Source organism: Vanellus vanellus, assembly GCF_965231255.1.
Source record: "Vanellus vanellus genome assembly, contig: HAP1_SCAFFOLD_33, whole genome shotgun sequence".
Lineage (NCBI taxonomy): Eukaryota > Metazoa > Chordata > Aves > Charadriiformes > Charadriidae > Vanellus > Vanellus vanellus.
The window spans coordinates 2,148,266-2,218,852 of record NW_028128339.1 but is presented as its reverse complement, the minus strand read 5'-3'; the positions used below and the strand labels follow the sequence as shown (position 1 = coordinate 2,218,852).

At 52.3% G+C, this 70,587-nt stretch overlaps 1 protein-coding gene across 1 annotated transcript; it reads right to left on the bottom strand.

The window, feature by feature from the left end:
• Nucleotides 1-10,808: 10,808 nt before the first annotated feature.
• LOC309684586 (acrosin-like) lies at nucleotides 10,809-45,208 on the bottom strand (the record flags this gene model as incomplete). The annotated part of the gene is made up of 5 exons (XM_082500473.1): nucleotides 10,809-10,852; nucleotides 43,381-43,558; nucleotides 44,032-44,177; nucleotides 44,444-44,709; nucleotides 45,048-45,208. The coding sequence occupies 5 exons, from the start codon at nucleotides 45,206-45,208 to the stop codon at nucleotides 10,809-10,811; spliced, it is 795 nt and encodes a 264-aa protein (XP_082356599.1).
• Between the last annotated feature and the right edge of the window lie 25,379 nt (nucleotides 45,209-70,587).

Below are 70,587 nucleotides of genomic sequence, written 5' to 3'. Positions count from 1 at the left end.
AGCTCGCTTCTCTCTCTCCCTCTCCTGGCAGGTACTGCACACCGGAAGAAAACTCTGCGGAAGAGGAAGGAGCAGTGAAAGAAACCATCGCAGGGGTAAGCTTGTGTTGTTCCCAAGGAAAATAGAGCTCTTTGTGATGAGAAACTTCAGCACTCTTCACATGACTTCCTCAACAATATCTGTATTTGCCCAGGTTGTTTTTCCCCGGGAAAGCGGGAGCGTTATTTGATGAGTAGCGCTATCGCCAAGTGTTTTCCGCTGCCGTTAATTTTGTTTCTGGACTATTAGGAGCACACTACACTATACGGTTTTGATTCTTCCCCTTTCACGTGTTGGGTATAGCCTCAAAATCTTTAGCGCACAGACTTGGTTGACCTGCAAAGCTGGACTGGGGTGTCTTTAGTCTTATCTTGTTTGCTGGGATAGGAAGTACGTCTCTTTGACTTTCACCTCTGGTCAGGGTTGAGGTCAAAAATAAAATTTTAGTCATGGTAATCAGAAATAGTAGTCTCAATCTCAACTTGATACCTACACGTGGAGGCTTTGCTGGGGTTCTTAACGCTAGCCCAAGGCAAAGGAGCTTTCTGCCTCTCTTGCCTCCGAGTGCAGCACTCCATGGGTGCACAGTTGGAATGCAGTCGTCAAGAAGAAGTAACTTTGGAGTTTGCTGGTTGCATGGGTGTACAAAAACCCTTCCAGTTTTCTATATAAGCAAGATTTTCTGTCCTGTCCCCAAGGAAACAAATCTGTGCTTGATTGCTAGCTTAACGTCCGTTTGTCTAACAGAGGCAGCGTGGCACAGAAATCTTAGAAGATGCCTTATTCCGAGGACACCCTACACCTGTTCCGTCCAAAAAGTCAGCCAGCCTCGATGTGGAGGAAAAGAAAGTGCCAAGATTGGGAAAAACAGCGGAACGCTTTCCTCCGCTCACAGAGGTACCGTAGGCGACAGTCTGTGAGACAAAAGAGAAGGTTGTGGCAGAGCTGCAAGGAAGTCCTCTTCTTCTCGGTGGTTCTTAAGGCGCTTTGAAATCTGAAGAACTTGCATTGAACCTGTTAGCGAGTGGCTGTGGTTGTGGCTTCACAGTGCGAGGGTCAGCACTAAAGCTGCTTTGAAGGATTTTGTGTGCTCCCCGCGCTCCTTCAGTTGTGCTGCCCTAAGGGTTTGTGGGCCTTCTGTTAGCGGGACGGCTGCCTCAGTTTCCCCCTTTGCCGTTCCCTTTGAAGTCCCCCACCTTCACGTTCTTTCAGGCTCCTGACTTAGCTGCCTCGGTACGGAGGATGCCCGCTGGGGTTGGCTTAAACCTGGGTATTGCGAGGGCCGCAGCAGCACCTGGGAAAGGGGGTTGCCAGAGTTGTGTTCCATTTTCAGCTGCTTGAGCGTGTTTGCTAAGTTGACGGGTTTTATCCCCACGTCCTTGGTGAAAAGAAACGGCAGCAAGCCTGGGCTGTGAAGTTCAAAGTTAGGATGCTGAAACCAACCAAGCAAGGCAAAAGCGCTATCGCTCACTGAGGCAGGAAACCGTCGAAGGCAGTTGCTCTGTCACCTGAGCTGAATTTACAGGCCGTGTTTCAGTGGAAAGCTGCCCCCAGGTCAGCGTGCTCCATGCTCTGTTTCACAAGTCCTTCCCCATTGAATTGTTCCTTTCAGGCCATGGAGAGAGAGGTCAGTGCCGCATTTGGCAGAGGTGAGCCAGATGAGATCATGAGCAGTGCCTTCAAACTAAAGGTCACTCGCGAAGACATCCGCACGCTCAGGAACCTTTGCTGGCTAAACGATGAGGTAAAACCAGCTGCAGCACAGGGCTAGTCTCACTCAGCCTTTATTGAAAAATACCCCTCCGCCCTGTACAGAAGTCGCGTCAACGTTCTTTGACGACCTCCGCTGCAGAGCCTAGAAATCTCTGTACACTTCTTATTTGAGGTGTTGAAGGGTCGAGCGTTTCGGGAAGTTCCGTTACTTCTTGTATGACGCAGCTTCCAGGAGTTCGTCCGGGTTATTGGCGTGGGTGGCAGGTGTTTTGATCAAACTGCCGATGTAGCCCCGTGTGAAATCCTGGGAACAAAAGCTGACAGCTGAGGCTGGAGTTCTCTGCGCTGCGTGCTTAAGGGTGGCCAGAACAGAGGTGGTGCTGTATTTTTCGTTGGGGAAGGCAGCGTCTTATTTTGACACCTCACGTTTCCTCTTTATGGTGCAGGTCGTTAATTTCTACATGAGTCTGGTGATGGAAAGAGGGAAGAAGGAAGGCTATCCAGCAGTCCACGCGTTTAGTACTTTCTTTTATCCAAAACTAACATCTGGGGGCTACGAGTCGGTCAGAAGGTGGACCAAGAGTGTCGATGTCTTTAAGCAGGACATCCTCTTCGTGCCTGTGAACTCGCGAGCACACTGGACACTAGCCGTGAGTCCCACGGGCTTTTCCTTTAGAATTGGACGGGGAGCAAAAACTGGCAAGAGAAGTCATGTAGGTGTTGGGGGGTGTGCGGCACAAGGTTGTGCTTTGCCTAACGGTCACCTTTTAATAACAGGTCATAGATCTGAGGAAGAACACCATCACGTACTTGGACTCGCTTGGGCAGAAAGGGGACAAGATTTGTCAGACTTTGCTGTAAGTAACCGCTCCGTCACTGCTTTTCTGGTGTGAATGAGGAGAGGGGTTTTAGATTTAGTCCCTGTAAGGCGACTGCCAGTTTTCACGTGGCTTGTAGATAACCAAGCAGGAATCTTGGAGTTGCTTGCTGCGACTTGTCTGGCATCGACTGCTTATCTGCTGTCACAGCGTCCCCTGCACCCAGGGTCTGGGGTGCCTGGATTCTGCCACCTTCCCGTGAGAGGCACAGCCAAATACGCCATAGCCCCGTGGCACACGTGTGCCGACTTTGTTAGTTCTTGACCATTAGCTCACAGCCTCTCCCCGTGTTTGTAAGTTTCAGATTGGGATTTTTCCTCAAAATCAGCCTTAAATCAGCTGCAGTGAGGATCCTCTGACATTTTACCGTCCTGCCGTCCGTCTTCCTGTGATCCTTCAGCTGCTTTATTTTGTTGTTGGCCTAAATTACAGAGATGAAAAGGGATTTTTTTTTTTCCTTTTGTTTTAACCAGCCAATACCTGCAAAAAGAAAGCTGGGAAAAAAGACAGCTGGAGCTGGATGTTTCAGAGTGGACTCTTCACAGCATGGAGCCACGTGTACGTGAGCACCCCTTGGGTTTGAAATGGGAACTGTAAGTGCTTCTTTGGGGCCCAGATCCTGGCACGTGACAAAGAAAGGGTTGAGCTGATGTTCCTCGAGGAGTTGATAGTAAAAAGCAGTCCCTAAAGACCGGATTTAAGAAAGGTCACTTAAGAAAGAGGCGGTGCGAACCTTGAGACACCTCGCAGGGGGGAGGGCTGCTGCGCCTTCTGGGCCTGCCAAAAATTTGGATCGTAGTGTCCGAGTCCAGGAGGCAGAGGGGAGGGATGGTGAGCAGTGAACTGGGTCTGTTCCTCGTGGGCGGGAGTGGGTATCGGGGATTAGGCAAGTAGGGTCAGGAGTGTGCGGTGAGCGCAGTGTCGGTGTGGGTAATGTGCGCTGCTTCCAAGTTGCTTTTCTTTTGAGACAGAGGGAAATCCTCCATCTTCTTTGCATTCCTTAGGAGATCCCTCAGCAGCTGAATGGAAGCGACTGCGGCGTCTTTATGTGTAAATACGCAGATTACATCGCCAGAGAGAAACCGTTCAACTTTAGCCAGGTGAGTGAAGGTCATAAACCCCTCCAAGCCCCTCTCGCCCAGGGACAGGAGCCAGGGAGGTTAGGCAGCAGCTCTTCATTGTGTCCGGGGCAGGGGCTGAGGTTTCGTACCCCGTTTCGGTGCGTAGTTGCTGGGATCAGAACTTCCAAGTGGCCTGGGCAGGGCAGAGCTGTGGTTCTCCATCCCCGCCTTTGGGAGCTGCTGCCGGTGAGATTCCTCTTGGGCAAGATACTGCCGCCAGCGGGTTTGGCATATCTGGGCTCGTATCTTTTGGAGAAATGGCTTCTACCCTTTGACCAGTCAAGACACCGCTTCTTTTTCTTGATTTCGTTTTAGACGGGTCTTTTATTAGCGTGCTTGTAAGCTGTCGCGCGGTCAAGTCAATCTGGTTTTGTCGGGTTGTCGTGTCACCCTCTTAGGAACCGCGTGGGGTGTTGTACCCAAACGGTTGACAGTTCCTAAAGGGAACTTCCTATTAAGGACTCCGCTGGGCGTTTATGCGTGTTTGCCACCTCTTTCTACCGTGACGTCATTATTTAATTTCTCTTTTCTTTCTCTTCTCTTTTCAGACTCACATGCCATACTTCCGGAAGAAGATGGTGTGGGAGATAATCCACCAACAGCTGCTGTGACACGTGGACTCTTAGAGCTCTTCTTTTGATTACGTTTCTTCGACCTTAGTTACTTTTCTTAGGCCTTTAGTTAGTTTTCTTAGACCTTTAGTTACATTTCTTAGACGAATTTTCCTCTTTAGGTTATGAAGTAGAAGTTAAGATGGTTTATTCCCCCCACCTCCCTTATTTTGGAGACAGTAACTCTGGGGTTTTGGTACACAAGTTTTCCTCTTCAAGTTATGAAGTAGTGGTTAAGACAGTTTATTTCCCCACCTCCACCACCACCACCACCCCCCCCTTATTTTGGAGACAGTAACTCTCTTTGAAATTAGCTAACGCACCTTAAGCAAGAGCCAGAAAGGTGGGTGTGACCTCGTTAAGGGCAGAGTGAAGAAGGAACATCGTCAACTTCCATGGCTGAGCCGCACGCTCGCGCCTCACAGCGCACGCGACCACGTTACAGACAAATGGGAAACATCCGTGGTGGTGGTTACAGTCGTGTTTGCCCAACTTACCTTCCCAAGGACAACGTGCTGAACTACCGTCTCCTCAAAGAGAGTTTTCCTCTGTTTCTGGAATATCTACCGTCTACTTGATTCCTAAAACTGGATTTGTCACGACCACAGAAAGAAAGCGTTTACCATCTCTTGATTTCTCACCAAAGCCCCTGTCCTTTGGGCTGGTTTGGGGTTGGCTTGTTTTGCTGCCTCCAGGGAGTTATCTAATGTGAAAAGAGAAGTATTTATTTCTTTATATAATATAAATATTTATTTTAATAAAAAGAGCCTTAATGGAAGGAAACTCTCCCTGTGTCCTGGTTTGAGGTAAAAGAGAACCAATTTTGTTCAGTAACTTGGCTTCTTAGCTGGGCCTCTTCTACCAACTGAAATTAACTGCATATTGTGCCGTCAGCGTTCACTCTCTCAGAGCGATAAGAGCAATGGTTACAGCTGATGCCCAGGCATGGGATGCAGAGAGGCTCTTGCTTATACTTATTGCTATAACCCCCACGGCCAACCAGCTTTGTTATTTGCCCCGTTGGAGGGTCGGAAGCGGAAAAGCATAGTGGGGTCCCACCTGCGGGGAGGAGCGACAGGACAGGTGACCCAAAACTGACCAACAGGGTATTCCATCCCATCTGCCTCATGCTCAGTAGAAAAGAGACCAAAGGGATCAAAGGGTTCTTCTACCTGGGGAATGTTTACTTCGCCCTTTGATAATTATGCTGATGTGACCCCATCAGAGCTGGGGCATGGCAACCTTCTGGGCTCTGAGGATAAGGACTGGTACCTTGTTAAGATCGTGGTTTTGTTGTTGATGCTCCTGAATGTGGTGCAGGGGTGGTTTCTTGTGAAACATCTGTGCAGGGGGAGCTGGAGGGTACCGTGCGCTGCCGCCACTCAGACCCGCGCAGCCGCTCGGCGATCTGCAGCGGCGCGAACCGCGGCCCCGCCCGGCCCGGCCGCAGCTGCCCCCCCCGGAGCAACGGCACCACCGGCAGCCGCCTCCCCCACGGCACCGGGGCCACCGGCAGCTGCCCCCCCCCGGAGCAACGGCACCACCGGCAGCCGCCTCCCCCACGGCACCGGCGCCACCGGCAGCCGCCCCCCCCACCGCCACGGCACAGGCGCCTCCGCCGCCGCCTGCACCGGCACCGGCACCCGCACCACCGGCAGCCGCCCCCCCCACCGCCACGGCACAGGCGCCTCCGCCGCCGCCTGCACCGGCACCGGCACCCGCACCACCGGCAGCCGCCCCCCCCACCGCAACAACACCGGCCCCTCCGCCGCCCGTCCCGGCACAAGCCGCGCCCCCCCCTGCAGCGGCACAAGCCACGCCGCCGCCTCTCCCGGCACAACCTACTGCAGCCACTACAACCAGTACCAAAACTACTCCAACTCCATCAAAATCGGTACAAGCCGCCCCGGGAACCAGGAGCAGGAAGAGGAGGTCAACTCCTTCCCCTGCCCCTTACCACAAAGACCGCCTCAAGTCACATAGCTTGGGGGAGAGTTCTGAACAAGATCCAGGGGAGGGTCCTTCAAGACCAGATAAGGGAAAGAGACCTTTGAAAACAGACAGAGGTGAGAGTCCTTCTAGAGCAGATGCTGGAGAGGCCCCTTCTGGGGCAGCCTCACCACAGGAGGACTCAGATGTAGAGGGAGTTGTTCAATCCTTCTCTATGAAAGATCTGAGAAATATCAGGAAGGACTTTAGTCGTCATGAAGGTGAAACACTTGTCTCCTGGTTGCTCCGATGCTGGGATAGTGGGGCAGATACCCTAGACTGAGATGGCAGAGAAGCTAGGCAATTGGGAAACCTGGCCAAGGATGGAGGGATTGATAAAGAAATTGGGAGAAAGACAAGCACTCTCAGTCTCTGGAGGCGACTGGTGTCAGCCATAAAGCGCAGGTATCCCTTCAAGGACGATATCGAATGCCGTCCAAGTAAATGGACCAACATGGAAAAAGGTATTAAGTACCTGAGAGAACTGCCTGTGCGAGAGGTGATTTATAGTGATGGGCAAGTGATTGTAGACCCTGAGGAAATGCCATGCAAACGGTCTGTGCTGAAAAAGTTTGTACAAAGTGCACCATCAATATATTCCCACCCATTGTCAACAATGGTCTGGGGAGGATCCGATACTGACACACCAACTGTAAATGAAGGGGTTAATAAGGTATGACAGTATGAAGACAGTCTCTCTCGTCCCTTCTCTGTGGCAGCCATAGAAAAGCTGACTGTGACCACCGAGAAAATGACTGAGAAACTGACTGAGAAAATAGAGCAAATGACCCAGAGATTAGTTGAGCAAACCGATAAACTGTTTGATAAACTAACCAAGGTGGAGGAAAAACTCCATGCTTTCCCTGTACAGACTCATGTTGCCGCTGCTAAGAGGAAACGCCCTCCTACTCAAGAGAAAAACCACCCTCCGACTCAAGACAAATCAAAGCTGATGCGAGATATCCTGTGGGTTTGCCTCTGTGAATATGCAGAAGACATGAAGAAGAGGGATGGAGAACCTACCTCAGCCCTACAGGCACAGGTGCTTGAGTTGCAAAATGAAGCCGATAGAAGAAAGGATTCTTACAGGAAGAAGGTTGCTCCAACCTACGGTAGGTGATCCTACGGACCAGGTAGGAACCAATCTGATAATCGTAGGTACTACGGTCAACAGTAGAGGTGCCCTGCCTCCAGCCAGGAGGAGGAGAGGGACAACCGACTTTATTGGACTGTGTGGATTCGATGGCCTGGCACATGAGAGCCACAAAAGTATAAAGCCCTGGTGGACACTGGTGCACAGTGGTGTTGGGTTGTTTTTTGCTGTCTCCAGGGAGTTATCTAATGTGAAAAGAGAAGTATTTATTTCTTTATATAATTTAAATATTTATTTTCATAAAAAGAGCCTTAAGGGAACAAAACTCTACCTGGTAATAAGAGAGGGTTATTTATTCTTTTTTTTATTTAACTGAAAAAAAGTTGGATGTAGCGATGTGGTTTTTTGCTCCCTCACAATCCCCCAGGAAGAGGATTGGAGCCAGGAGGAGCATCGGAGCACAAAAGCCACGAAGCGATGGTCACAATGTGCTGAAGGGGCAATCGGGGAGTTGTTCAGCGGTGAGATGAGCAAGCAGCATCCCGAAAATCCGCCCCTGGAGAGGGGTTAGTGGTGTACGGACACTCTCTGTGTTCTGTAAACCCCCTGTGGGGAGCCCCTGCTGCCCCCTTGGCAGTGCCCGGGTGGCTGTGACTGCTGAAAGCTGGTTTGGTGCGTTGAGGTGTTAGGTGGGGTGGCAGCAGCCCCTGCCCACCCCGGGAGGGGGGACACCACCTCTCCGGTGGCACTGGATGGGTGGGAGGGAGGGAGGGAGCAGAGCTCTGGGAGCCATGGAGAAAGGCGTGGGGGTGTCCCTCATCGTGGCAGCCCCCAGCAGCCCTACCCCGCCACACGGCCACCCCAAGGGACACCCAAGCCCCATCTTGGTCTTCTCCCCGTTGGGTGACGCCCTTCCACCCACCCCGGAGGTGCGCTCCTCTCCTGCGGGGGGGACGCCCAGCACTCGCCTGGCTAGAGAAGCACCCGGGGGGGGGGGATGGGGGTGGGTGACTGGGGGCATCTGAGCTTCCCAGTTACACGGGCGTAATTAGTGCACCATTAATAACCATTAGTAACCACTTTGGCTCTGCTAACCAACTGCGGCGAGGCCCCCAACCCGCTTTAGCACAGGCTTCCTGATGCCAACACCTCCCCGAGCCACTGGGTAAAGCTGCGCCTGGCAAAAAACCACCACCACCCCAAAAAAACCCCACAGCACAGCCCCCACTCCCCACCCACCCCTTCTCCCCCCATCACAGCCATGGGGCAAACTCCCACCACCACCACCCCCCAATCTCAGCTCGGCCATGACCCCCCCGAGACACTGGAAAGAGAGCAACGGAGAGCAAGCTCAGGCTCGTGTGAGCTGCAGAGATTTCTCTTTTTCTTGTGATGATGTTGTCGTTGGGTGGGGTTTGGTTGTTTTTTTTTCACGGAACACTTTGCAGTAGAGGACAAAAATATGGTGTCACAGCCCCTGGGGCCACACTGGCACCGCCACCTCACCCCCCCCCCCCCTTCGCTCCCGTCCCTCGTCCCTCCTCTTCCCAGCGGCTTTCACCACTTTCCTTGCTTGGTTTTGTTTTGTGTTTGGTTTTTTTTTTTTTTTTTTTCTTACAACCTTTTTTTATATTTGAGTTGGGGTTCTTTTTCCCTTTTTTTTCCGCCTTTCTTCCCCCCCTTTTTTCTCTTTCTCTTTTTTTTTTCTTTTCTCCTTTTTTCTTTTGCTTTTTTTTCTTTTCCCCCTTTTTCTTTCCACCACTTTTTTCCCCTTTTTTTTTCTCCTTTTTAACATTTCTCAAGCTTTCTCCAAAGGAACAGCCCCTGGCTCTCAGCTAGCCAAAGGAGACTACGGAAGAGCATTGGCACCCGTGGGAGTGGTTTCCTTCTCCTGCTTCACACTCGGTCGAGATCGTTTTTTCCAACTCGTCTTTTTTTTTTTAACAAATTAAACAAAAAAAAAAGCTCCAAGTATCAGTTTTACAAGGCACACAAAATCTCTAGAAGGGAAACACAAACGCAAGGTGCTGAGGTATGAAAACCTGAGGTGGTTTTTTCTGTGTGGATGTGTGTGTGTCATCTGGGGTTGGGGGTTGTGTGTGCTTTATTTTTGAAATTTAAAAAAAATAATAATTTTGCTAGGTTTTTTGTTGGTTTTTTTTTTTTTTTTTCCCCCAGCCCTGGGCTGACAACCTCTTGGAAATCCGGTGTTTCCCCCGTCGTGGTTTGGCCTCAGCCGGCAACAAAGAACCACGCGGCCGCTCGCTCCACTCCCGCAGCCGGGGGCAAAATCGGAAGAAAAAGGCAAAAAACTCGCGGGTTGAGATAAAGGCAGTTTAAGAGAAGAGCAACGGGAAGGGCAAACAATCCCAATAACAGCGGTAAAGGAATAGACGGACGCGATGACAGCGCCTCCGCGCACCGACCGGCCCCGCACCGCCGCAGCCCGCTCCCAGCCGCGACTTCCCGCCCCCTCCCCCGGCGAGCTCCCCCCAGCCCCGGGCATGGCTCACAGGGGATGGGATACCTGTGTCCCTGCCGGCTCCTCGGGGAAATTAACCCCATCCCTGCCGGAACCAGGACACCCCCCGCCCCTCTTTCCCCCCTTCTCTCCTGCAACCCGCATCTTTCAGCCGCGTCGGGGCGGTGATGGAGAGCGAAGGGACAGAGGGACAGCCGGGACAGGGGGACGCAGCAGATGCCAACCCCAGTTTGGGACTCAGGGAAGCAAAGAGGAAAGGGCGCGTGAAAGAGAAATGCCTCTTTGAGGAGACGGGATCCCTTCTCTTGGCTCATACAGGCACTGCTCTTCTCAAAGCCCTTAAGAAATCGCTTTTTAACGCTCCTTTAATTATTATGGGGGGTTTCACCCCCTGCTGGCAAACCTACATCCCTGCTCTACCGGGCATTAGAGAACCACTGGACTAGTTCCTGTCCTTTAACCTCGAGAAAAGCCGGCTTTGGCTAAAAACCAAACATCCTCCTCCCGCCCCCACCCCCTCTGAAAAAAAAAAAAAAAAAAAATTAAAATCCTTACCGCCTCCCCCACGGCACCGGCGCCACCGGCAGCCGCCCCCCCCACCGCCACGGCACAGGCGCCTCCGCCGCCGCCTGCACCGGCACCGGCACCCGCACCACCGGCAGCCGCCCCCCCCACCGCAACAACACCGGCCCCTCCGCCGCCCGTCCCGGCACAAGCCGCGCCCCCCCCTGCAGCGGCACAAGCCACGCCGCCGCCTCTCCCGGCACAACCTACTGCAGCCACTACAACCAGTACCAAAACTACTCCAACTCCATCAAAATCGGTACAAGCCGCCCCGGTAACCAGGAGCAAGAAGAGGAGGTCAACTCCTTCCCCTGCCCCTTACCACAAAGTCCGCCTCAAGTCACAGAGCTTGGGGGAGAGTTCTGAACAAGATCCAGGGGAGGGTCCTTCAAGACCAGATAAGGGAAAGAGACCTTTGAAAACAGACAAAGGCCAGAGTCCTTCTAGAGCAGATGCTGGAGAGGCCCCTTCTGGGGCAGCCTCCCCACAGGAGGACTCAGATGTAGAGGGAGTTGTTCAATCCTTCTCCGTGAAAGAGCTGAGAAGTATCAGGAAGGACTTTAGTCGTCATGAAGGCGAAACACTTGTCTCCTGGTTGCTCCGATGCTGGGATAGCGGGGCAGATACCCTAGACTGAGATGGCAGAGAAGCTAGGCGATTGGGAAACCTGTCCAAGGATGGAGGGATTGTACCTGAAAGAACTGCCTGTGCGAGAGGTGATTTATAGTGATGGGCAAGCGATAGTAGACCCTGATGAAATGCCATGCAAACGATCTCTGCTCAAAAAGTTTGTACAAAGTGCACCATCAACATATTCCCACCCATTGTCAACAATGGTCTGGGGAGGATCCGATACTGACACACCAACTGTAAATGAAGGGGTTAAGAAGGTACGACAGTATGAAGACAGTCTCTCTGGTCCCTTCTCTGTGGCAGCCATAGAAAAGCTGACTGTGACCACCGAGAAAATGACTGAGAAACTGACTGAGAAAATAGAGCAAATGACCCAGAGATTAGTTGAGCAAACCGATAAACTGTTTGATAAACTAACCAAGGTGGAGGAAAAACTCCATGCTTTCCCTGTACAGACTCATGTTGCAGCTGCTAAGAGGAAACGCCCTCCTACTCAAGAGAAAAACCACCCTCCGACTCAAGACAAATCAAAGCCGATGCGAGATATCCTGTGGGTTTGCCTCTGTGAATATGCAGAAGACATGAAGAAGAGGGATGGAGAACCTACCTCAGCCCTACAGGCACAGGTGCTTGAGTTGCAAAATGAAGCCGATAGAAGAAAGGATTCTTACAGGAGGAAGGCTGCTCCGACCTACGGTAGGCGATCCTACGGACCAGGTAGGAACCAATCTGATAATCGTAGGTACTACGGTCAACAGTAGAGGTGCCCTGCCTCCAGCCAGGAGGAGGAGAGGGACAACCGACTTTATTGGACTGTGTGGATTCGATGGCCTGGCACATGAGAGCCACAAAAGTATAAAGCCCTGGTGGACACTGGTGCACAGTGGTGTTGGGTTGTTTTTTGCTGTCTCCAGGGAGTTATCTAATGTGAAAAGAGAAGTATTTATTTCTTTATATAATTTAAATATTTATTTTCATAAAAAGAGCCTTAAGGGAACAAAACTCTACCTGGTAATAAGAGAGGGTTATTTATTCTTTTTTTTATTTAACTGAAAAAAAGTTGGATGTAGCGATGTGGTTTTTTGCTCCCTCACAATCCCCCAGGAAGAGGATTGGAGCCAGGAGGAGCATCGGAGCACAAAAGCCACGAAGCGATGGTCACAATGTGCTGAAGGGGCAATCGGGGAGTTGTTCAGCGGTGAGATGAGCAAGCAGCATCCCGAAAATCCGCCCCTGGAGAGGGGTTAGTGGTGTACGGACACTCTCTGTGTTCTGTAAACCCCCTGTGGGGAGCCCCTGCTGCCCCCTTGGCAGTGCCCGGGTGGCTGTGACTGCTGAAAGCTGGTTTGGTGCGTTGAGGTGTTAGGTGGGGTGGCAGCAGCCCCTGCCCACCCCGGGAGGGGGGACACCACCTCTCCGGTGGCACTGGATGGGTGGGAGGGAGGGAGGGAGCAGAGCTCTGGGAGCCATGGAGAAAGGCGTGGGGGTGTCCCTCATCGTGGCAGCCCCCAGCAGCCCTACCCCGCCACACGGCCACCCCAAGGGACACCCAAGCCCCATCTTGGTCTTCTCCCCGTTGGGTGACGCCCTTCCACCCACCCCGGAGGTGCGCTCCTCTCCTGCGGGGGGGACGCCCAGCACTCGCCTGGCTAGAGAAGCACCCGGGGGGGGGGGATGGGGGTGGGTGACTGGGGGCATCTGAGCTTCCCAGTTACACGGGCGTAATTAGTGCACCATTAATAACCATTAGTAACCACTTTGGCTCTGCTAACCAACTGCGGCGAGGCCCCCAACCCGCTTTAGCACAGGCTTCCTGATGCCAACACCTCCCCGAGCCACTGGGTAAAGCTGCGCCTGGCAAAAAACCACCACCACCCCAAAAAAACCCCACAGCACAGCCCCCACTCCCCACCCACCCCTTCTCCCCCCATCACAGCCATGGGGCAAACTCCCACCACCACCACCCCCCAATCTCAGCTCGGCCATGACCCCCCCGAGACACTGGAAAGAGAGCAACGGAGAGCGAGCTCAGGCTCCTGTGAGCTGCAGAGATTTCTCTTTTTCTTGTGATGATGTTGTCGTTGGGTGGGGTTTGGTTGTTTTTTTTTCACGGAACACTTTGCAGTAGAGGACAAAAATATGGTGTCACAGCCCCTGGGGCCACACTGGCACCGCCACCTCACCCCCCCCCCCCCTTCGCTCCCGTCCCTCGTCCCTCCTCTTCCCAGCGGCTTTCACCACTTTCCTTGCTTGGTTTTGTTTTGTGTTTGGTTTTTTTTTTTTTTTTTTTCTTACAACCTTTTTTTATATTTGAGTTGGGGTTCTTTTTCCCTTTTTTTTCCGCCTTTCTTCCCCCCCTTTTTTCTCTTTCTCTTTTTTTTTTCTTTTCTCCTTTTTTCTTTTGCTTTTTTTTCTTTTCCCCCTTTTTCTTTCCACCACTTTTTTCCCCTTTTTTTTTCTCCTTTTTAACATTTCTCAAGCTTTCTCCAAAGGAACAGCCCCTGGCTCTCAGCTAGCCAAAGGAGACTACGGAAGAGCATTGGCACCCGTGGGAGTGGTTTCCTTCTCCTGCTTCACACTCGGTCGAGATCGTTTTTTCCAACTCGTCTTTTTTTTTTTAACAAATTAAACAAAAAAAAAAGCTCCAAGTATCAGTTTTACAAGGCACACAAAATCTCTAGAAGGGAAACACAAACGCAAGGTGCTGAGGTATGAAAACCTGAGGTGGTTTTTTCTGTGTGGATGTGTGTGTGTCATCTGGGGTTGGGGGTTGTGTGTGCTTTATTTTTGAAATTTAAAAAAAATAATAATTTTGCTAGGTTTTTTGTTGGTTTTTTTTTTTTTTTTTTCCCCAGCCCTGGGCTGACAACCTCTTGGAAATCCGGTGTTTCCCCCGTCGTGGTTTGGCCTCAGCCGGCAACAAAGAACCACGCGGCCGCTCGCTCCACTCCCGCAGCCGGGGGCAAAATCGGAAGAAAAAGGCAAAAAACTCGCGGGTTGAGATAAAGGCAGTTTAAGAGAAGAGCAACGGGAAGGGCAAACAATCCCAATAACAGCGGTAAAGGAATAGACGGACGCGATGACAGCGCCTCCGCGCACCGACCGGCCCCGCACCGCCGCAGCCCGCTCCCAGCCGCGACTTCCCGCCCCCTCCCCCGGCGAGCTCCCCCCAGCCCCGGGCATGGCTCACAGGGGATGGGATACCTGTGTCCCTGCCGGCTCCTCGGGGAAATTAACCCCATCCCTGCCGGAACCAGGACACCCCCCGCCCCTCTTTCCCCCCTTCTCTCCTGCAACCCGCATCTTTCAGCCGCGTCGGGGCGGTGATGGAGAGCGAAGGGACAGAGGGACAGCCGGGACAGGGGGACGCAGCAGATGCCAACCCCAGTTTGGGACTCAGGGAAGCAAAGAGGAAAGGGCGCGTGAAAGAGAAATGCCTCTTTGAGGAGACGGGATCCCTTCTCTTGGCTCATACAGGCACTGCTCTTCTCAAAGCCCTTAAGAAATCGCTTTTTAACGCTCCTTTAATTATTATGGGGGGTTTCACCCCCTGCTGGCAATCCTACATCCCTGCTCTACCGGGCATTAGAGAACCACTGGACTAGTTCCTGTCCTTGAACCTCGAGAAAAGCCGGCTTTGGCTAAAAACCAAACATCCTCCTCCCGCCCCCACCCCCTCTGAAAAAAAAAAAAAAAAAAATTAAAATCCTTACCGCCTCCCCCACGGCACCGGCGCCACCGGCAGCCGCCCCCCCCACCGCCACGGCACAGGCGCCTCCGCCGCCGCCTGCACCGGCACCGGCACCCGCACCACCGGCAGCCGCCCCCCCCACCGCAACAACACCGGCCCCTCCGCCGCCCGTCCCGGCACAAGCCGCGCCCCCCCCGCAGCGGCACAAGCCACGCCGCCGCCTCTCCCGGCACAACCTACTGCAGCCACTACAACCAGTACCAAAACTACTCCAACTCCATCAAAATCGGTACAAGCCGCCCCGGGAACCAGGAGCAGGAAGAGGAGGTCAACTCCTTCCCCTGCCCCTTACCACAAAGACCACCTCAAGTCACATAGCTTGGGGGAGAGTTCTGAACAAGATCCAGGGGAGGGTCCTTCAAGACCAGATAAGGGAAAGAGACCTTTGAAAACAGACAAAGGCCAGAGTCCTTCTAGAGCAGATGCTGGAGAGGCCCCTTCTGGGGCAGCCTCCCCACAGGAGGACTCAGATGTAGAGGGAGTTGTTCAATCCTTCTCCGTGAAAGATCTGAGAAGTATCAGGAAGGACTTTAGTCGTCATGAAGGCGAAACACTTGTCTCCTGGTTGCTCCGATGCTGGGATAGCGGGGCAGATACCCTAGACTGAGATGGCAGAGAAGCTAGGCAATTGGGAAACCTGGCCAAGGATGGAGGGATTGTACCTGAAAGAACTGCCTGTGCGAGAGGTGATTTATAGTGATGGGCAAGCGATAGTAGACCCTGATGAAATGCCATGCAAACGATCTCTGCTCAAAAAGTTTGTACAAAGTGCACCATCAACATATTCCCACCCATTGTCAACAATGGTCTGGGAGGATCCGATACTGACACACCAACTGTAAATGAAGGGGTTAAGAAGGTACGACAGTATGAAGACAGTCTCTCTGGTCCCTTCTCTGTGGCAGCCATAGAAAAGCTGACTGTGACCACCGAGAAACTGACTGAGAAACTGACTGAGAAAATAGAGCAAATGACCCAGAGATTAGTTGAGCAAACCGATAAACTGTTTGATAAACTAACCAAGGTGGAGGAAAAACTCCATGCTTTCCCTGTACAGACTCATGTTGCAGCTGCTAAGAGGAAACGCCCTCCTACTCAAGAGAAAAACCACCCTCCGACTCAAGACAAATCAAAGCTGATGCGAGATATCCTGTGGGTTTGCCTCTGTGAATATGCAGAAGACATGAAGAAGAGGGATGGAGAACCTACCTCAGCCCTACAGGCACGGGTGCTTGAGTTGCAAAATGAAGCCGATAGAAGAAAGGATTCTTACAGGAAGAAGGTTGCTCCAACCTACGGTAGGCGATCCTACGGACCAGGTAGGAACCAATCTGATAATCGTAGGTACTACGGTCAACAGTAGAGGTGCCCTGCCTCCAGCCAGGAGGAGGAGAGGGACAACCGACTTTATTGGACTGTGTGGATTCGATGGCCTGGCACATGAGAGCCACAAAAGTATAAAGCCCTGGTGGACACTGGTGCACAGTGGTGGTGCTTTTTTTTTTGCTGTCTCCAGGGAGTTATCTAATGTGAAAAGAGAAGTATTTATTTCTTTATATAATTTAAATATTTATTTTCATAAAAAGAGCCTTAAGGGAACGAACCTCTACCTGGTAATGAGAGAGGGTGATTTATTCTTTTTTTTTTATTTAACTGAAAAAAAGTTGGATGTAGCGATGTGGATTTTCGCTCCCTCACAATCCCCCAGGAAGAGGATTGGAGCCAGGATGAGCATCGGAGCACAGAAGCGGCGAAGCGATGGTCACACAGTGCTGCAGAGGCAATCGGGGTGTCGTTCAGTGGTGAGATGAGCAAGCAGCATCCCGAAAATCCGCCCCTGGAGAGGGGTCAGCGGTGTACGGACGCTCTCTGTGTTCTGTAAGCCCCCTTTGGGGAGTCCCTGCTGCCCCCTTGGCAGTGCCCGGGTGGCTGTGACTGCTGAAAGCTGGTTTGGTGCGTTGAGGTGTTAGGTGGGGTGGCAGCAGCCCCTGCCCGCCCCGGGAGGGGGGACACCACCTCTCCGGTGGCACTGGATGGGTGGGAGGGAGGGAGGGAGCACAGCTCTGGAAGCCATGGAGAAAGGCGTGGGGGTGTCCCTCATCGTGGCAGCCCCCAGCAGCCCTACCCCGCCACACGGCCACCCCAAGGACACCCAAGCCCCATCTTGGTCCTCTCCCTCTTGGGTGATGCCCTTCCACCCGCCCTGGAGGTGCGCTCCTCTCCTGCAGGGGGGGACGCCCAGCGCTCGCCTGGCTAGAGAAGCACCGGGGGGGTGCTTAGGGGGCATCTGAGCTTCCCAGTTACACGGGCATAATTAGGGCGCCCTTAAGAACCATTAATAACCACTTTGGCTCTGCTAACCAACTGCGGCGAGGCCCCCACCCCACTTTAGCGCAGGCTTTGTGATGCCAACACCTCCCTGAGCCACTGGGTAAAGCGACGCCTGGCAAAAAAACACCATCACCCAAAGAAAACCCCACACCACATCCCCCACTCCCCGCCCACCCCTTCTCCCCCCATCACAGCCATGGGACAAACTCCCACCACCACCACACCCCAATCTCAGCTCGGCCGTGACACCCCCAAGACACTGGAAAGAAAGCAACCGAGAGCAAGCTCAGGCTCCTGTGAGCTGCAGAGATTTCTCTTTGGTTTTTGATGTTGTCGTTGGGTGGGTTTTGCTTGGTTGTTTTTCACACAACACTTTGCAGTAGAGGACAAAAACGTGGTGTCGCAGCCCCCGGGGTCGGCGCCGGCACTGCCACCTCCCCCCCCCCAGCTCCTGTCCCTCCTCTTGCCCCGCAGCTGTTCCCACTTTCCTTGCTTGGTTTGGTTGGTTTTTTTTCCTTTCTACCTTTCTTTTTTAATATGTTTTCGCTTCCCCCGTTTTTCTCTTTTACCCCTTTTTTCTTTTGACCTTTTTTGCTTTTTCCCCCTTTTTCCCCCCCTTTTTTTCTTTTTCTCTTTTTCATTTTCCCACTTTATTTTTCCTCCTTTCCCTTTTCTCTTTTTAAACATTTCTCAAGCTTTCTCCTGAAGGAACGGCCCCTGGCTCTCCGCTAGCAGAAGGAGCCTACGGAAGAGCTCTGGCACTGACATGGGCAGGAACACCCACAAGTGAGAACTGGATAGACAAAAGGCTCCTCAATGATGACACTGGGGCAGCCCGACCTTAGAAGCAGCAGAGGAGCAGAGCCACCCAGAGCCACCCAGAGAACAGGAAGGGCTATTCAGGGCCTTATTGTCTGCGCGAAGTAACCATCTGCTGAGAACCGGTCTGGCGGCTCAGAGCTCAGCCACAGCAGCACTCTTGAGCCAAAGGGGAAAAGTACACCGGCAGGAAGACTGGGAGCCTTCCTCCACAACAACCCACAGATCATGACCAGAGTGGTGCCTATTCCCAGCCTACACTAATGAATACGTACGCCTTTGCATCAGAAAGGAACGCTTGCTTTACCAGCCCCTGGGCGAGTTGGGAGCCATCCCCCTTGCACCCAGCGCTGCAATAAACATGCTGCTTTGTAACTCGCCCTGAGTTGGGGAGTTTCTTTCCGCACGTCAGCACCCCTGGGATTGCTTTCCTTCTCCCGCCTCGCACTCGCTCAACATGGTTTTTTCCAACTCAGTCTTTTTTATTAAAAAAATTAATAAAAAAATGCTCCAACTCTCAGTTTTACAAGGCACACAAAATCTCTAAAAGGGAAACACAAGCGTGAGGTGCTGAGGTACCAAAACCTGCCCCTGTTAGTCCAACTAAAGGGACAGCGTCGGGAGGCGACGGAGGAGGAAGGGGGAGGCTGTGGGATGGAGAGAGCCCTCCCCGTACCCCTCAGCTGCGCATCCTCGCAGCGCCGCGGGAATGGGGGGCTGTGTGTCTGGGCGGGTCTTTGGTTTGCTCCCCTGACCTGCTGGGGGTGGTGGAGGAGGTTGGAGGGGGTTGTCCGGCAGTGGGGTTACATTCATCAGGCGGTGCTGGGCGGCACAACAGGAGCATCACTTGCTGTGCTGCGAGGCCGGGGCTCCCGGAGCGTGTTTCTGCTCCTGCTGCTTCACCTGCTGGACCATTTCCCTCATCTTGCACTGTGCAATCTTGGGGAGGAGAAGGGAAAAGCAAGAGTTGGGGGTCAGGGCACTGTTTCTCCCACCACCACCCACCCCTGAGCCCCCACCGAGCATCTCGCCGCTCCCAACTTTTCACCCCGGACAAGCCCTAATTAATTTCAGGTTTCTGGGTTTTTTTAACTTGTGCTTCCTCCATCGCTCCTTGAGAGAGGCTCAATTTTTTGGGGGGGGGGGCCGCCATCCCGCTCGAGTGGACAGGAGACAAGGTTATGGAAGATGAACCCAGGTGGGATGCGGGTGGCTTTGCCCGCACCGAGGAGTCCATTCACAATGTCCTCACGTCCAGCAGCATCAAAATCATGGTACCCAGCAAAGAGCTCCCCTGGCGCTGAGGGAGGCCAAGCCAGGCTGGCAGCACAGTGCTGACCACAGGGACGCTCTCAACTTGGCCCTTACTGTCCCCCACACCCACAGCCCCCACCCAGCGCACCTTGAACTGAGCCTCGGGCGGCCCTGTGATGATGACCATGCGCTCGCTGCCCTTGGGACCTTCTGCCGGTGCAATCTGGGGAAGTATGGGGGAGAAGGAGCGTGAGTGCAGCCACCGCTTCAGCAAGACCTTCCCTCGGTGGCATGTCCCCCCACAACGCAGGGCAATCCCCCCATGCAGGAGCATCCCCTCCCACCCGAGCCGGGCTCCTAACCAGGGTGCTGCAGGCCTGGCCTTCTACTAAACACAGGCGGGAGAGGTGGGCCCATGCCAACGGGTACAGGAGAGCTGGGGAGAGACTTTTTACAAGGGCATGGGGTGACAGGACGAGGCGGAGTGCCTTCAAAGTGGAAGAGGGGACATTTAGAGGAGATAACAGGAAGAAATTTTTCACTGCGAGGGTGGTGAATCACTGGCCCAGCTTGCCCAGAGAAGCTGTGGCTGCCCTAGCCCTGGAGGTGTTCAAGGCCAGGTTGGACGGGGCTTGGAGCAACTTGGGCTGGGGGGAGGTGTCCCTGAACAGGGCAGGGGGGTGGGACTCCATGATCTTCAAGGTCCCTTCCAACCTCAACCGTTCTGTGATAAGCTGGGGAGCAAAACTGCTCCCCGCACACTCCCATTCCCTGACCTCGGCAGTGCAGAGGGGAAACTGAGGCACGAAGCGCAGGACCAGCCCCGCAGCGCCTTCCTCACCTTGATGGAGGCACCCGCAAACCGCACCAGCTGCTTGATGTGCTGCCCCTTCTTCCCGATGATGGCCCCCACCGCCTGCGTCCCGATGAACACGTTCACAATCTCTTGCTCCGGAAGCTGCGGGGGCATGGAAGAGTGAGAGGGTCAGGGCACCAGCTGGACAGGGGACAAAGGAGGTGGCTGTCCCCATCCCACCATCCCATGGTAGTGGTTGCCCACTCTCCCAAGGTGCCCCAGCAAAGATCTCCTGGAGAGGGGGGACAGGCACCTAAAGGGTGCTGATGTGGGAAGGCGCTGGCTGGGGGAGCTCCGCCGAGAGCTGGCTGAGAGCTATGCCGAGGAGCTCTATGGTGGGAGAGAAAATGAGGGTCAGTGATGGCCCCAGCATGCCAGACCCTTCCCGGCCACCCCCAGACCCACGCACAGCAGCAAGATACCACCATAAGCCCGGCAGGGACACGGGGACAACCCTTCAGGCCCTCAAACCCCCCCTCACAGAGCGTGGGTGCATCTGAGCTGCATCCAGCGCCATGGGGCTGGGAGGCAGACGGGGGCTCCCAGTTACCCCCACTCCCCCACGCTGCCACCTTGCCGCCCGTGTCCCGCATCTGCAGGGGAAAACCACGACACAACTCTCTCCTGCTCTGCATTCCAGCAAGTGCAACCGGATGCTACCTGCAAACCACCACTGCTCAGCTGGAGGACGAGCAGACCCGGCTCCCCTGCCCAGCCTGGACGCCGCTCTCGCTCCCAGCCCTGGAAAAAAAGCCTCTCCAGGACGGGGCTGCAGCAACAGCCGCACATTTCCACCCCACAGGAAACAGCTCGTTAACGAGGGGCGAGCACCGCATTTCAAAGCCCCCTTAGGAGCAAGGCAGCGCCCCAAGAGCCAGCCCAACCCCCCAGCACACAGCTCAGCGCTCACCACACGCTCGCCGGGCCCCGCAACAGCGGCTCGAGCGGGGCTGCCCGCGGCCGGCGGTCGGGCGCCGCTCCGTCACAGCCGCTCACCATGGTGGAACGCCGAACGCAGTCCGCGTCCTTCCAGTCGCGCCGCAGCCATGGCGCAGCCGGATGCGGCTACCGGAGCTCCGCGCCAGAGGGGCGCAAAGCGCCGTGCGAGCGCGGAGGAAAGGGCTCGGTAAGCCCGGGATTGGCATTCCCTCACCCACCGAGGGCAGAGGAGGCAGGAGGGGGCGCGCGAGAGCCCGCGCCGCCGGCCGCTGTCGCTCGCCTCAGGCCTGCGGGACGCCGAAAGGCTTCTCCGCTCTCCGAGGGGCCCCTCCGCTCTCTGGGAGGCTTCTGGGGGGCCCCTCCGTCTCTGGAGGGCTTCTGGGGGGCCCCTCCGGCCTCCGTGGGGGCCTCTCCCCGAAGGCCTCTTCCCCTCCTCCGGGCACTCCCCGGCCTCCCGGCGCCCAGCTGCCAGCCGGGGCCCGGCTCGGGGCTTCCGGAGAAGGGCAAGCGCCTCCCCCAGACAGAGCAGGGCCAGGCGGGCCGGGCGGGACGGCGCCGGCCCGGCCCCACCGCAGGGCAGGGGCAGAAGCGGGCCGGGCGGCCGCTAACGGCTCCCTCAGGCAGAGCACAGACGGCGGCGCGCCTGCGCGCGCGCACCCACCGCCCCGCCCCTCTCTCCCCCCTCAGCCTCCCCTCCACTAATGGCTGCGGGGGGCCCTCGGCGCCCTCCTCGCCGCCCCCGGCCCCGCCGCCGCGCAAGAGGCCGCCCCCCAGGGCAGCGAGCCGCCCCGCCGCCTCAGGGCCGCCCCCGGGCATCGCCCCGGCGCCCACTCCCCCCCCATCTCCCCGGCCAGAAGCAATGCTATCAGCAGGGGTCGGGGGCATAACAGTTCAAGAGAAATTCCTTTGTGTAAGAAAGACCAAAGAGTTCTTCAAAGGATCCGGCTGTCCTGACATTTGGGGGGGCAAAGAGAGGAAAAAACCCACCTCGGACCAACCTGTGTGCTCCATTCCCAAAGGACAAAGTGATTGAAGTGGGTGTATGCCCGAGTTGCTTTCCCACCTTTTATGTCCTGTCCTCCTTAGACTTTTCTTTGCAACTCAGTGTAGGGATTTCCGAAACGAACTTAATTTGTTGGCGATAGGAAGAAAGGTAAAATGTTGGGAAGCATTAACGGAATGAGCCAAAGAGGCCTAATGTGCTGCAGCGGGATCATTAGCTCTCTGCGAGCGGTCGTTGGCTGGGAGAGGTTGGGGGGTGTTGAGGAGGGCTGCAGTTAGGTGTATGTGCCTGAGATGATCCCAGGGGCGCTTGGAGGGGGAGACCTTTGGGATAGGAAAAGTAACTTGGGAAGTTTGGGCCCTGTGAAGGGAAGTCAGCCTGCTGGGAGCTTCCCTAGGGTTGCAAAACACTGTTGTGTGTGTTCTTTCCTCAGCGTTTGCATAGTTGTGGATGATGATGATGACGAGACTCCGCCGAAAAAGCAAAAATCAGGTATCGCGCATTACACAAGTACTGAATATGCCCGATTTTTCTGAGGTTTCGTGTCCCTTGGAAAAGTCTGGCTTTTGTGCTCTGGCATTGTTCCTGAAACGGTGGCTTTTCAAGCTGTTGGCTTCTTGCCTTGTGGCTCTCTATGCCTATAGCCAATGGCTTGAGGGTGTCCGGTAGGGCTTAGCCCTATAGATGACGGACGTTCTCTGCGGTGACTGTGGCAGGGCCCAATACTTTTACTGCCAGCAGGAGATAGCCCAGGTCTCTGGCGCTGAGCCCGCGCCTGTCAGCAGAAAGAGTATCTTAAATCCAAGCTGTGTGCTCCCTCCTGTCTGTATTCGCAATGTACCTCTGTTGGTTTTCTATCCTGTTCTTATACGGCCTGTCTTTGTTTTTTAGATTATTCCATCTCTGAGCAGAAAGAGAAAGTTGACGTTTCTGCAGTGCTGCAGTTGCCGACCAAGGCAACCAAACGCCCGGCGGCTTCCGTCAGCGAAGATGCTGCCGGCACAGAGTCTGCGGAAGAGGTTAGCGAGGGCTTTGAAATGTTAGGGTCTGTGCAAGGTGCGAGAGCAAGCGGCTCTCCCTACTGCATCTTGAGGTTGAGCCTGCTCTGAGCCTGTACAGCAGTAGGTGGTTCTTTTGCATTTCTAGCAGGCAGCTCTAATGTGGGCTGGGTTTGCCTTACTCAAGCCTGCGTCCTCTGCTCCGGCACTGGCAGCTGCGGGAGGAGCAAACTGTTTGTTGTCTTCCAGATACTTGAGAATGGTTCAAGTTTATAGTTTTAGTGTGTTTGCAAACTGTTATTCTCTTTCTCAAGCTTGTGGTTAAGGAATCAATATACACTACCTGACAAGAAAAACTGCATACTTGCTCTGGATAAACCACTTTCTGCTCATTATCCACCAGTCCAGGAGAGCGTTCCTGTAGGACTTTGGCTCTGTAAAAATGAGCCACCTTGACTGCCTAGTTTGGTTCAAAGGTGTAGTGCAGTTTTTCTTATTGCCCCATGGGATTAGAGGGCTAAGAGACTGTCGGGCTCTAGTTCTTCGTTCCTGAGAGAGTCGTTAACTCTTATTTGTACACAATATATTTCTCAAGGGCCGAACTATCACCCTTTGGAATGTTTAGAAGCCGACTGAGTGATAACTCAGTGACAAGACTGTATTCTTTTAATTGCTGCACATATGAGAGCCTGTATTCAAAATTTAAAGCGTACCTGTCAAAGGTCCTGCCAAGATTTGCCGCCTTCTGCAATCTGAACCAGCAAGTCATGGTCCCCAAGTCATAGTAGAGCTGACTAAGCCTCAGGAAGTGTGTTTGCTGGGATTCACATTCAGGTTACACTCACGCTGGTGCTTTTTTGTTGTTTTCTTTTAAGCCTGGGTCCACTTCTTTAGAGCCTTCCACTAAAAGACCACGATTTTCGTCACTCGAGGTAGCCGTGCTGCAAATTGGTAAGGCTGACATCAAGTTATACGACTTGTTTCATTTTCACCCTACCTTGTGTACTGTCCAAGTCTACCCCTAGGGTTCTGTAGGGATTATGGCAGGCACGGGACGAGGCAGCATCTGGGAATACTTGAGCGTGACCTCTGTTTCTTACCCGCATCCTCGCATTGCTTCTGGAGTGGAGCCGGGCGTCGATCTGGTCGTCTCGGTACCAGAGCTGCCTTGGATGCAGTCCTTCCGTTCTGATAGGTCCACTGTTAGCTTGCCAGAAGCAAATTGTTTTCAATGGTCCTTTTAGGTAGTAGATCCTGAGGAGCCTTTTGTATTTCAGGTTTCGGCTGGCAATACCTTGTGCGCGCAACTTGCTGCAGTTGCCGGTGTGAAAACCTGAAAATGTCCTAAAGTGACATAACACAAATCATATGATGATGTGAGAGAGAAAATGACAATTTATCTTTGGTGAAGCTCGTTACTGTAAACTCATAAACCTCTTCAGTTTCCTTTTATACTTACCGATGCCTTACGCTCTTCTCTCGTAGGTCAAATGCCGTGTGGGACCCATGCTCGCTTGACGAAGGAACCACTCTCTCGTCCTGACAAGACAATTCCCCGTCTGAGGTAAAAATCCTTCCGTTTTCTTTGACTTCTTCCCCGAAAGGTTTACTGCCTATGGTAAGGGAGGTCGTCAGCTGCTTCCCCTCCCGAAGAACCAATATTAAACTTTTTCTTTAAATCCAGCTACTTAATTGACACAGGAGATTAGCTAGAGATTAAAGGTCTGCGGTAAGAGGAAGCGTTGAACTTGAGAGGAGGCTGAGGACACAATCAACAGCGTATCTTCAAGGCAGTTGTTGTGATTTTCACTTTTACTTCTCTCTACTTCCCCATTAGCCAGTTGAAGACAGCAGGTCTTCATCTGAAAGTCATAAACATCTCGTGTCTGTCTCCATCGTCATCGGTGTACGTGCTTGACAAAGCAGGTGGTGGTGGAGGTGCACATTGGAATGTTCTCTTGATACCGTTTCTTTTGCCGTTGATGTTTTGAGCACAAGCCGGAAGGGCAAACAGAGCATCAAAGCTGCTCCAGACAGCTTCTTACCACTGAGGCCACCAGTTAAGGAGTGCGCTGCGCCAGAATCCGCCACTGCAGATGAAAATCCATACCATGAAAATGATACAGAAGAGAGTTTCTCATGTAATTTTGGGTGCGCTGAGTTTAAGCGCACTGCATTTGAGAGCAGGTCAAGACTCTGCTGTCGGCGTCTCATCTGCCAGTCGTTGCTTATTGTGGTTTGGCTCATATTTTGGAGCAGATCTGGAGCCTGAGAAAGAGATTCCTTTCAGAGGAAGCTAAACCAGAGAAGTTCCTGGGGAAGGTGTCTAATGCACTCCAACCGCTACTGAGCATATAGTCCCTGAGGTCAGAGCAGGGCAGGTCTGAAGTAAAATGTCCCAGCAGTATGGATGTTGTGGACATTGCCATTCTCAGCGTCAGCATAACCTTTAACAAATAGATTGAGCAGAATTGGTCAGGGCTGGTTGAAATGAACGCTGTCTTGTCCCACAGAGTAAAGTGGCCTCCTCAGGTTAATGCAGATATTTGTCGGATGTGCAAAGAATATTTTGTTCTTCTTAAAGAAAAACCCCAAAAGCCAGCGTGAATTGGTACGCACTGATAACAAATGCCCCCCGTATAAAAATTGTGATTCTCCTCTGTTGTTTGTTTCCTGCCCCAAAGTGTTCAAGCCTCCTCCAAGGAACCAGTGGCGACTGTGAGTCACCGGGAAGAACCAAAATACGGAGGAGACGTCTATCCACGTGCAACACTCAGGACCGGTGAGTATCCCCATGATTCCAATCCGTTCCACTTTGTAGGTAGACGTCAAATCCGAATAGGGCATTTCTTACACACTCGCAGATGACGTTCCGAGTTCAAAGTGCTTGCCAGAATTCGAACTTCCTGACCATACCGTCATCCTTCAAAGTTTTTCCTTTTTTTTTATTTATCACTCAGAAATGGAGAGCTGTGTACATCTGATGGTGATTGAAAGTCGACTTCTTGTTTTCTTACTACTGCTTTTCTGTGCAGGTGTCGAATGTATAGATGTTTGCTGCCCGCAGCGGTCGCAGAGAGGTGATACGATCAGGTAGAGTCTCTTCTAATGATGCTTCTTGTTCCTTTTGGCTCTGCGCGTGTATCTCTTTCAGCCGCTGGTAGAGTATCGAAGATGACCAACGGTCTTTGATCGTCTCAGTGCTGTGAAAGAGAAGTAGCTACCTTGCGGCTCCGGAATTGCTTGCAAGCCAGTTGCATCTCCAACACAAGCGAGAGCCGTGCTGCGTGACAAAGAGGGTTGTGCTGGTGTGGTGTTTGCTGTGGGAAGAAAGCCAGTAAGGGTGCGAGTGGTGGCCGTCCCAAGTTGTCCTTGGATGTGCAGAATCCGTTTTTGTTTGTGAGTCGTTCTGCCGAGCCATCAAGGAGCTGACATTTCACTTCTTTCACTTGGAAACCCGCATCCTAAGCAGAAGGATTAGAGAGCTTGTAAAGCCTGGTGGGACTTGAGGCAGTTTTGGGGACTTTGTAAGTCCCAAAGGATGCCTGGGGTTTGCCTAGGAGGGGGAAAAAGGCAGCGTGCAGTTGGGTTTGAGAGGCCAGCGGCCTCATTGGTATTGGCTGTCTGAGCTGGCAGGACTGTGAGTTGCGACGGCTTTGCGGTCTTTATGGAAACAGGTTTTTGGGGGCAGTAGGTGCAGCTACAGGGAGAGATTTTGTACGGCGGTAAGATGCACGCATCTTTCTGCAGTGACCTGCCCTTACATGAGAGAGGAGAAAGCGTAGATGGGAGCAGAGGGAGGTTCAGTTGCAGCAGTCCTGTTTTGTAGCTAATTCTGTCCCTATTCTTCTCCCCGCTTTAAAAACTAGTGCTGTATTTAGCCTTGCAAAAGCCTTTCTTGTCCAGAGGGTGAATTCTTGAGAATTCCATGGGACAGGACGGATATAGAGCTCGCTTCTCTCTCTCCCTCTCCTGGCAGGTACTGCACACCAGAAGAAAACTCTGCGGAAGAGGAAGGAGCAGTGAAAGAAACCATCGCAGGGGTAAGCTTGTGTTATTCCCAAGGAAAATAGAGCTCTTTGTGATGAGAAACTTCAGCACTCTTCACATGACTTCCTCAACAATATCTGTATTTGCCCAGGTTGTTTTTCCCCGGGAAAGCGGGAGCGTTATTTGATGAGTAGCGCTATCGCCAAGTGTTTTCCGCTGCCGTTAATTTTGTTTCTGGACTATTAGGAGCACACTACACTATACGGTTTTGATTCTTCCCCTTTCACGTGTTGGGTATAGCCTCAAAATCTTTAGCGCACAGACTTGGTTGACCTGCAAAGCTGGACTGGGGTGTCTTTAGTCTTATCTTGTTTGCTGGGATAGGAAGTACGTCTCTTTGACTTTCACCTCTGGTCAGGGTTGAGGTCAAAAATAAAATTTTAGTCATGGTAATCAGAAATAGTAGTCTCAATCTCAACTTGATACCTACACGTGGAGGCTTTGCTGGGGTTCTTAACGCTAGCCCAAGGCAAAGGAGCTTTCTGCCTCTCTTGCCTCCGAGTGCAGCACTCCATGGGTGCACAGTTGGAATGCAGTCGTCAAGAAGAAGTAACTTTGGAGTTTGCTGGTTGCATGGGTGTACAAAAACCCTTCCAGTTTTCTATATAAGCAAGATTTTCTGTCCTGTCCCCAAGGAAACAAATCTGTGCTTGATTGCTAGCTTAACGTCCGTTTGTCTAACAGAGGCAGCGTGGCACAGAAATCTTAGAAGATGCCTTATTCCGAGGACACCCTACACCTGTTCCGTCCAAAAAGTCAGCCAGCCTCGATGTGGAGGAAAAGAAAGTGCCAAGATTGGGAAAAACAGCGGAACGCTTTCCTCCGCTCACAGAGGTACCGTAGGCGACAGTCTGTGAGACAAAAGAGAAGGTTGTGGCAGAGCTGCAAGGAAGTCCTCTTCTTCTCGGTGGTTCTTAAGGCGCTTTGAAATCTGAAGAACTTGCATTGAACCTGTTAGCGAGTGGCTGTGGTTGTGGCTTCACAGTGCGAGGGTCAGCACTAAAGCTGCTTTGAAGGATTTTGTGTGCTCCCCGCGCTCCTTCAGTTGTGCTGCCCTAAGGGTTTGTGGGCCTTCTGTTAGCGGGACGGCTGCCTCAGTTTCCCCCTTTGCCGTTCCCTTTGAAGTCCCCCACCTTCACGTTCTTTCAGGCTCCTGACTTAGCTGCCTCGGTACGGAGGATGCCCGCTGGGGTTGGCTTAAACCTGGGTATTGCGAGGGCCGCAGCAGCACCTGGGAAAGGGGGTTGCCAGAGTTGTGTTCCATTTTCAGCTGCTTGAGCGTGTTTGCTTAGTTGACGGGTTTTATCCCCACCTCCTTGGTGAAAAGAAACGTCAGCAAGCCTGGGCTGTGAAGTTCAAAGTTAGGATGCTGAAACCAACCAAGCAAGGCAAAAGCGCTATCGCTCACTGAGGCAGGAAACCGTCGAAGGCAGTTGCTCTGTCACCTGAGCTGAATTTACAGGCCGTGTTTCAGTGGAAAGCTGCCCCCAGGTCAGCGTGCTCCATGCTCTGTTTCACAAGTCCTTCCCCATTTAATTGTTCCTTTCAGGCCATGGAGAGAGAGGTCAGTGCCGCATTTGGCAAAGGTGAGCCAGATGAGATCATGAGCAGTGCCTTCAAACTAAAGGTCACTCGCGAAGACATCCACACGCTCAGGAACCTTTGCTGGCTAAACGATGAGGTAAAACCAGCTGCAGCACAGGGCTAGTCTCACTCAGCCTTTATTGAAAAATACCCCTCCGCCCTGTACAGAAGTCGCGTCAACGTTCTTTGACGACCTCCGCTGCAGAGCCTAGAAATCTCTGTACACTTCTTATTTGAGGTGTTGAAGGGTCGAGCGTTTCGGGAAGTTCCGTTACTTCTTGTATGACGCAGCTTCCAGGAGTTCGTCCGGGTTATTGGCGTGGGTGGCAGGTGTTTTGATCAAACTGCCGATGTAGCCCCGTGTGAAATCCTGGGAACAAAAGCTGACAGCTGAGGCTGGAGTTCTCTCCGCTGCATGCTTAAGGGTGGCCAGAAAAGAGGTGGTGCTGTATTTTTGGTTGGGGAAGGCAGCGTCATATGTTTACACCTCACGTTTCCTCTTTATGGTACAGGTGGTTAATTTCTACATGGGTCTGCTGATGGAAAGAGGCAAGAAGGAAGGCTATCCAGCGGTCCACGCGTTCAGTACTTTCTTTTATGCCAAACTAACATCTGGGGGCTACGAAGCAGTAAGAAGATGGACCAGAAGTGTGGATGTCTTCAAGCAGGACATCATCTTTGTGCCTGTGAACTTGCAAGCACACTGGACACTAGCCGTGAGTCCCACGGGCTTTTTCTTTAGAATTGGACAGGGAGCAAAAACTGGCAAGAGAAGTCATGTAGGTGTTGGGGGGTGTGCGGCACAAGGTTGTGCTTTGCCTAACGGTCACCTTTTAATAACAGGTCATAGATCTGAGGAAGAACACGATCACGTACTTGGACTCGCTTGGGCAGAAAGGGGACAAGATTTGTCAGACTTTGCTGTAAGTAACCGCTCCGTCACTGCTTTTCTGGTGTGAATGAGGAGAGGGGTTTTAGATTTAGTCCCTGTAAGGCGACTGCCAGTTTTCACGTGGCTTGTAGATAACCAAGCAGGAATCTTGGCGTTGCTTGCTGCGACTTGTCTGGCATCGACTGCTTATCTGCTGTCACAGCGTCCCCTGCACCCAGGGTCTGGGGTGCCTGGATTCTGCCACCTTCCCGTGAGAGGCACAGCCAAATACGCCATAGCCCCGTGGCACACGTGTGCCGACTTTGTTAGTCGGAGCCCAGGATGTGGGATCAAGGCACCCGGTGGAATTACGGCATTACAGTTCCTTGCTTGGTTTGTCTCTTTGTGCTCTGATAACATGTGATTTGGGGCTTTTTGACCTCTCCGAAGCAATGGAGTCGTTGGCCTCGTTCTTGACCATTAGCTCACAGCCTCTCCCCGTGATTGTAAGTTTCAGATTGGGATTTTTCCTCAAAATCAGCCTTAAATCAGCTGCGGTGAGGATCCTCTGACATTTTACCGTCCTGCCGTCCGTCTTCCTGTGATCCTTCAGCCGCTTTATTTTGTTGTTGGCCTAAATTACAGAGATGAAAAGGGATTTTTTTTTTTCCTTTTGTTTTAACCAGCCAATACCTGCAAAAAGAAAGCTGGGAAAAAAGACAGCTGGAGCTGGATGTTTCAGAGTGGACTCTTCACAGCATGGAGCCACGTGTACGTGAGCACCCCTTGGGTTTGAAATGGGAACTGTCAGTGCTTCTTTGGGGCCCAGATCCTGGCACGTGACAAAGAAAGGGTTGAGCTGATGTTCCTCGAGGAGTTGATAGTAAAAAGCAGTCCCTAAAGACCGGATTTAAGAAAGGTCACTTAAGAAAGAGGCGGTGCGAACCTTGAGACACCTCGCAGGGGGGAGGGCTGCTGCGCCTTCTGGGCCTGCCAAAAATTTGGATCGTAGTGTCCGAGTCCGGGAGGCAGAGGGGAGGGATGGTGAGCAGTGAACTGGGTCTGTTCCTCGTGGGCGGGAGTGGGTATCGGGGATTAGGCAAGTAGGGTCAGGAGTGTGCGGTGAGCGCAGTGTCGGTGTGGGTAATGTGCGCTGCTTCCAAGTTGCTTTTCTTTTGAGACAGAGGGAAATCCTCCATCTTCTTTGCATTCCTTAGGAGATCCCTCAGCAGCTGAATGGAAGCGACTGCGGCGTCTTTATGTGTAAATACGCAGATTACATCGCCAGAGAGAAACCGTTCAACTTTAGCCAGGTGAGTGAAGGTCATAAACCCCTCCAAGCCCCTCTCGCCCAGGGACAGGAGCCAGGGAGGTTAGGCAGCAGCTCTTCATTGTGTCCGGGGCAGGGGCTGAGGTTTCGTACCCCGTTTCGGTGCGTAGTTGCTGGGATCAGAACCTCCAAGTGGCCTGGGCAGGGCAGAGCTGTGGTTCTCCATCCCCGCCTTTGGGAGCTGCTGCCGGTGAGATTCCTCTTGGGCAAGATACTGCCGCCAGCGGGTTTGGCATATCTGGGCTCGGTATCTTTTGGAGAAATGGCTTCTACCCTTTGACCAGTCAAGACACCGCTTCTTTTTCTTGATTTCGTTTTAGACGGGTCTTTTATTAGCGTGCTTGTAAGCTGTCGCGCGGTCAAGTCAATCTGGTTTTGTCGGGTTGTCGTGTCACCCTCTTAGGAACCGCGTGGGGTGTTGTACCCAAACGGTTGACAGTTCCTAAAGGGAACTTCCTATTAAGGACTCCGCTGGGCGTTTATGCGTGTTTGCCGCCTCTTTCTACCGTGACGTCATTATTTAATTTCTCTTTTCTTTCTCTTCTCTTTTCAGACTCACATGCCATACTTCCGGAAGAAGATGGTGTGGGAGATAATCCACCAACAGCTGCTGTGACACGTGGACTCTTAGAGTTCTTATTTTGATTATGTTTCTTCGACCTTAGTTACTTTTCTTAGGCCTTTAGTTAGTTTTCTTAGACCTTTAGTTACATTTCTTAGACGAATTTTCCTCTTTAGGTTATGAAGTAGAAGTTAAGATGGTTTATTCCCCCCACCTCCCTTATTTTGGAGACAGTAACTCTGGGGTTTTGGTACACAAGTTTTCCTCTTTAGCTTATGAAGGAGAAGTTAAGATGGTTTATTCCCCCCACCTCCCTTATTTTGGAGACAGTAACTCTGGGGTTTTGGTACACAAGTTTTCCTCTTCAAGTTATGAAGTAGTGGTTAAGACAGTTTATTTCCCCACCACCACCCCCCACCCCCCCTTATTTTGGAGACAGTAACTCTCTTTGAAATTAGCTAACGCACCTTAAGCAAAAGCCAGAAAGGTGGGTGTGACCTCGTTAAGGGCAGAGTGAAGAAGGAACATCGTCAACTTCCATGGCTGAGCCGCACGCTCGCGCCTCGCAGCGCACGCGACCACGTTACAGACAAATGGGAAACATCTGTGGTGGTGGTTACAGTCGTGTTTGCCCAACTTACCTTCCCAAGGACAACGTGCTGAACTACCGTCTCAAAGAGAGTTTTCCTCTGTTTCTGGAATATCTACCATCTCCTTGATTCCTAAAACTGGATTTGTCACGACCACGGAAAGAAAGCGTTTACCATCTCTTGATTTCTCACCAAAGCCCCTGTCCTTTGGGCTGGTTTGGGGTTGGCTTGTTTTGCTGCCTCCAGGGAGTTATCTAATGTGAAAAGAGAAGTATTTATTTCTTTATATAATATAAATATTTATTTTAATAAAAAGAGCCTTAATGGAAGGAAACTCTCCCTGTGTCCTGGTTTGAGGTAAAAGAGAACCAATTTTGTTCAGTAACTTGGCTTCTTAGCTGGGCCTCTTCTACCAACTGAAATTAACTGCCTATTGTGCCGTCAGCGTTCACTCTCTCAGAGCGATAAGAGCAATGGTTACAGCTGATGCCCAGGCATGGGATGCAGAGAGGCTCTTGCTTATACTTATTGCTATAACCCCCACGGCCAACCAGCTTTGTTATTTGCCCCGTTGGAGGGTCGGAAGCGGAAAAGCATAGTGGGGTCCCACCTGCGGGGAGGAGCGACAGGACAGGTGACCCAAAACTGACCAACAGGGTATTCCATCCCATCTGCCTCATGCTCAGTAGAAAGGGGACCAAAGGGATCAAAGGGTTCTTCTACCTGGGGAATGTTTACTTCGCCCTTTGATAATTATGCTGATGTGACCCCATCAGAGCTGGGGCATGGCAACCTTCTGGGCTCTGAGGATAAGGACTGGTACCTTGTTAAGATCGTGGTTTTGTTGTTGATGCTCCTGAATGTGGTGCAGGGGTGGTTTCTTGTGAAACATCTGTGCAGGGGGAGCTGGAGGGGACCGTGCGCTGCCGCCACTCAGACCCGCGCAGCCGCTCGGCGATCTGCAGCGGCGCGAACCGCGGCCCCGCCCGGCCCGGCCGCAGCTGCCCCCCCCGGAGCAACGGCTCCACCGGCAGCCGCCTCCCCCACGGCACCGGCGCCACCGGCAGCCGCCCCCCCCACCGCCACGGCACAGGCGCCTCCGCCGCCGCCTGCACCGGCACCGGCACCCGCACCACCGGCAGCCGCCCCCCCCACCGCAACAACACCGGCCCCTCCGCCGCCCGTCCCGGCACAAGCCGCGCCCCCCCCGCAGCGGCACAAGCCACGCCGCCGCCTCTCCCGGCACAACCTACTGCAGCCACTACAACCAGTACCAAAACTACTCCAACTCCATCAAAATCGGTACAAGCCGCCCCGGGAACCAGGAGCAGGAAGAGGAGGTCAACTCCTTCCCCTGCCCCTTACCACAAAGACCACCTCAAGTCACATAGCTTGGGGGAGAGTTCTGAACAAGATCCAGGGGAGGGTCCTTCAAGACCACAGAAGGGAAAGAGACCTTTGAAAACAGACAAAGGCCAGAGTCCTTCTAGAGCAGATGCTGGAGAGGCCCCTTCTGGGGCAGCCTCACCACAGGAGGACTCAGATGTAGAGGGAGTTGTTCAATCCTTCTCCGTGAAAGATCTGAGAAGTATCAGGAAGGACTTTAGTCGTCATGAAGGCGAAACACTTGTCTCCTGGTTGCTCCGATGCTGGGATAGCGGGGCAGATACCCTAGACTGAGATGGCAGAGAAGCTAGGCGATTGGGAAACCTGTCCAAGGATGGAGGGATTGTACCTGAAAGAACTGCCTGTGCGAGAGGTGATTTATAGTGATGGGCAAGCGATAGTAGACCCTGATGAAATGCCATGCAAACGATCTCTGCTCAAAAAGTTTGTACAAAGTGCACCATCAACATATTCCCACCCATTGTCAACAATGGTCTGGGGAGGATCCGATACTGACACACCAACTGTAAATGAAGGGGTTAAGAAGGTACGACAGTATGAAGACAGTCTCTCTGGTCCCTTCTCTGTGGCAGCCATAGAAAAGCTGACTGTGACCACCGAGAAAATGACTGAGAAACTGACTGAGAAAATAGAGCAAATGACCCAGAGATTAGTTGAGCAAACCGATAAACTGTTTGATAAACTAACCAAGGTGGAGGAAAAACTCCATGCTTTCCCTGTACAGACTCATGTTGCAGCTGCTAAGAGGAAACGCCCTCCTACTCAAGAGAAAAACCACCCTCCGACTCAAGACAAATCAAAGCTGATGCGAGATATCCTGTGGGTTTGCCTCTGTGAATATGCAGAAGAAATGAAGAAGAGGGATGGAGAACCTACCTCAGCCCTACAGGCACGGGTGCTTGAGTTGCAAAATGAAGCCGATAGAAGAAAGGATTCTTACAGGAAGAAGGTTGCTCCAACCTACGGTAGGTGATCCTACGGACCAGGTAGGAACCAATCTGATAATCGTAGGTACTACGGTCAACAGTAGAGGTGCCCTGCCTCCAGCCAGGAGGAGGAGAGGGACAACCGACTTTATTGGACTGTGTGGATTCGATGGCCTGGCACATGAGAGCCACAAAAGTATAAAGCCCTGGTGGACACTGGTGCACAGTGGTGTTGGGTTGTTTTTTGCTGTCTCCAGGGAGTTATCTAATGTGAAAAGAGAAGTATTTATTTCTTTATATAATTTAAATATTTATTTTCATAAAAAGAGCCTTAAGGGAACAAAACTCTACCTGGTAATAAGAGAGGGTTATTTATTCTTTTTTTTATTTAACTGAAAAAAAGTTGGATGTAGCGATGTGGTTTTTTGCTCCCTCACAATCCCCCAGGAAGAGGATTGGAGCCAGGAGGAGCATCGGAGCACAAAAGCCACGAAGCGATGGTCACAATGTGCTGAAGGGGCAATCGGGGAGTTGTTCAGCGGTGAGATGAGCAAGCAGCATCCCGAAAATCCGCCCCTGGAGAGGGGTTAGTGGTGTACGGACACTCTCTGTGTTCTGTAAACCCCCTGTGGGGAGCCCCTGCTGCCCCCTTGGCAGCGCCCGGGTGGCTGTGACTGCTGAAAGCTGGTTTGGTGCGTTGAGGTGTTAGGTGGGGTGGCACAGCCCCTGCCCACCCCGGGAGGGGGGACACCACCTCTCCGGTGGCACTGGATGGGTGGGAGGGAGGGAGGGAGCAGAGCTCTGGGAGCCATGGAGAAAGGCGTGGGGGTGTCCCTCATCGTGGCAGCCCCCAGCAGCCCTACCCCGCCACCCGGCCACCCCAAGGGACACCCAAGCCCCATCTTGGTCTTCTCCCCGTTGGGTGACGCCCTTCCACCCACCCCGGAGGTGCGCTCCTCTCCTGCGGGGGGGACGCCCAGCGCTCGCCTGGCTAGAGAAGCACCCGGGGGGGGGGGATGGGGGTGGGTGACTGGGGGCATCTGAGCTTCCCAGTTACACGGGCGTAATTAGTGCACCATTAATAACCATTAGTAACCACTTTGGCTCTGCTAACCAACTGCGGCGAGGCCCCCAACCCGCTTTAGCACAGGCTTCCTGATGCCAACACCTCCCCGAGCCACTGGGTAAAGCTGCGCCTGGCAAAAAACCACCACCACCCCAAAAAAACCCCACAGCACAGCCCCCACTCCCCACCCACCCCTTCTCCCCCCATCACAGCCATGGGGCAAACTCCCACCACCACCACCCCCCAATCTCAGCTCGGCCATGACCCCCCCGAGACACTGGAAAGAGAGCAACGGAGAGCGAGCTCAGGCTCGTGTGAGCTGCAGAGATTTCTCTTTTTCTTGTGATGATGTTGTCGTTGGGTGGGGTTTGGTTGTTTTTTTTTCACGGAACACTTTGCAGTAGAGGACAAAAATATGGTGTCACAGCCCCTGGGGCCACACTGGCACCGCCACCTCACCCCCCCCCCCCTTCGCTCCCGTCCCTCGTCCCTCCTCTTCCCAGCGGCTTTCACCACTTTCCTTGCTTGGTTTTGTTTTGTGTTTGTTTTTGTTTTTTTTTTTTTCTTACAACCTTTTTTTATATTTGAGTTGGGGTTCTTTTTCCCTTTTTTTTCCGCCTTTCTTCCCCCCCTTTTTTCTCTTTCTCTTTTTTTTTTTTCTTTTCTCCTTTTTTCTTTTGCTTTTTTTTCTTTTCCCCCTTTTTCTTTCCACCACTTTTTTCCCCTTTTTTTTTCTCCTTTTTAACATTTCTCAAGCTTTCTCCAAAGGAACAGCCCCTGGCTCTCAGTTAGCCAAAGGAGACTACGGAAGAGCATTGGCACCCGTGGGAGTGGTTTCCTTCTGCTTCACACTCGGTCGAGATCGTTTTTTCCAACTCGTCTTTTTTTTTTAACAAATTAAACAAAAAAAAAAGCTCCAAGTATCAGTTTTACAAGGCACACAAAATCTCTAGAAGGGAAACACAAACGCAAGGTGCTGAGGTATGAAAACCTGAGGTGGTTTTTTCTGTGTGGATGTGTGTGTGTCATCTGGGGTTGGGGGTTGTGTGTGCTTTATTTTTGAAATTTAAAAAAAATAATAATTTTGCTAGGTTTTTTGTTGTTGTTTGTTTTTTTTTTTTTCCCCCAGCCCTGGGCTGACAACCTCTTGGAAATCCGGTGTTTCCCCCGTCGTGGTTTGGCCTCAGCCGGCAACAAAGAACCACGCGGCCGCTCGCTCCACTCCCGCAGCCGGGGGCAAAATCGGAAGAAAAAGGCAAAAAACTCGCGGGTTGAGATAAAGGCAGTTTAAGAGAAGAGCAACGGGAAGGGCAAACAATCCCAATAACAGCGGTAAAGGAATAGACGGACGCGATGACAGCGCCTCCGCGCACCGACCGGCCCCGCACCGCCGCAGCCCGCTCCCAGCCGCGACTTCCCGCCCCCTCCCCCGGCGAGCTCCCCCCAGCCCCGGGCATGGCTCACAGGGGATGGGATACCTGTGTCCCTGCCGGCTCCTCGGGGAAATTAACCCCATCCCTGCCGGAACCAGGACACCCCCCGCCCCTCTTTCCCCCCTTCTCTCCTGCAACCCGCATCTTTCAGCCGCGTCGGGGCGGTGATGGAGAGCGAAGGGACAGAGGGACAGCCGGGACAGGGGGACGCAGCAGATGCCAACCCCAGTTTGGGACTCAGGGAAGCAAAGAGGAAAGGGCGCGTGAAAGAGAAATGCCTCTTTGAGGAGACGGGATCCCTTCTCTTGGCTCATACAGGCACTGCTCTTCTCAAAGCCCTTAAGAAATCGCTTTTTAACGCTCCTTTAATTATTATGGGGGGTTTCACCCCCTGCTGGCAATCCTACATCCCTGCTCTACCGGGCATTAGAGAACCACTGGACTAGTTCCTGTCCTTGAACCTCGAGAAAAGCCGGCTTTGGCTAAAAACCAAACATCCTCCTCCCGCCCCCACCCCCTCTGAAAAAAAAAAAAAAAATTAAAATCCTTACAAAACTGAAAAATCCTCCGGCTCCTCCGGCTGTGCCTGAGGTGAAAAACAGGTGGCTTTTAGTAAATTAAAAATAATAATAAAAAAAATACTAAAAACTCTCTCTCTCTCTGCCTCTGTTAGTCCAACTAAAGGGATAGCGTCGGGAGGCGAGGGAGGAGGAAGGGGGAGGCTGTGGGATGGAGAGAGCCCTCCCCGTACCCCTCGGCTGTGCATCCTCGCAGCGCCGCGGGGAATGGGGGGCTGTGTGTTTGGGGGGGTCTTTGGTTTGCTCCCCTGACCTGCTGGGGGTGGGGGAGGAGGGTTTGGGGAGGGGGTGTGTGGGATATCCGGCAGTGGGGTTACATTCATCAGGCGGTGCTGGGCGGCACGGCGGGAGCCTCCCTTGCTGTGCTGCGAGGCCGGGGCTCCCGGAGCGTGTTTCTGCTCCTGCTGCTTCACCTGCTGGAGCATTTCCCTCATCTTGCGCTGTGCAGTCCTGGGGAGGAGAGGGGAAAAGCAAGAGGTGGGGGTCAGGGCACTGTTTCTCCCACCACCACCCACCCCCGAGCCCCCACCGAGCATCTCACTGCTCCCAACATGTCACTCTGGACAAGCCATAATTAATTCTGGGGGCGGTTTGGGGTGTTGTTTTTTTTGTTTGTTTTGGTTTTGTTTTTTTTTAACTTGTGCTTCCTCCATCGCTCCTCAAGAGCACCTGAATTTTTCTGGGGGGCTGCGATCCTGCTCGAGTGGACAGGAGACAAGGTTATGGAAGATGCACCCAGGTGGGATGCGCATGGCTTTGCCTGCATAGAGGAGTCCATTCACACCCTGGGTGCTGCTCTGCACGGCATTCAAAACACCCATTTTTAGCTCAATCGAGCCAATCTTCAATTTCAGTTCTCGCACAGCCAGGGGGAGCTACCAAAACACCTTCAGTGCATCTTGGGGGCACAGGGACCTCCCAAAAGAAGAGCGGCAGGACGCTCGGGTGCTGCTGGGCTCAGCAAGCCCTGTGCCTTTCCTCGGTAGACAAAAGCGGCCGGGGAGGATCGGGTAAAGCCACGGCCAAACTGTACCTGACTGGCAAAGAAATGCCCAATGATTTTAATGATGACCTCCTCATTCTTGTCCGGGGTTTGGTCTCGTGGCACAATGACTTCCGCGCTGGTTAAGTTTTACAGTTCGTTCACCTGGAGTGAACCACAAGAGGCTTCTGTTGTGGAAGAGCCAAAATCCTCCACTGCCACAGTCACGACGGCACCAGGCACCCTGTGTGTCTCCCCCTTCCTTGGGACCAACGAGAACCACCACCAGAACATGGGGGCTGAGGGTCAAGACATCGCTGAGACCACTGAGCACCCGGGATTTGTTCCCCTGGGGTGGGCAGGGGTGATGGGTGATTCCCAACTCTGCATGCCTGGGGCACCACCCCCCACCGTTTTGCCACCTTTGCCTGTCACGTGGCCGGTGGCGAAGGAAGGCACCTTGATGTGGACTTCAAGCTTCACTTCTTCTTTCAGGTTAAAGAAGTTATCCTCTTTCAGCTTCCCAAATATTCACCCCTGGGCCTGGGGAGGAGACGGACAGGAAGGAAAACCATCAGGCAGCGCCTGCTGTGCCCCTCCATCCCCAAAGGTGATGATGTCCCCACGTCCAGCAGCATCAAAACCACGGTACCCAGCAAAGAGCTCCCCTGGTGCTGAGGGAGGCCAAGCCAGGCTGCCAGCACAGTGGTGACCACAGGGATGCTCTCGACTTGGCCCTTACTGTCCCCCCCACCCACAGCCCCCACCCAGCGCACCTTGAACTGAGTCTCGGGCGGCCCTGTGATGATGACCATGCGCTCGCTGCCCTCGGGACCTTCTGACGGGGCGATCTGGGGAGGGATGAGGGAGAGGGAGCATGAGTGCGGCCCCCACTTCAGCAAGACCTTCCCTCGGTGGGATGTCCCCCCCCAGCACAGGGCAACCTCCCCATGTAGGAGCATCCCCTCCCACCAGAGCTGGGCTGATAACCGGGGTGCTGCAGGCCTGGCCTTCTACTAACGACAGGCTGGAGAGGTGGGCACATGCCAACCTCATGAAGTTCAACCAGGCCCAGTGCAAGGTCCTGCACCTGGGTCGGGGCAATCCAAGCCCAAATCCAGGCTGGGCGGAGAATGGATGGAGTGCAGCCCTGGGGAGAAGGTCCTGGGGGTGCTGACTGATGAGAAGCTCAACATGAGATGGCAATGAGTGATCACAGCCCAGAAAACCACACTTATCCCAGCCTGCATCAGAAGTGTGGCCAGCAGGACGAAGGATGGGGTTCTGTCACTCTGCTTTGCTCTGGTGATACACCACCTGGAGTACTGCATCCAGCTCTGGAGCCCCCAACATAGGAAAGACATGGACCTGCTGGAGTGGGGCCAGAGGAGGCCACGGAAATGCTGTGAGGGCTGGAGCCCCTCTGCTGGGAGGACAGGCTGAGAGTTGGGGTTGTTCAGCCTGGAGCAGGCGCCGGCCAGGGGGGCTCCGTACAGACCTGAGAGGTACGCCCAGGAGCTCTATGGTGGGAGAGAAAATGAGAGTCAGTGATGGCCCCAGCGTGCCAGACCTTTCCCAGCCACCCCCAGCCCGACGCAGAGCAGCATGCCACCACTGTGAGCCCGGCAGGGACACGGGGACAACCCTTCAAGCCCCGAAACCCTGGGGTGATATGCAACCCCATCCCAGCGCGATGGGGCTGGGAGGCGGATGGGAGGTCCCAGTTACTCCCAGTCCCTCCCCACTGCCACGTTTCCACCCATGTCTTGCCTTTGTAGGGGAAAACCAGGACACAATTCTCTCCTGCTCTGCGTTCCAGCAAGTGCAACCAGATGCTACCTGCAAACCACCATTTCTCACATGGAGGACGAGCAGACCCAGCTCCCCTGCCCAGGCTGGACGCCGCTCTTGCTCCCAGCCCTCTAGTTAAACGCGCTGCGCCGAGGTCATGCTCCCTCTCACATTGAGCCCATGCTCCCTGTGTCCACCCTCTGCTTCTGGCCACAGGCTGCTCCATGGCTCCTACACCAACATGTCCTCTCCTGCCCAGCCAGTCCTCAAGGCCAGCGTGGACACTGCACCTCCTCACTTCCCTCCCTTCACCAGGAGCCTCATTCCTTCTCCTCCATCCTTGCCAGGTCTCTACAGCTCCACAGTTGAAGATACAGCCACAGGCCCCAGGTCCTGCTGAGGATGCAGTCAGAAATGACCACTCCACGGTGTGAAACATAAAGTACTTGGGTGGAAGGAGCAGAGGCCTCACCAGGGTGGCTTCAAAAAGGTCCCACAAAGCTTTGGGGTGAAGGACGTCCCACCAAACGCTGCCCTTTGGGACACCTGCCCAGCTCTTCTCCAGCACACCAACAAACGCTCAACCAGATGCTTCCCCAAGGCCACGCTTGCTCGGGCCATCGCTGCAGGCAGAGCATCCCCCTGCACAGCCAGACCAACCGACCCTTCTCAGTGCCCTCCGGGGCCACCGCGCACATCACACTCACACGCCCCTCCGCACCACCAGCCTGGCACTCACCCTTCTCCTCCGACCGCTCTGCTGCTGGCGTTGCCAGGAGAAGAAAACAGCACAAGTAAATGAACCCGCACGAAAATAGAAGTTAAAGAGGACCGGCCAGTAAGGATAAAACAATATCCCGTATCTTACGAGGGGAGGAAAGGTCTAAAACCAGTAATTGATTCATTGTTGAAGGATGGATTGTTGGAACCCTGGATGTCACCTTACAATAGTCCAATTCTACCGGTCAAGAAGGCTGAGGGGAGATAGAGATTAGTCGCAGACCTACGAGAAGTCAATAAACGAGTACAGACTCGGCAGCCTGTGGTTTCGAACCCATATACCCTCCTGAGTAAAATATCGCAGAATCGTAAATGGTTTAGTGTAATAGACCTTAAAGATGCCTTTTGGGCCTGTCCGTTAGCAGAGGAGAGTAGAAACTTATTTGCCTTTGAATGGGAAGATCTGGACACTGGGAGGAAGCAGCAACTCCGCTGGACCTCCCTGCCTCAAGGGTTCACAGAATCCCCAAATCTATTTGGACAGATGCTAGAGAAAATTTTAGGGGAGTTCCAGGCAGAACCCCCAGTAAGAATCTTGCAATATGTAAATGATCTGTTGGTATCAGGAGAGAAAGAGCAGAAAGTCAGAGAGACATCGATACGTTTGCTGAATTTTTTAGGAGAACAAGGATTAAGAGTGTCAAAGGCAAAACTGCAGTTTGTACAAAAGGAAGTAAGGTATTTAGAGCATTTAATTAGTGGAGGAAAAAGAGAAATCAATCCAGAACGAATTTCTGGGATTACAGCTTTAAGTGTCCCAAGAACAAAAAGAGAAATAAGGAAGATTTTAGGGTTACTAGGGTACTGTAGACTATGGGTTGAGGGATACACTCAATTAGTAAAATTTCTGTATGACAAACTAGTAAAAGAAGGTCCAATACAGTGGACAGAAGACAAACAGGAGCCATTACAAAAACTGAAGCAGAAGCTAATAAAAGCCCTGGTTTTAGCCCTCCCCTCCCTAGAAAAAAAAAAAAAAGAAACCAAAACCATTTCACCTTCTTGTAAACGTGGAAGAAGGGATAGCGCATGGAGTCCTAATGGAGGGATGGGGCGGAGAAAGGAAACCAGTGGCATACCTGTCCAAATTAATGGACCCAGTACGTGGGGGTGGCCCACATGCATGCAGGCAGTGGCGGGGACCGAGGCAGTCCCAGGCGACCGAGCTACCAGCACCTGAAACACCCCATCTCTTCAGCGATGGAGCAAACCTTCTTCTGTGGGTACTCTGCTATTCCAGCACCACGTTTGGCAGGTGGTCAAGGAGGAACGATGAGAGTGGCCACACTGCACAGACAACTGGAGGAATGGTTGGGGTCCGTGTGGGCAGAGGCATCTAGCAGGGACAGCAGTGCCCAGGAAGCCGCATCAGTAATGCCATGGCGGTCCCAGGCGACCGAGCTACCAGCACCTGAAACACCAAATCTCTTCAGCGATGGAGCAAACCTGGGAGGAGAGGGAGGAAGTGACCTGGGGTGGGTCCCTTGTTTGGGAGGAGAGACAAGGGAGGAGAAAGGGAGGAGTCAAGGAAGATGAGGGGGATGTTCAAGCAGGGAAAATGGAGACAAGGGGGGATCAATCCCCCGTTAACTACCCCTGAAATCCGGCTCTTCCTTCTGGGACTGAGAGCCCTGTTGGCTTCTCACTCTTTGCTGTGGTCAGCAATTTCTCTTGTCACGCTCAGCAGTTTCACACTGTCTGTTCAATTAGCTACGGCTTACACTGGGCCCTAATCTCCAGCTGTGTGCCTTAATGCATACCCCCAAAGTCATCTGCAGGTCACATCACTGTTTCCTATCCTCCATGTGCCAGTCTTCTCTGTCCCATGGTGGCTCTGAGCACCCTCCTCTCTGACCAGGCACCGTTTCAGCCCTTGGGAGTCACTCTTTCCCTTCGTGCCCTGCTGTCTGCCTGCGGCCTCATTGGCAGGCGCCGGGCATGCAAGTCCTTGCCTTGCACCGGAGACTGAATTGGACTCAAGCACGCTCAGCTGTGAAAATCAGGAACTTTATTTCTACAACCGAGTCAACATCAGCCCTTCTGCGCTCAGAGGAGCGCGGGCAGGACAGAGCAGGCCTTGGCACTGAGGCTGCCTTTGGCTCAGCAGGCATTGCCCCGGAAGGAAATGGTCGTGGAACAGGGCGGCCTGCTCTGGAGCCTCTTCGTCACGCTGCTCAAGCCTTTTTCCCCCACAGGACCTGCAGCAGCTCCTGCACCCGAGTAAAGAATTCCACCAGCTTCTGGAGTGGAAATGGGCAGGAGCTAATCGTGCCCGGTGGTGTTGGTGTTGGCCTTGGCCTCTGATAAGGGGTTGAGGCAGTGAGAAAATGACTCCAAGCCCGTGCTGTTGGAGTACCCCTTACTGCTGGGTGCAGTCCCATCTGGACCAGGATCCAGTTGTAGAAGTGCTGGGTGGAGGTGTAGACTCCGGGCCGTTTGGCTCTGGCACAGCCTCTTCCCCAGCTGGTCACCCCAACAAGCCAGAAGTAGTCCGCGTTGTTGTCTTTGCACACCAGAGGACCACCGCTGTCACCCTGCAGGGGAGGAGAGAGGGTTGAGGTGGTGGTGGGTGGCCGCTGTCAGCGCTCTGGCCGGCTCCTTCTCTCTCCCAGCACCTGCCAGAGCTCTGCTCACTGCACACAACGGCGCTGCTCCGGCGCTGGAGCCTACAGAGCCTCATCTGGGAGAGGGTGGAGGGCCTGTAAGGTCGGGCGCTCTCTCATCTCTGCACAGTGCTCCCGGCTGTGTGGAAGGGGGATGCTTTGGGATCTGGACCTATGGGCTGCCGGGAGCACAGGATGGGCTTTCTGGGCAGCGTCCCCGGGCTCTGGGACAAGGCGGGCACTGGGCAAGGACCTGCAGCTGGGGAAGGGGAGGTGAGCCCCAGCAGCGGTGGAGACCCAGCGGTGGCAGGGTGACTTGCCAGGCCAAGCACGTGCCGGGCGATGTTTGGGCGTTGCGAGAGGGCTGCCGGTGCTGCCGGGGCTTGACTTGCAGCACGTCCTACCTGGCAGGTGTCGATGCCACCCTGCGGATAGCCAGCACACAGGTTGTGGCTGTGGATGGCCCCTCTGTACCACCCGCTGCTGTTGCAGAGGTTGACATCAATGAGCTGGACCTTGGCCTCCTGCAGGACATCCGTTGACCCTGCAGCTGTGAGCACAGAAAGCAATGAAGCCCCAGCAGCTCCCCCCCTGCCTGGGTGAACCCCTTCCCTAGGGCTTGGCTTTGCGTCCTGAAGGCACTGTGCCCGTGTTTCCCCTCTGTCTGGCTTTGGGCAGTGGGTCAGCCCATTCTCCCCGGAGGCGTACGTCCCCACAGCCTGACTGCGGCTTTCACCTCCGCTCTCGGGAAGCCCAACCCCTCTCCCCAGTGTGCCGAGCTTGCACTCAGGACACCAGCACTTTTGGGGAACTCACATCTTGCAGTGGTGGCGCCCCAACCGCTGACGTAGCAGGTGTGCAGCTCTGACACTCTAAGTGAGGCGTCGGGCACACAGGCAAGCTGGGTGTAGGAGTTGCACTGGACCGGCTGGTCCAGCTCCAGCAGGGCGATGTCGTTCCTCTGCGTGATATTCCTGTAGTGCTCGTGAACCAGCAGCCGCTTAATATGGCGCACTTGGGCCTCGGGGCCCAGCCGAGTCAACTGGGTGGCCCCGATCACCACGCGCCACATGCTGATGTTCCTGGAAGGCAGATGGAGAGGGGGGTCAGAGGGAGCGGAGCCACGCGCTGCAGCAGCCCCGCCGTTCCCTGCCTTCTGCTTCCCAAGGCAGAGAGGAGAGCAGTGCCACGCAGGCTGCCACCGCCCTGGCATGCCTTAGGCACGAGCCATGTGGCGCTGGAGGCTGCTAGGAAGCAGTGGCCCGAGCCCAGCCTTCTCCTGAGCACTCTCTGGGCTGGGCTCGGCAGTGCCCAGGCACTGGGCGTACTGGCAGGAATGGGGATGGGAGTAGCAGGCGGTGCTGCACGCAGGGCACCCGCGAGGGTGGTGGGGACAGCCCCCTTCCCTGGCCCTCCTTACCTGGCCTCGATGAAGCAGTGTGCCGCCGTGAGGACCCACTGTGGGCTGATGAGGGACCCTCCGCAGATGTGCCCCGTGCCTGCTTCCCAGGGGTCCTGGATGCTGACGATCCAGGGCCAGGCTCCTGGACGGGCATCGGTGCCACCCACCACGCGCGACATGCCGTACTGGTAAGCCATGGGCCGGAGCCCGCAGGTCCCTCTGTAACCAGAAACTCATGACTGTCCTGCTCCACGCGTGCTGCGGTTCAGGCTGAAGGTCTCTTCCCTCCCCACAAGGCGCTGCACGGACAGCAGGGCCAGGGAACCCCCTGGGGCGGGCGTGCGTGCGCCCCTGTTTCTGCCTGAGCCCCGCAGAGGAGCTGTGCCAGCAGCCGGGGTGCTGGCCAGGATCTGAGGCTCCCAGGCGGGGTTGGGGAAGCTGTGGCCACGGGGGACAAGCGGGCTCCCTCCAGTGAACCCCATCAGGGTTGCCCAAGCTCCCCCCCAGAGCCTGGGGCCACTTACCCACAGCTGTCCCACGCGCCTTGCACAGGCCAGCACAGGGCCAGCAGGACGACGACGAGGAGCAGTTTCATTGCTGCCAGTGGCGGCACGTGGCACCTGCAAGAAGCGAACCGAGGGCCTGTCGCCACCAGTGCCGCAGCCGACGTAGTGCCCGCAGTGCTCACGCTGCCCACGGTGCTCTTGTTCCCGGGGCTGATGTCACAGAGTCGCTGGTTCCGGGCACCGGGCCCGGTGGCCTCTTGGCAGAAGGGGGGGCGCCATGGGGGGTTCCCGGCAGGAGGGGAGGCAGAAGCCGGCATGCGACACCCCCGACAGACCCCCGCTGAACGCTCTGCCTGCGGGACGAGGCTGTGCAGGCCCTGCGGCAGGCAGCAGCGCCTGGCTGTGAGCGCTGCCTGCTGACAGCTGGCAGCAAAAAACCCCGTGTGGCATCGCGGCCTCTTGGGGAAGTTCACTGCCACCCCGCTCTCTGCAGCCCTTTGCCACCAGGGCCTTCCCAAAACACATACACCAGAGAACAGAACTGCTACAGGCAGCATGCACGGTTTTGGGTGTTGAGGGGCCCATCTGGCTACAGCCGCAGCAGGCAAGCGGTGATGTGCGAGTAGGATGAGTCCAGCACACCCACATGCTGCACTCCGTACCTATGCGCACGCCTGGGCGCACACACAGAATCACAGAATGGTTTAGGTTGGAAGGGACCTTGAACACCATCCAGTCCCCCCCCTGCCCTGGGCAGGGACACCTCCCACCAGACCAGGTTGCCCAGAGCCCCGTCCAACCTGGCCTTGAACACTTCCAGGGATGGGGCAGCCACAGCTTCTCTGGGCAACCTGCGCCGGGGTCCAACACCCTCACAGTCAAGAATTTCTTCCTAAGATCTATTCTAAACCTCCCCTCTTCCAGTTTGAAGCCCTTCCCCCTCACCCTGTCACTACACGCCCTTGTAAAAAGTCCCTCCCCAGCTCTCCTGTCGGCCCTTCAGGGACTGGGAAATGCCGGCACGTCAGTTGGTGTGCTGCACTCTGTGTGTGCACACATCGTGTGTGCCCTGTGTGTGGGTGCACTCGGTGTCTGGGTGCACTCCGTGTCCCGGTACCCACACGGTGGGTGCACACTGTTTACGTGCAGTGTGGTGTAGATGAGCCTGTGAGCGTGCGCACTGCAGGTATGCGTTGACTGGGTCGAGCGCGTGCCGTGTGCGCGCGCATTTTGTGCGTATGCTGGCAGGCTGTGTGTGCCCGCACTGTGTGTGTGTGTGCGTGCTGCATGTGCATGCCTTCCACGCTCTGTGCATGACGTGCACGAGCACTGTGTGCATGACGTGGGGTGTTCCATGTGTGGTGGGGGCGTGTGTGGGGTGTTAGTGTGTGTTGGTCTGTAGTCAGTGTGTGTGTTCCTATGCAGTCGGGGGGTGTGTCAGTGTGTGTTGCTGTTGTAATAAGTAATTTAGCAAAAGAATTTTGCTTCAGCTCAAATGAATGTGTGCCCTCTATGGCTTCAGCTAAGATGGGTCTGTGCTCGCTGTGCGTTTGGGAAAGGGAGAGCGTTAGACAGGATATCAGACGAGAGCAACAGTTGGAAGTACAGAAACTTGCAGGGCAAAGGGTGGTGTCGTTAGCTAAGATAACCACAGGAGTGTAAGGAATGAAGAAGCCACAAGAAGGACATGGTGGTAAAGACTTCGAGCCTCCCTCCAATGACTGTCAGGAAGACCCCTGAGGCAGCACAGCGCCTGCGCCGCTGGAAGGGGGGGGCATGTTCGGGGGTGGGCTGCATTCCAAGAACTCATTGATTATGTATTTGGGGGTGGGTTGTGTCCAAGAACTCAAGAGGAATCGCTGATGGAAGTTGAAGAGGCTCTGAAGGAATATTCAGCAGTTTTCTGGGACTGATCCAGAGACTGTTGCTGGCCAGCAATTATTAAAAAATAAATTTTGTCACCCATGCCTGGCCAGGTATTAGGAAAAAAATGGAAAAGATGGAAGACTGGCATGAGAGAGGAATGAATGAGCTGTTACGAGAAGCACAAAGAGTGTATGTGAGGTGCGATGAGGGGAAGCAGAGGGCAAAAGCAAAACTAATGGTAGTGACTGTAAAAATGTCCTGGTTTGAGAGACACAGGACTAATTTCTCTTCTAATGCTTGGGAAAACTGCACTTTCAGAAGACTCCAGTGTCTGAATTTGTGAAAATATTTACTTTACAGCCAGCTATGGTGTGTGGGTCTCAAGGTCTCAGTGTTTTCGAGCTAGCCAGGTGCAGGGATGAGGAGGAGCGAGACGCGGGCACTTGACCCAAGCTGGCCAACAGGATTATTTCATACCATCAATGTCACACTCATTATAAATTAGAAAGTTTGCTGCGAAGTTCTCTCTCTCCCTTGATGGCTGCCATCCTGAGAACTTCGTGCCCTGGTGCCGGAGCCCTGAGGCCTTCCCTTCCTCCTGAAGCCGTAGCGCTCACAGTGTCCCACATTTGCTGTCCACTGCTGGGAGTGCACAGCTTCCTACTGATAGAATTGGCTGAGTATAATCTTTGCATATTCTGTATTGGTGTCGGGATCAATATCAGTTCTTTAGTGCTGTTAATGTTAATTATCTAATCTTATTCTATTAAATCTGTTTATACTTCAGCTCTCAGGTTTTCTTGTTTTTCCCGATTTCCCTTTCCCAGGTGGGGAGGGGTCATCGGGTGATAGAATGATTGTCTAAATGACAACAAATTGTTATGGGTCTCTCAAACCATAACAAAAAGAAATAACAAAGACTAAAGATAAAGCGCCCCAGAATCCGGGGCCAGGGATGAGAGCACACAAGATACAGGGAGCCCATCTGCTGCTGCTCAAAAAGCCCATGTGAATGAAATCAGGAGCCCCAGAGGGCGGAAAGTGTCACCATTGTGGGCAGGAAGAACATTTTAAGAGAGAGTGTCCCAGGCAAAAGAGAGATCAACGAGTGTTTAAAATCTGTCAACAGGAAGAATAAGGGTGTCAAGGGCTCTACCTGCTGGGGGAAGAAAGAATTAGTGAGCCCTTGATAAATTTAAAATCAGGCCCCCAGGAGGAAATTTACACCTTTTTAGTAGACTCAGGAGCTGAGAAGTCTTGTATTATGAAATTGCCTTTGAATGGGAAGATCCGGACACCGGGAAGAAGCAGCAACTCCGCTGGACCTCCCTGCCTCAAGGATTCACAAAATCCCCAAATCTATTTGAACAGACACTAGAGAAAATTTTAGGGGAGTTCCAGGCAGAACCCGCAGTAAGAATCTTGCAATATGGAAATGATCTGTTGGTATCAGGAGAGAGGGAGCAAAAAGTCAGAAAGAGACATCGATACGTTTGCTGAATGGTTTTTTTTGGAGAAAAAGAATTAAGAGTCTCAACGACACAACTGCAGTTTGTACAAAAAGAGGTAAGGTATTTAAGGCATCTAATTAACAAAAGAAAAAGAAAAATCAATCCAGAACGAATTACAGCATTAAGTGTCCCAAGAACGAATAAAGACTTTAAGGTTACTAGAGTACTGTAAATTATGGGCTAAAGGATACAGAAATTTTAGTGACTGAGTCTATGACAAACTTGTAAAAGACAGTCCAATACAGCGGACAGAAGACAAACAAGAGCAATTTAAAGAATTAAAGCAGAAGTTAATAGAAACCCCAGGTTTAGCCCTCCCCTCCCTAGAAAAAAAAAAAAGAATTTCACGTTTTTATAAACACGGAAGAAGGGATAGCACATGGAGTTGTAATGCAGGAACGGGGCGGAGAAAGGAAACCAGTGGCATACCTATCCAAAATGAATGGACCCGGTATGTTGGGGGTGGCCCACATGCATACAGGCAGTAGTGGCCACAGCAATATTAGTAGAAAAAAGCCAAAAATTAACCTCTAGAAGAACCCTAATTGTACATCCACACACACACTGTAAGAACTATCTTATCTCAAAAGTCTGGCCAGTGGTTAACAGATTTCAGAACTTTGAAGCACGAAACGATTTTAATAGAAAAGAATGATTTGACCCTGGTGGTAGACAGAAACCTGAATCCTTCACAACTCCTGTAGGAACGGGCAAGTGGGGAGCCGCATCATGATTGATTAGATTTTATAAATTACCAAACCAGGGTAAGAGAAGACCTAATAAACACACCAATGCCCTATGTAATAAAACAAAAACAAACAAACCCAAAAAACTATCCAACAACTTTTTATAGATGGTTCCTCCTGATGTATAGTTGGAAAGAGAGCAAGGAGTTATGTCGTCATTGATGGGGAAGAAAAAGCAGTAATTGAAGAAGGAGGATTACCAGCAAATTAGTCAGCCCAGAGTTGTGAACTATATGCTCTGAAGAGAGCTTTAGATTATCTCCAGGGAAAAGAAGGCATTATCTACACAGATTCAAAGTACGCATATGGAAATTAACCATGGAAAGGAAGTCTCGTGTTTTTGCTTTGACAGGAAAAAGCCCTGGAGAGCCTTCAGAAGGCATATAAGAATCAGTGCTGCTGCATGAGAGCGACAGACAGCAAAAGCCTTGAGAGTGCCTTCGGACTGGGGTGGCACCAAACCCCTTCGACCCTACTTTGCTGCAGTTGTAATTGTTGCCTGTTATAAATTACACAGGTTAAGTGTAAGAATTGTAATAAGGTCATTTGAGGTCCCCGTGGCAGACAGGAGCAGTACCTCTCCCAAGTCCTCGATCTTTAGTGTATCCGATGTGGGAATACAACCCCAATAGATAAGTGTAAGTGGATTAGACATTATTGTTGCAGAACCCACAGAGAATTACGTAATGTGGACCGACCCAACCAGAATGTTCATAGATCCTCGAAATATCAGCTCCAATACGAGTTCTGGGACCGAAGAAAGGACCCTATTGTGCCACAAGAATCAGAGATACCGGACTAAAGAGGAGGGAGGGCAAGACCAGGTTGGCCTCTGGACTCGCTGCCAAGCAGAACTATTTCTCGGCTGTTGGAGGCACCCCAATAGGCACGAGAGGTAGGAGTATAAGCCAGGGTGGACCTCCACTGCCAGAGGCCACTCACCCCGGGCGAGGAACGGGGCGAGCAAAACCCGCAGCGGGCCCGGGGAAGACCGGGCAGCCGGTTCCTCCCGCTCGGGGTCCCGGAAGGCTCCGCGTTTGGGGAAAGACCTCCCCTCCATCCCATTCTTGGCCTATTCCAACTTTCACTTTTGGATGAAACAGCCCAAAAAAGGGAAAAAAGGGGGTTTTAAACATAATTTTTGGGCCTGAATTCACCCAAAGGCGCTCAGGCAGTATCAAAGCTCCAGAATAGTTTAGTTTTTGAGGGGTTTTCCAGAGGTGCTGCACTGAAAGTGCGGAACGGGCGTCCGAATGGAGTTGGGGATGGGAAAAAAATCCCAAATTGCGCTGGTAGCTTCTCCCAGGCCCCATTTGTATTAAAAAAATCCAGTTCCCCAAGTTATGTTATAGACAAATAAAGCACCAAATTACTCCCGATTCCTTTCAAGGCGCCGGTGACAGCATCACCCAGACAAAGACGACACGCGTGGGGACACACAAATGTCGCTGACAAAAGGATTTGCAGCACTCAACAATTCCCAGCTTTCTTCCCCCCAAATTGTTTAGATTTGTCCAATGATATTTCCTGAATCCTGGGTAGAAAAAAATAATAATAAAAAAATAACTGGGGAATAAAAGCGGGGAGGGAGAAGGGGGTTTGGTGGTGAGAGGAGCGCTCCTCTGTGTATTTGTCCAAAACTCTGGTTTTAAGCCCTGAAAAAAAGGAGGTAGAGGCAGCGTTGTGAAGATTTAATGCGTTTTAAAACACTATGAAAAAGAGCTTTTTATAGATTCACCACCAAGGAAGAAAATTGTATTTAGGAAGGTGGGAAAACTGCCCCAAAAAAAAGTAGGAAAAAGCACCCCCAAAAAAGGGGGAGAAATGGGGGGAAACTGCCCCAAAAAGGAGGAAGGAAAAAAAAACTGAAAAGGGGCGGGGGGGGAACGAACAACACTTTATAGGAAGGGTTAAAAGCTGCTTTAAGGAAGTGCTAAAACCGGCTTTTTTCCACCGGGAAGCTGGGAGACCCCCTCATTTCCCACCTTTAAAACCCGCTTTTTGCTCCAAAGCTAGGAAAAAAAAAAAAAAAAAACCACCAAAACAAAACACCGCCCCGGAGGGAGGTGAGTGGAAAGGGCTGTGTGTGGAAAGAAAAGCTTTAAGGACAGGCTGGGCTGGGGAAAGGCGGTGGGCCCCGAGGGAGGGCTTGGGGAGCGGGGCTAGAAGCGTGGGTTTGGGGCAAAACTCTGGGAAAGAAACTGCAGGACAGGGCCAATCTGAGGATACAGTTTTAGCGAAGCTTCAAGCAAAGGGTGACCAAAGGTGCCTCTTGTCCTTTTGTGGGCGGGTTTTGTCTACGTTATTCATGCGAGTGGACTTTTGCCACACGGGATGGGAACGTTCGCTTCCCGGGATAGCTGATGCCCCTGGATAACCACTGCCCGCGAAGCACTGCGAAACCCCGTGTTCGAAAATGAGAACAAAGGCCGTGTTTTGCCTCTCGGAAGGATCTCTAAGCACCGTCTCCACGTTATTTTCAGTACCTTTCTGGTTGTTTTCTTTCCCCCCATCCCCGCGATGTCCGTCGGGGGGGCTGGCGGAGCTCTGCAGACGGCTGTCCGGCTCATTTTGGGGAAGGCCGGGCTGGTTTCGGGCGGTCCCGGATCTTTTGGAGGAGGGCTGGGCTGGTTTCGGCCTCGCATTGCCCGACGCGGAGAGAAGCGCTGGTGTGAAGCTCGTTCTCCTCGGCGCGGCCCCGCCCCTCTCGCTCGCGTTTGCCGCGGCGACGCAGGGGGGCGTGGCCCGGGTCTGCCCCTCGGCACATGCGCGGTTGGGCGGACGTGATGGGGAGCACTTCCGGTGTGCGTCGGCGGTCGGGAGCTGTGATGGTCGGTACCGGGGGGGATGGGGGCCGAGGAGAGCAGGAGCAGGAACGGGCGGGCGGTGGCGGTGGAGTCCATGGCCAGTTTGGGAGGTTTGTGGGGTGGCGGGACCGGGCTGTGGGGCTCGGGGGGCGGTCTGGGCCTGTTTGGGGGGGGGCAGAGCCGAGTGGGGGGTCCCCGGGGAGGACAGGGCCGATTCAGGCCCCTCCCGTCCCCCGCTGCCGCCCCCTCACCCCCCGCTCGCTCCCCGCAGGTGGCGGCAGCCCCGGCCGCAGCGCAGGGTGCCCGGGGCCGGCCTGGCCGGGCGCTTGGCTCCGCTCTGGGCTCCGCTCTCAGCCCCCCCCGGCAGGTCAGCCCGGCCGTGCCCCCTTCGCCCGCCTCCAGCCCACGGCCGAGTCCCCCCAGGTACCCCCGAGATGGGTCGGGGGGTGTCAGCGCTGGGCCCCCTGAAGCGGGGGTGGGTGGTGGGCACGGGCATTGCTGGGAGCCCGTGGGCAGCCCTGGGACCCCCTCAAAGCCCACGGAGAGCCCCGGGGCCCCCTTGTCTCCCCCGGAGCCGACGGGGAGCCGTAGCTGTGGAGTCAGCTTAAGGAGTCTGCCCTAAGGACTGCTGCTTTTTGGAGTGTTGGGGGAGGGGGAGGGTTGTCGGTGTGGGGAGTGGAGGTGTGTGGGAGGAGTCCCGTGTCTTGAGGGAGGTTTGGGGGTGTTGAGCAGATTTGGGGGAGTGGGGGAGGGGTCCCCTCCTTTGGAGCTCCCTGGTTGGTTTCTTCTCAACTGTGGGAGGCAGCGGGCGAAGGGGGAAGGCAATAGAGTGGGTTGCTGTATTTCAGTCCTTGGTTGAGAGTCAGCAACTCTGCTCCCTTGCTGCTCAGCAGACTCTTAGCTCCGTGGGGCTGTTTCTCCAGGCAGGCTACGACTGCAGAAACGGCCCCACTTTCTCGGAAGAGTTGTTAGCGGTGACGTCTCCTGGGAACGTACTGCCTGACGTTGGATAGACCTGGCACCACGCAGCAGCTCAGAGCCCCGCAGCGTATGCTGCCGCTCTCAGTTGGCTCCATCAAATCCTCTGACCTGAGAATGCCAAAGGTACAGAGTTGAAACGGGCTGTTCCTCACCCGCTGAGTCAGATGAACCTTTTTGCACCCAAGTTGGCTGGGGACTGCTCCTGCCTCACCGCCTTCAGGCGGAGCATGGCTGTGAGCAGGGGAGCTCAACACACAGTGCTTGCTGATTGCAGCCTGCTCCCTCGGGGGAGCACCCGCAGCCGTGGGATGGGAGGAGGAAGGACAGCACGAGGGCTAGAGACAAACATTTTATTTCTTTAACGTTTCACATACACAGCACCCCAGAGGGGTTCCCGGCCCCACTCCCCACAGTCGCTCAGTATTCGGGGCACTGTTGGTCTTCTGGGCCTGGCGCTGTTACCATTTGCAGGGCTGGCAGAAGCAGACACGGCTAGTGGCATCTCCACCAGCCCTTCAGGTAGCCCTACAGCCGGGCGCAGCCCTGCCGCAGGCACCTTCCTGCCCTGCACAGCCCTGGGTCTGCCTGGCCACACTCCCTGCCCGTGGTCTTGCAGGACTCCTCCGTCTTTGCGTTCAAGGCCTGGAAAGCACAGGTGATCTCCTGCACCCGCTCCACCTTGTCCATGTCCATGGCTGGGGGCCTTCTGGGGGACAGGTGCTCATCTGTGGGCCCCTGTGCCCTGTCCATCCCCTGCTGGGGAACCCACTCTTTCTCCGTCCCTGCTGGCAGCTCCTGTGGAGGCTCCTGGCCGAGGACCGGCCCCAGTTTCCCCACTGCCCCACCAGCAGCCATGGGAGAGCGGGGTTGTCCTGAGTGTGTGAGCACCACTGGCTCTGTTGCTGCACTGGGCCAGGGCTCCAGGAAGTGGTAGAGGGAGCTCTGGGAAGAGGAGCTGCTCCTCAACAGGCTGCTGCAGTCCTCCGAGTTGGCCAGCGAGCACAAGCTGCAGGGGCTCTTGCGGTGGCCCTCGGGGGGCCCAGGAGCCCAGGGGGTGCCTGGACCAGAAGCAGCTGTCCCCACTGATAGGACCTATAGGCGGCAGAGGAGGGCAGGGGGACCTGGGGGCTTGGGGGGGGTGGGGGGTAGAGAGAGGCATCACTGCTCAGATGGTATATGGTTGGCAGGGAGCCCAGTGGGTCCTGTGGGGCCCGGTGCTTCCTCCTCGCTGCCTCCTCGGTTGCCCTGCAGAGGAGGAGAGAGAAGAGACCCGCTGCACCCTGTCTCCTCCGTCGGGGCCCACGGGCAGCACCCCCTCCTCAGCAGGCGGGCAGGGCTGCCCAGCACAGGCAGGGCAGGGCACGGGCTGAGGGTCTGGGGCAGGATCTGGGGGTCTCCCCCACACTCCCTGCTTCTCCTGCATCGACTTGAGCTCCCATCCTTCATCCGCTAGCCGAGAAGCTGCTGAGGGAGGGGACAGAGTGAGCGGCCGGCAGCCCTTGGCACAGCCCCGGCTCAGGGCTGCCGTGGGGTGTGGGCTGTTTGCCCAGTGCTCGGTGCTGGGGCCACTCACTGCTCTGCTCCTGTGGGCGGGCTCTCACGTGCGTCATCCCTTGCTTTGGCTTCTTCCAGTCCCTCTGCAGGACCCCGGGAGCTGGGTGAGACGGGAGCAGCTCCCAGCCCCGCGCCGCAGCCCCCCACCCCTCCCCACGCTGCGGCACAGTGCGGTGCAGCAGTCGCCTACCTGGAGCCGCTTGGTCCGTAGCACAGAAGAGACCGCGCTGAGCCCCATCAAAAGCATCACGCGCGGAGCCAGGTGAGCTGTGGGGGGGACGTTGGAGTCCCTCCTGGCACCAGCTGCGGTGCAGCCGCGCAACCCTGGGGTGCCCCCCATGGGAAATGTTAAAGAAATAAAATGTTGGTCTCTATCCCTGGTGCTGTGGTTCCTCCTGCCATCCCGCGGCTGGGGCTGTGCCCCCCTCAGTGCCCGACCCAGTGGGACAGGCTGGCACTGCTGGCACCCACCAACCTGGGGGGGTGGGGGTGTCGGGGGAGCTGGGTGGGCCGGAGAAAGGGAGGAAGCACCTCTTGAAACCAGCTCGGCCCTCTCCAGACACAAAACCCTCCCCAGAGGCACCAGAGGGGACCCCCAGATGGTCAAAGGGCTGCCCCAGACACCCTCTGGCCTGCAGGAGTCCCCCCCAGGACCCCATAAGGGCTGCCCAGGACCCCTTACGGACACCCCAGTGGCGTCCCAAATCTGGGTTCTTTACCTGCGGGGCAAGCCAGTAACACACCGTGTGGGAGCAGCCAGCCAAGCCGGTTTCAGAGCACCAGAGGTGAGAGGCAGGGAGCTGCCATCCCACTCAGCTCCATCTCCGCCGTGCCGTGGCTGTGCAGAGAGAACTTGGGGGGAGCTGCAAAACAGCTCAGCCCGGGCTTATCTCCAGATGGCACAGAACAACCAAAACCAAATGGCCCTTAACAATCAAAATGCCCCGAGTCCCATCCCACCACTCTTCCTGTGACGTTGAGCGCCGGACATCACAAATTGGCGACAGAGACTTCGCTATGGCACCACCAGAGGGAAATATCCCAGACAGTGTAATCCACTCGGGCATAATCCTGCACCCTCACCGAGTCAGGAAATATAAACCGCAGGGTCTGGGGAGACAAATGGGGAATCCTCCAAGGATACAGCTGGCCCCTAGGAGATCCGCCCCCCCATCCAGGACGCTGTACAGGGTAACTTCCCCGGGATGGAGCGACCTCACCTGAGAGCGAGAGGGTAAGTGACTAAGGAACATCCGTACGGTATAGGGCATGCGATTGAGTTTGTGACTGGTGCACTCTTCTAAGGCATTAATATCTAGCGCCCTCGTGGTTTGCGTTGCTACTTGTCGGGGGCATTTGTAGCTCGCAATAGTGGATCCCGCTAATTGCTTTTAAACCGCAATAGTGTAATTGCCATTGCACACACAGAACTTGCAATAGTGACTTATTGGGCCCGTGAGGGAAGTCCAAAGAAATTGTCAATTTGAACCTCTCAGTGAAGCCCTTTTTCCCGTTTCGTCCCACTCCCTGAGCCACTGGGTAAAGAAACACCTGGCAAAAAAAACACCACCCCAAAAAAAAACCCCACACCACATCCCCCGCTTCCCACCCACCCCTTCTCCCCCCATCACAGCCATGGGGCAAACTCCCACCACCACCACCCCCCAATCTCAGCGCGGCCATGACCCCCCCGAGACACTGGAAAGAGAGCAACGGAGAGCGAGCTCAGGCTCTTGTGAGCTGGAGAGATTTCTCTTTGGGTTTTGATGTTGTTGTCGTTGGGTGGGGTTTGGTTGGTTTTTTTCACAGAACACTTTGCAGTGTGGTGTCACAGCCCCCCGGGCCGGCGCTGGCACCGCCACCTCACCGCTGGCTCTCGTCCCTTCTCTTGCCCGGTGGCTTTCACCCCGTTCCTTGCTTGGTTTGGTTGGTTGTTTTTTCCTTTCTACCTTTCTTTTTTTTTTATATTTGGGGTTTTTGTTTCCTTTTCCTTTTTTTTTCTCTTCCCCCCCCCTTTTTTCCTTTTCCCTTTTTTTCCGTTTCCCCCTTTTTTCTTCCCCCCCTTTTATCTCTTTTTCTCTTTGTTCTTCTTTCCCCTCTTTTTTTTTCTCCCCCCATTTTTTCTTTTGTATTTTTTTCTTTTTCTCTTTTTAAACATTTCTCAAGCTTTCTCCGAAGGAACGGCCCCTGGCTCTCAGCCAGCAAAAGGAGACTATGGAAGAGCTCTGGCACCCGTGGGATTGCTTTCCTTCTCCCGCCTCGCACTCAGTAGAGAGTGTGTTTTCCAACTCGTTTTTTTTTTTTTTTATTAAGAAAATAAACAAAATTAATGCTCCAGCTATCAGTTTTACAAGGCACACAAAATTTCTAAAAGGGAAACAGAAGTGCAATGTGCTGAGGTATGAAAACCTGAGGTAGTTTTTGTGTGTGGATGTGTGTGTGTCATCTGGGGTTGGGGGTTGTGTCTGTGTTACTTTTGAAATTAAAAAAAAAATAATAATTTTGCTAGTGTGTTGTTTTTTTTCCCCCAGCCCTGGGCTGACAACCTCTTGGAAATCTGGCTCTGCCCCCCTTCTCTCTTTGCAACCGGGATCTTTCCCCAAACCATTTTTATCCAAGCACAGCCTTTCCTTTAACCTCTAGAAAAGCCAGCTTGTGCTAAAAAACAAACATCCCCCTCCCGCCCCCACCCCCTCTGAAATGAAATAAATAAATAAAAAAAAATAAAATACTTACAAAACTTAAAAATCGCCGTTAGTTTCGTTATCGTTACATTAATTCTAAAAACTGATGAGCTGCTGCGCTGCGTGACGCAGCCCAACCTCCCCCCCTCAACGCTGGGCGAGCTCCTCTGGCCATGCCTGGGATGAAAAACGGGTGGCTTTTAGGAAATAAAAATTTAAAAAAAAAAAGAATAATAAAAACTCTCTTTCTCTCTCTCTTTCTGCCTGTGTTAGTCCAACGAAAGGGATAGCGTTGGGAGGCGAGGGAGGAGGAAGGGGGAGGCTGTGGGATGGAGAGAGCCCTCCCCGTACCCCTCGGCTGTGCATCCTCGCAGCGCCGCGGGGAATGGGGGTGGGGGGGTCTTTGGTTTGCACAGGGTGGCCGTGGTGGGGGCTCAGCCCCATCCTTACAGTGCTGGGGCGCACGGGGCTACCAGGCACAGGGTCCCTCCCCCAGTGAGGTGCTTTGGTGCGTTGAGGTGTTAGATGGGGTGGCACAGCCCCTGCCCACCCCGGGAGGGGGGACACCACCTCTCTGGTGGCACTGGATGGGTGGGAGGGAGGGAGGGAGCAGAGCTGTGGGAGCCATGGAGAAAGGCGTGGGGGTGTCCCTCATCGTGGCAGCCCCCAGCAGCCCTACCCCGCCACCCGGCCACCCCAAGGACACCCAAGCCCCATCTTGGTCCTCTCCCTCTTGGGTGATGCCCTTCCACCCACCCCAGAGGTGCGCTCCTCTCCTGCGGGGGGGACGCCCAGCGCTCGCCTGGCTAGAGAAGCACCGGGGGGTGCTTAGGGGGTATCTGAGCTTCCCCATTGTTATAAGTTGATCCCACAAATTGATGTGAGACAGAGTCAATTAAAATTTGGAATATTTATTTAGCACGCGGCAACAAGCAAAACAGCGCTGGGCGGCCCGGGAGACTCACTCCGCCGACGGCACGCGCCTGGTTCCCGAAAATCTTTTGGTTTTATACTCTTCTTTTTCCGGTATAGGCGTACTCCGCATTTGCACGACACGACTTGTTGCTAGGGGGTCGTTTTCTGCTTTCCTTTTCCTCCGGTGGTCGCAGGGATGAAAGATTCATGTCTTCCTCACATCATGTACTCTTCGTCTTCATGAGCCCCCCTCCCCTCCTCCAAGTCTTTTCACATCCTACTTTGTTTGCATAACCTGACCTTTGCAGTTTTTAACCTTGCCCGCTCACAGGATGCTGTGCTGGCTATCTTGCAACATCCGGTTCAGCAATTGCCTTTTTGTAAAACAATGTGACAATGTAAATTTCTAGGTTTGGTGAACAAACAGCGCTGGGCTTATCACACCCATTACACGGGCCTAATTACTGTGCTGTTAATAACCATTAATAACCACTTTGGCTCTGCTAACCAACTGCGGCGAGGCCCCCACCCCGCTTTAGCACAGGCTTCCTGATGCCAACGCCTCCCCGAGCCACTGGGTAAAGCGACACCTGGCAAAAAACCACCACCACCCCAAAAAAAACCCACACCACATCCCCCACTCCCCACCCACCCCTTCTCCCCCCATCACAGCCATGGGGCAAACTCCCACCACCACCACCCCCCAATCTCAGCTCGGCTGTGACCCCCCCGCGACACTGGAAAGAGAGCAACGGAGAGCGAGCTCAGGCTCGTGTGAGCTGGAGAGATTTCTCTTTGGGTTTTGATGTTGTCGTTGGGTGGGATTTGGTTGTTTGTTTTTCACAGAACACTTTGCAGTAGAGGACAAAAACGTGGTGTCGCAGCCCCCGGGGCCGGCGCTGGCACCGCCACCTCCCCCCACGGCCCCCCCCCCTCCCCCGGCTCCTGTCCCTCCTCCTGCCCGGGGGATGTTCCCACTTTCCTTCCTTGGTTTGTTTGTTTGTTTTTTTCTTTTCTACCTTTCTTTTTTAATATTTTCGCTTCCCCCTCCCTTTTTTCTCTTTTTCCCCTTTTTTCTTTTTCCTTTTTTTTTGCTTTTTCCCCCTTTTTTCTGTTTCCCCTTTTCCCCCATTTTTCTTTTTCTTTTTTCACTTCTTTCCCCTTTTTCTCTTTTTCCCCTTTTTCTTTTTCCCTTTCTTTTTTTGTTTTTTGCTTTTCCCCCCTGTGATAAGCTCAGCGCTGTTTGTTCACCAAACCTAGAAACTCGCATTGTCACATTGTTTTACAAAAAGGCAATTGCTGAACCGGATGTTGCAAGATAGCCAGCATCCTGTGAGCGGGCAAGGCTAAAACTGCAAAGGTCAGGTTATGCAAACAAAGTAGGATGTGAAAAAGACTTGGAGGAGGGGAGGGGGGCTCATGAAGACGAAGAGTACATGATGTGAGGAAGACATGAATCTTTCATCCCTGCGACAACCAGGAGGAAAAGGAAAGCAGAAAACGACCCCCTAGCAACAAGTCGTGTCGTGCAGATGCAGAGTACCTCTCTACCGGAAAAAGAAGAGTATAAAACCAGGGACTTTCGGGAACCGGGCGCGAGCCGTCGGCGGAGTGAGACTCCCGGGCCGCCCAGCGCTGTTTTGCTTGCTGCCGCTTGCTAAATAAATATTCCAAATTTTAATTGACTCTGTCTCGCATCAATTTGTGGGATCAACTTATAACAATTTTGGTGCCGTGACTCGGATAGAGGCAATCTGGTGAGAAGCCCCATACGGGGAGGCGCCCCGCTGAAATTCAGCGGCCCTGGCTGGGTGCTATCGCATCACATCCTCTACCGACGAACCCTAAATTCGGCAACAAGCAAAAGAAAGCCGGCAAACCCTGTAATCTTTGTGCACGAAGCCCCGAACGAAGACGCAGGAACGCGTGAGTATAGGCCGGTTATCCGTTCGGTTGGGGTTGGGTATCCCGGAGTGTGATAATGTGAGACGTCCACCAGACTTAGTAGTCCACCGGATGAAGCGAGTGTGGACCCCTTAGTAGTGCGGTTCCCATCTCCCGCGAGGGACTGGGCCACGAATAGGGGGAGCGTGTGTGTGTGTATGAAGGCACTCCGGAAGATGGGACAGAGGAAGAGCAAGCCCTCTGATCCCATGGGTGGATTGGGACCTCATGTGAGACTTCCCCAAATACCACCAGACAGTCCGTTGAGTTTAATGATCAAATATTAGGATGATTACCCCTTCTAGGCGGGGTAAGGACAAAGTGAAATTGATTCACTATTGTATGGAAATATGGAGAGAAAGAAACAAATAAGAAAATGTTTATATTGGCCAATTTAGATTTGTGATCAGTCTGACTATCTTGGTGCAGATTAGTGGTAACAGTCTGACTATCTTGGTGCAGATTAGTGGCAAACGGCAAATAGTTTAAGATTTAAGTTACACGTAACTAGCTATTGTTTTAATTAGAAAATCTTTTGGTGTGAGTGAGAAGTGTAATAGGCTCTTTGATATGACTGAGTGAGTGTTTGAGTGAGTGAGGTGCAGAGTTTGTGTGTTCGCCCTAAGCAAAAAAGAATTTTTATAATAGAGGAGAGTGAACATCGACATAGTCCAGGCGCAGACATTAAATGGCTACTACAGCGGCCAAACTGGACTAATCAAGACACTGAACATAAAACTCATATGGTGGATCTGCGCACCAGAGTTGATCAAGAAATTAAAGAATCTGTTCCTCAAAGACAGAATATAAATAAAACTCTTAGTGAATATCAAAGGAAAGATAACCCCCCCGACATTTATAAAAACATTGTTGAAAAGGAATATAAGACAAAAAGATTTTAATGAAGATTAGAGGGGTCAAAGTTTCTATTTACTGGGGACTCGTAAAGTCACCGAGCCCTAAATGAAGTTAAAATTGAGTCCCCAACACGAAGTGTCCGAGTTCCTTGTGAACTTGGGCGCCAAAAGATCAACCGTCCAAAGGTTACCATCTGGATGTGTTGAATCAAAGGAAAAACTCCGAGTAATTGGTGCAAAGAGGAAAACTTTTAAAGTGCCCCTGATAAAAAGTGTAACAATAGAAACTCCAAATAAATATGGAGTGAGAACATTTTTATTAGTTCCAGAAGCTGAATATAACTTTTTGAGATGAGACCTGATAGTAAAATTAGGAATTAATTTGAGAGTAGATCAGGAGAAACTAAAAGTAAAATTATGCTTATTAACTGCGGAACATGAAGCCACAATTAATCCAGAAACCTAGTATAGCCCAAGATCGGTGAAAAAAAAAAAAAAAAAAAAAAAAAAAAAATTAAACCGATCACAGTCTCCATAAGAGACCCAGACCAACCAATTAAGATAAAATAATATCCCATCTCCAGAGAAGGGAGAGAAGAGTTGCAACCAATAATCTAGAGATTTTTGACCCAAAGACTTTTAAAACCCTGTATGTCTCCTCACAATACTCCCATCCTGCCCGTAAAGCAGCCGGATGGGTCCTATTGTCTGGTATAACACTATACTTAATCAATTAAGCCCAGATTACAAATGGTATAGTGTCATAAATTTAAAAGATGCCTTTTGGGCCTCCTCCTTAGAGGAAGATTGCAGGGATTATTTCGCCTTCAAATGGGAAAATCCCAAAACACATAGAAAACAACAATTACGGTGGACCGTCTTTTGCCCCAGGGGTTTACAGAATCCCCAAATATGTTTGGACAAGCTTTAGAGCAATTATTAGAATCCTATGAATTAAATCACAAGTTGATTCTGATACAATATGTAGATAATTTACTAATTGCTGGAAAAACTCAAGAAGATGTTAGAACTGAAAACATTAAGTTGCTAAATTTTCTAAGTCTCCAAAGACTAAAAGTTTCAAGATCTAAATTACAGTTTACAGAAGTAGTAGTAAAATATCTAGAGCACTGGCTTACAAAGGGGCATTAGAAATTAAATCCCAAAAGAGTAAAGGGAATCTTGCCTCTAACAATACCTACTAATAAAAGGCAAACAAGACAATTAGAATTGTTAGAGTACTGTCGACAATGGATAAAAGATTATAGTAATAAAGTAAAATATTTATATGAATGAAATTAACTAAAAATGAACTAGTAAAGTAGACCTCTGAGGAAAAGAGGCGTTGGGAAGAGATAAAAAGAAAATTGATAGAAGCACCTGTCCTCAACTTACCTGATATCCGTAAACCCTTTCAAATTTTCATCAATGTGGATAATAGAACAACATATGTGGATTTGACCCAGGGATGGGCAGGGCAGAGAAAACCTGTAGGATATTATTCTAAAATCTTAGATCCTGTAAGCCAGGGGTGGACCACTTGCCTGCAAGTGGTAGTGACAACCGCATTATTAATAAAGGAGGTTGGAAAAGTCACCTTAGGAGGTGAACTGAAAGTATATACCCCCCATAACATCCGGGGAGTGTTGCAACAACGAGCTGATAAATGGCTTACTGACAGTCGGTTGTCGAAGTATGAGAAAATTCTGATTAACTCCCCTAGATTAGAAATGGAAATGACTTCCATTCAAAATCCGGCCCAATTTTTATACGGAGAGCCCAAAGAAAGACTACTGTCTCCAGTTAATAAATCTACAGACCAAAATAAGAGAAGATTTAGAAAAAGAAGAATTAGATGAAAGAGAAAAATTCTTTGTGGACGGCTCCTCATGAGTAGTGGAAGGGAAACAAAAATCGGGATATGCCATCATGGATAAGTACACTTTTCGAATAAGAGAATCGGGGCCATTGAATACGGCTGGGTCTGCAAAAGCCTGTGAATCATATGCTATGTTGAAAGCACCAAAAACTTTTAGAAAATAAAATTGGGACTATTTATATGGATTCCAAGTATGCCTTTGAGGTGGTACATACCTTTGGAAATCCTACCAAAAGAATTAGCCCGGGGCATACTTAACAAATTACACAGCAGAACCCATTGAGGAATTCAAGCCCTTGTATATCAATTTGAAACTAACTACGCCTGTGTCGAGATATACGGTTTAGAAAAAAAGATCTTAGAAAGATGTTTAACCTGTCACAAAGTGAATAAAAGACAACTTAAAGAAAAAGTACAAGAAGGGCGTGAATTGGCTAAAAGACCATTTGAAAAAAAAAAAAAAAATACAAGTAGATTTTACTGAATTACCGAAGGTTGAAAGATATCAGTATCTATTAGACTTGGTTGATCGTCTTTGTAGAAGCCTTCTCGGTGGTAAGAACTACGGCGAAAACAGTTATTAAAGTTCTCTTGGAAGAGAGGCCCACATTTTACTTCCAAAATAATCAAGAAGCAACTAAATTATTTGGGACAAAATAGGAATACCACACTCCCTGGTATCCTCAAAGTTCTGGGAAAGTAGAAAGAATGAATGAGGAGATAAAGAAACATCTAACCAAGCTAAAGGTAGAGACGAGAATGAATTGAGTTAAATGTTTGCCATTACCCTTACTACATATTAGAACTCAACCAAGAACAGATACTGGTATATCCCCCTTTAAATTGTTGTATGGGATGCCTTACAATTTCAGAATATTAGTAAAACACCTGAAAGTCGAAGATGAAATCTTAACGGAGTATATTTTAGAACTCACTAAAAGAAGAGACCTCCCTTGGACATTTCCATACACCGAATCCAACCTGGAGATCAGGTGTTGATCAAAACCAGGAAAGAAACATCATTAACGCCCCGCTGGGAGGGACCTTTTTGTTGTTTTACTTACCACAGATACAGCAGTATGGACAGCGGAGAAAGGATAGACTCACACTAGCAGAATAAAAGGACCTATCTTCCCAGAAAGGTGGACTATGATGTCAGAACCGAGAGACCTTTGAGTAAGATTAAGGAACGAGACTGGTAAATGCACTTTTCCAGAAGAGAAGTAACGGATAGTTTAACCATGTATAAAGCACCATACTTCTGGATACCTATGTTACGTTGTTTGCAAGTGTGCAAAGTTTGGTAAGAAGTGGTCATGTGTCTCGTTTAACATGCAATCTTGCTGTATGAATTGTCGCAAAAATCTGACATATCAAGAATCAGAAAGTCAAGCAAAAATCTGTAAATTATTTTGGGGATGAGAACTATCAATATCTGAACCCTAGGAGGTATATGAAATGAACTGGTATTGAGCCTTAAGACAGTGTGCTGTAAGATTCCTCTGGAAACAGGTCCAGCAACAAAACAGGTGGAAATATATTTAAGAATTATTGATAAATTAACAGCAGAGTTACTAAAGTGAGAAAGGCATGGTAAAAGGAAAGCCAGAAAATTCCCCTGAAGACTACCTGCTGCTGCCGAGAAGATATTGATATCCCGTTGCTCTCTGCACGAGAGTAGACGAGGACAGGCAGAGAGGTATTAAACAGTGGGGAAATGAAAGCTGGTATCCTTTCACTACCACGGCCTCAAAAAAAAAAAAAAAAAAAATGAACACCAACCCTTCAATTGGCACCATAGTTAACTACCTTAATTTCCACCCTGGCGGGGCCCCTCATAATACTGTGGTTAATTTTAACCTTCGGGCCTTGTTATTGTTAACAAATTTGTAGCTTTTGTTAAGAACAAGTTAAAAACAGTGCAACTAATGGTAATAAAGCAATCAAAACTAGAAATGAAGATTATACCAGATGAAAACTCTGAGTTAAATGCAGCTTGTGAAGTACTGTCCAGGTTTGATCAGCAAATTTCTTGTAAATAAAAGAAAAAGAGGGGAAGGATTGTAATAAGTAACAGAAGATCATTTGCTGATCCAACCAGTCGCTCAAGGACCATCTGGACAGGAGGTTATCTCAAGCACAATAAAAGCTCAAGCACAAGCGCTTAAGCGGTTTGATGAACAAAATAGTAAAAAGTAAAAGGGGGGAATTGTGATAAGCTCAGCGCTGTTTGTTCACCAAACCTAGAAACTCGCATTGTCACATTGTTTTACAAAAAGGCAATTGCTGAACCTGCTGTTGCAAGATAGCCCGCATCCTGTGAGCGGGCAAGGCTAAAACTGCAAAGGTCAGGTTATGCAAACAAAGTAGGATGTGAAAAAGACTTGGAGGAGGGGAGGGGGGCTCATGAAGACGAAGAGTACATGATGTGAGGAAGACATGAATCTTTCATCCCTGCGACAACCAGGAGGAAAAGGAAAGCAGAAAACGACCCCCTAGCAACAAGTCGTGTCGTGCAGATGCAGAGTACCTCTCTACCGGAAAAAGAAGAGTATAAAACCAGGGACTTTCGGGAACCGGGCGCGAGCCGTCGGCGGAGTGAGACTCCCGGGCCGCCCAGCGCTGTTTTGCTTGCTGCCGCTTGTTAAATAAATATTCCAAATTTTAATTGACTCTGTCTCGCATCAATTTGTGGGATCAACTTATAACACCCCCTTTTTTCTGTTTCCCGTTCCCCCCCCGTTTTACTTTTTCTCTTTTTTTTACTTTTTTCCTCTTTTTCGCCTTTGTTCTTTTTCCCTTTTTTTTTTTTGCCTTATCCCCCTTTTTTCTGTTTCCCCCTTTTCCCCCGTTTTCACTTTCCTCTTTTTTTCACTTTTCCCCCCTTTTTTTCTCTTTTTCCCCTTTTTTCTTTTCCCACTTTTTTTTTTTCTCCTTCGCCCCCCCCCTTTTTTTTTTCCTCTTTTTAAACAAGCTCTCTCCTGAAGGAGCGGCCCCTGGCTCTCCGCTGGCAGAAGGAGCCTACGGAAGAGCTCTGGCACTGACACGGGCAGGAACACCCACTCACACATCGCAGCACAGCAGTTAGTTTGGCAACACCCCCACCCCCTGTCACAAGTGAGACCTGCACAGACAAAAGGCTCCTGAGTGAGGGCACTGGGGCAGCCCCACCTTAGAAGCAGCAGAGGAGCAGAGCCGTCCGGAGCCATCAAGAGCACAGGAAGGGCTATTCAGGGCCTCATTGTCTGCGCCGAGTGACCGTCTGCTGAGAACCGCTCTGGCGGCTCAGAGCTCAGCCCCAGCAGCAGTCTGGAGCCAACGGGGAAAAGTACACTGGGAGGAAGACTGGGAGCCTTCCTCCACAACGCCCCGGAGAGAATGACCACAGTGATGCCTGTTATAAGTTGATCTCACAAAATTGACGTGAGACAGAGTCAATTAAAATTTGGAGTATTTATTAGCAAGCGGCAGCAAGCAAAACAGCGCTGGGCGGCCCGGGAGTCTCACTCCACCGACGGCGCGCACTCAATGCAGCGGCTTTCTCAAATATATATGGTACTTTTTACATAATCATAAGATCTCTTAATACGGCTATACATATGCATAACCTATCCCCGCTTCGTATTAAAATTAGCTTTAAGAAGTCATTTTCATAAACTCCTCCTAACTGCGCTTGCGCAATGCTTTGTGGTGGTGGTCGCTGAGGGTCTTGAGGATGAAGGCTGCAAATTCTTCTTCATCACTTCAAGTAACCTTTTGTCCCTGCGCAGACTCAGTTTTTCTTTTTGGTCTCTGTCCAGACTGCAGGGTTGGTTTCAGCCGCCTTTCAAGGCCTTCTTTTATTTGTTATCAGGAGCTGTCCTTGGCAATGCCTCAAGACTTCTTGCTTCGTCCATTTTTTATCAGGCCTGTCTTTTAGGTTATGAATTACTACTAGTTAATTAGTACTATATCTTTGACTTAGTCCCCCCCCCTTTTTCTAAAGAGTTAGTAAATTCTATAAGGATTCTTCATCTAACATTTTCTCAAAGTATTTATCTAAGTGCTATAGGTATCTCTAAAACTCTGGCAGTACTAAACGAACACCTTTAAAATTACACAAATTAACATCTTAAACACTAGTATTGCCAGTGGTCTTGGGGTGAAGGTTTCTTTCCTTCAAGTCTTTTCACAATTTATTATACTTTGTCTACATAACTTGACCCTGCAGCTTAGTTTTGCCTGCACAATCATGCATATCTTGTTTACACAGTAAAATGTTGGCCATCTTGCCACCTCTTGTTAAGCAGTTGCCTTCTTGTGGAAATGTGAGTTTTTAGGTTTGGTGAACAAACGATACTGAGTTTATCACAATGCCTATCCCCATCGCTTTTCCAACTCGGTTCTTTTTTTATTAGAAAATTAATTAAAAAAAAAGCTCCAACTCTCAGGTTTCCAAGGCACACAAAATCTCTAAAAGGGAGACACAAGTGTGAGGTGCTGAGGTACCCAAACCTGCCCACGTTAGTCCAACTAAAGGGAGAGCGTCGGGAGGCGAGGGAGGAGGAAGGGGGAGGCTGTGGGATGGAGAGAGCCCTCCCCGTACCCCTCGGCTGTGCATCCTCGCAGCGCCGCGAGCGCTGACCTGCTGGGGGTGGGGGAGGGGGGGGGATGTCTGGCGGCGGGGTTACAGTCATCGGGCAGTGCTGTGCGGCACGGCGGGAGCCTCCCTTGCTGTGCTGCGAGGCCGGGGCTCCCGGAGCGTGTTTCTGCTCCTGCTGCTTCACCTGCTGGAGCATTTCCCTCATCTTGCGCTGTGCAGTCTTGGGGAGGAGAAGGGAAAAGCAAGAGGTGGGGGTCAGGGCACCGCTTCTCCCCCCACCAACCACTCCCAAGCCCCCACCGAGCATCTCGCTGCTCCCAACTTGTCACTCTGGACAAGCTGTAATTAATTTCAGGTTGGTTTTTTTTTTTTTTTTTTAAACTTGTGCTTCACTCCTCGAGAGAGCCTGAATTTTTGGGGGGGGCGCCATCCCGCCGAAGTGGACAGGAGACAAGGTTATGGAAGATGCACCCAGGTGGGATGCGCATGGCTTTGCCTGCATAGAGGAGTCCATTCACACCCTGGGCGCTGCTCTGCACAGCATCCAAAACACCCATTTTTAGCTCAAACAAGCCAATCTTCAATTTCAGCACTTGCACAGCCAGGGGGAAGCTACCGAAACACCTTCAGTGCCTCTTGGGGGCACAGGGACCACCCAAAAGAAGAGTGGCAGGGTGCTCGGGTGGTGCTGGGCTCAGCAAGCCCCACGCCTTTCCTCGGTGGACAGAAGCGGCCGGGGAATATCGGGTAACGCCACAGCCAAACTGTACCTGACTGGCAAAGAAATGCCCAATGACTTTAACGATGACCTCCTCGTTCTTGTCCGGCGTTTGGTCTCGTGGCACAATGACTTCTGCACTGGTTAAGTTTTGCAGTTCGTTCACCTGGAGCGAACCACAAGAGAGTTTTTTTGTGGAATGTAATAAGTAACAGAAGATCATTTGCTGATCCAACCAGTCGCTCAAGGACCATCTGGACAGGAGGTTATCTCAAGCATAATAAAAGCTCAAGCACAAGCGCTTAAGCGGTTTGATGAACAAAATAGTAAAAAGTAAAAGGGGGGAATTGTGATAAGCTCAGCGCTGTTTGTTCACCAAACCTAGAAACTCGCATTGTCACATTGTTTTACAAAAAGGCAATTGCTGAACCTGCTGTTGCAAGATAGCCAGCATCCTGTTGAGCGAGCAAGGCTAAAACTGCAAAGGTCAGGTTATGCAAACAAAGTAGGATGTGAAAAAGACTTGGAGGAGGGGAGGGGGGCTCATGAAGACGAAGAGTACATGATGTGAGGAAGACATGAATCTGTCATCCCTGCGACAACCAGGAGGAAAAGGAAAGCAGAAAACGACCCCCTAGCAACAAGTCGTGTCGTGCAGATGCAGAGTACGCCTATACCGGAAAAAGAAGAGTATAAAACCAGGGACTTTCGGGAATCGGGCGCGAGCCGTCGGCGGAGTGAGACTCCCGGGCCGCCCCGCGCTGTTTTGCTTGCTGCCGCTTGCTAATAAATACTTCAGTCTTAATTGGCTCCGTCTCCTCGCATCAATTTGTGGGACTAACTTATAACATGGAAGAGCCAAAATCCTCTGCTGCTGGTGTCACCACAGCACCAGGCACCCTGTGTGTCTCCCCCTTCCTTGGGACCAACGAGAACCACCACCAGGACATGGGGGCTGAGGGTCAAGATGTCGCTGGAACCACTGTGCACCCGGGATTTGTCCCCCTGGGGTGGGCAGGGGTGACAGCTGATGCCCAACTCTGCATCCCCGGGGCAGAGAGACAGGGGGCACCTGTTGGAAGCTTTTTGGAAAACAACTTAAACGTTGAAATAATGAGCTTGTGAACTTTGTGCAACAGAAGAGATAAGAGACAAGCTGGTACAATCTGAAGGTCGGCATGAAGGAGGAATTCACAGGAGGAATTCACACGCTGATACTGAAACTGCTGCGACCCCTAAATAGATGCTGAATGTGTATTGCTACGGCTGTATTTAACCAATAATAGTTTGTGTGTATAAGGTTAAAGGCCAATGAGCACAAGACACGATGCTAACCCACGTTGTAGTAAAAGTATATAACACTTCAAGTATTGTAATAAAACGGCTTCAGCACGATCATATTGGTCTGCGTCTGAATCCCACCGCACAACATCACATTCAGTTGCATCTGAAAAATTACACGCCACAGCTCTCCAGTCTGTGTGGGCCATTACCCCACATTGGGTTATCAAACCCAGAGTAACGTTGGCTGAAGGAGCAGGAGCAACGCATATGTGTCAAAGGAAGGAGATGACACTGCTGCTTTTCTCCCCTGTCACAGGTTGGCTCCTCGGGCTTTGTAGTCTTGTGCTGTACCCTTGTGCCCTGGGTACAGCTCTGACACACCAACACGCAAATACTGAGATTTGGTCAGCCTCGACTGTCACTAACTCATCTGTTTTTTGTATCAAGGGAAGATGAGCAGCTGCAGGTCTTTTGGTACCTTGTTTCTGTGGCATACCAACCCCAGCAGCTGTACTGTAGAACTACACTGTGCTACGTGATTTTGGTGTTAATGTCTCTCATTGCTCTCTCTCCTGAGTAGGTAACGGCTGTTATCCGCCAACGAATATCACAACCCCAACTGATGGTGGACCGTTTCCTCCCTCGACGTCAGAAACACTGCTTCGACTTTGAAAACACACATTGTTCCAACATAGCCAATGAAGCAGCCAGCATGAAGCAAGAC